This window comes from Salmo trutta, chromosome 15 (assembly GCF_901001165.1).
Source record: "Salmo trutta chromosome 15, fSalTru1.1, whole genome shotgun sequence".
NCBI classification, from domain to species: Eukaryota; Metazoa; Chordata; class Actinopteri; order Salmoniformes; family Salmonidae; genus Salmo; species Salmo trutta.
Window position 1 is genome coordinate 59,081,165 of NC_042971.1, and position 72,089 is coordinate 59,153,253.

A 72,089-nucleotide genomic window follows, 5' to 3' on the forward strand; every position below is an offset into this window, starting at 1 on the left:
TTAAACTTCTTTGGTTACTACATGATTCCATGTGTTATTTCATAGTTTTGATGTCTTCACTATTATTCTACAATGTAGAAAATAGTAAAATCAAGAAAAACCCTTGAATGAAATAGGTGTGTTCAAACTTTTAACTGGTACTGTAGGTGTTTCAAAGAGCTGCCAGTCAAGGCGAGCTCATGAATATAAGCTCCCCACCCACTCAGCCTGTCTTTTCAAACTTCCTGGTAGTTAAAACAATATATATGTTTTTCTCAATTTTGAGCATTTCTACCCCCCCCCCCAAAAAAAAAAATTATTAATATTGATATTTAGTTTTTTTTGCATCTATTTGTTAAAACAATCTTAATTTTGATGCCTCTTGGACATTTACATTTTAGTCATTTAGCAGACGCTCTTATCCAGAGCTACTTACAGTACTGAATGCATACATTTCATACATTTTTTTCCCTGTGCTGGCCCCCCATGTGAATCAAACCCACAACCCTGGCGTTGCAACACCATGCTCTACCAACTGAGCTACAGGGAAGGCTGGACCATTCAAGAAACCTGATTGAGGACCTTATTACTGATGAATGTGTTCGTTTATTGACTTTTCTTTCTGCTTGCATTTTGTATTTATATTTTGATGTGTGTATTTTCTGTAATTTCTGTAATTCAGGGGTCATCTGTGAAAGACGTCTCAGTATGACTCCCTGATAAAATAAGGTTCAATAAAATACTCCTGACAACCCTACTCTACTCTACTCTACTCTACTCTAACTCTACTCTACTCGACTCTACTCTACTCTACTCTACTCTACTCTCCCTCCATGTTGTCCTCTACTCTACTCTACTCTCCTCTACTCTACTACCTACTACTACTTCTACTCTACCTACTCTACTCTACTCTACCTACTCTACTCTACTACTCTACTCAACTCTACTCTACTCTACTACTCTACTCCTCTACTCTACTCTACTCTACTCTACTCTACTCTACTCTACCTCTACTCTACCTACTCTACTCTACTCTACCTACTCCTCTCTCTACTCCGCCTCCTCTCCTCTCCTCTAATCTACTCTACTCTACTCTACTCTACCTACTACTCTACTCTACTCTACTCTACTCTACTCTACTCAACTCTACTCAACTCTACTCTACTCTACTCTACTCTCCTCTCCTCTCCTCTACCTACTCTACTCAACTCTACCCTACCTACTCTACTCTACTCCTACTCTACTCTACTCTACTCCACTCCACTCAACTCTACCTACTCATACTCTAACTCTACTCTACTCTACTCTACTCTACTCCACTCCCTCAACTCTACCTACTCTACCTACTCTACTCTACTCTACTCTACTCAACTCCCTACTCTACTCTACTCTACTCTACTCTACTCTACTCTACTCTACTCTAATCTACCAACTCTACCTACTCTACTCTACTCTACTCTACTCTACTCTACTCTACTCTACTCTACTCTACTCTACTCACCCTACTCTACTCTACTCTACTCTACTCTACTCACTCTACCTACTCTACTCTACTCTACTCTACTCTACTCTACTCTACTCAACTCTACCTACTCTACTCTCCTCTACCTACTCTACTCAACTCTACTCTACCTATCTACTCTACTCTACTCTACTCTACTCTACTCAACTCTACCTACTCTAGCCTGAGCACTACTCTACTCTACTCTACTCTACCCTACTCTACTCTACTCAACTCTACCTACTCTACTCTACTCTACTCTACTCTACTCTACCCTTCTACTACTCTACTCTACGGCTACTCTACTCTATACCCTACTCTACTCTACCCTACTCTACTCTACTCAACTCTACCTACTCAACTCTACCTACTCTACTCTACTCTACTCTAATCTACTCTACTCTAATCTACTCTACTCTACTCTACTCTACTCAACTCTACCTACTCTACTCTACTCTACTCTACTCTACTCTACTCTACTCTACCCTACTCTACTCTACTCAACTCTACCTACTCTACTCTACTCTACTCTACTCTACTCTACTCTACCCTACTCTACTCTACTCTACTCAACTCTACCTACTCTACTCTACTCTACTCAACTCTACCTACTCTACTCTACTCTACTCTACTCTACTCTACTCTACTCTACTCTACTCTACTCAACTCTACCTACTCTACTCTACTCTACTCCACTCCACTCTACTCTCCTCTACCTACTCTACTCAACTCTACCTACTCTACTCTACTCTACTCTACTCTACTCTACTCTACTCTACTCTACTCTACTCTACTCTACCCTACTCTACTCTACTCAACTCTACCTACTCTACTCTACTCTACTCTACTCTACTCTACCTACTCTACTCTACTCTACTCTACTCTACTCTACTCTCTACTCTACTCTACCCTACTCTACTCTACCCTACTCTACTCTACTCAACTCTACCTACTCAACTCTACCTACTCTACTCTACTCTACTCTACTCTACTCTACTCTACTCTAATCTACTCTACTCTACTCTACTCTACTCTACTCTACTCTACTCTACTCTACTCTACTCTACTCTACTCTACCCTACTCTACTCTACCCTACTCTACTCTACTCTACTCTACTCTACTCTACTCTACTCTACTCTACTCTACCCTCTACTACTACTCTACTCTACTTTCACTCTACCTACTCTACTCTACTCTACTCAACTCTACTCAACTCTACCTACTCTACTCTACTCTACTCTACTACTCTACTCTACTCTACTACAACTCATTCTACTCTACTCTACTCAACTCTACCTACTCTACTCCACTCCACTCTACTCATCCTCTACCTACTCTACTCAACCTACTCTCTCAACTCTACCTACTCTACTCTACTCTACTCTACCTACTCTACCTACTCTACTCTACTCAACGCTAACCCTACTCTACTCTACTCTACTCCTCTACCTTACTCTACTCTACTCTACTCTACTCCTACCTACCTATCTAACTCTACTCTACTTCTAACTCTCTACTCTACTCTACTCTACTCTAATCTACTCTACTCTATCTACTCTACTCTACTCTACTCTACTCAACTCTACCTACTCTACTCTACTCTACTCTACTCTACTCTACTCTACCCTACTCTACTCTACTCTACTCTACTCAACTCTACCTACTCTACTCTACTCTACTCTACTCTACTTACTCTACTCTACTCTACTCTACTCTACTCTACTCAACTCTACCTACTCTACTCTACTCTACTCTACTCTACTCTACTCTACTCTACTCTACTCTACTCTACCCTACTCTACCTACATACCAATTACCTAGACTACTACTACTACTACTCTACTCAACTCTACCTACTCTACTCTCCTCTACCTACATACCAATTACCTAGACTAACCGTTACCCCCTGTATATAGCCTCGCTATTGTTATTTTACTGCTGCTCTTTAATGATTTGTTACTTTTATTTCTTATTTTTCTTTAGGTATTTTATTAAAACTGCATTTTGGTTAAGGGCTTCACTGTAAGGTCTACACCTGGTGTATCGGCACATGTGACAAATACAATTTGATTTGATTTGATAACATGACACCTACATCTTAACATAGTCAGACAGCCTGACACCACTTTAATTCACATAAATCTGGTTAATAATTACAGTGAGACTAGGTAAGAATTTAGGAATTAAAGTGGTGGCAGGCTGTCTGACTAGATAAGAATGTAGGAATTAAAGTGGTGGCAGGCTGTCTGACTAGATAAGAATGTAGGAATTAAAGTGGTGGCAGGCTGTCTGACTAGATAAGAATGTAGGAATTTAAAGTGGTGGCAGGCTGTCTGACTAGATAAGAATGTAGGAATTAAAGTGGTGGCAGGCTGTCTGACTAGATAAGAATGTAGGAATTAAAGTGGTGGCAGGCTGTCTGACTAGATAGAATGTAGGAATTAAAGTGTGGTGGCAGGCTGTCTGACTAGATAAGAATGTAGGAATTAAAGTGGTGGCAGGCTGTCTGACTAGATAAGAATGTAGGCACAGCGCTCACAGGTAATGCCATCCCAAAGGGCAGGTTGTCTGAATACAACCTGCAGTCAATATCAGGTAAGGCTAGGTGAGGCCAGGGGCAAGGTGGGGCAATCTACAGTCAGTCTCAGGTGAGGCCAGATGAGGCCAGGCGAAGGCAGGACAATCTGCAGAAGCTCAGGTGAGGCCAGGGGAAGGTGGGACAGGACAGCTGGCAGGTACAGTATGGGAATGAGGAAGGCACAGAGCAGGATGTTTGCCTTGGGTGTGTCTGTCAGCTCGACAACCTCCTGAGGCTCAAGGGGCCTAACCTCACCCACCCTTAACATGTACCCTACAATGACCTACCCCTACGCTCTCCTTACCTTATACCAGGGGTGTTCAAACGTCCGGCCCGCGGGCCGGATCAGGCCCGCAAAGGGGTTTAATCCGGCCCGCGAGATGATTTTGTAAAGTATAAAAATGAGCTGCAATTTCTCAAAATAAACTGCTGTTCCAATTGCATCCACTGGATGGCGCAATAGCAATTGTGTTAAGCAAGCAAACTGTTTATACCGGAGCAGAGCAAGTAGGGTCAAGCAAGTGCAGCCAGTCCGGATGAGCTACTTTGTTTTGCCCGCGATATTGATTACGACTTCTACTTTTAACATTATTTGCTTTGGCACCCTCATTGCCCCAATATGTCTCTGTCAAAAAAGAGAAAAGTGGACGCGGGTCTGGCGGGTCTGAAGAAACAGCAGTCTGTGTTTACTCACAGCCGAGACATCAGTGACGCTGCAGTGAAAGCTAGCTATCTCATTGCTAATGAAATCGCAGTGGCTTCAAAAACCATTTAGTGAGGGTGAATTTGTAAAAACATGCATGATGAAGGCAGCGGAGATTGTGTGCCCTGAAAAGCGCCAGGCTTTTGCAAATATCAGCCTGACAAGAAACACAGTTGCAGACAGGATTTCCGATCTTTCAGTGGATTTGGACAGCCAGTTGAAGCAAAAAGTAAAGTCATTTATTGGGTTTTCAGTTGCAATTGATGAAAGCACGGACATTACAGATGTTGCACAACTGGCCATTTTCATCCGCGGAGTTGATGACACATTGACCGTCACCGAGGAGTTCATGGAGTTGGTGCCGATGACAGATACAACGACAGCAGCTGATATTTTCACCGCACTCGTCGGCGCGCTGGACAGGGTCGGAGTGGACTGGTCCCGCGCTGTCAGCCTGGCTACAGATGGTGCGCCCGCAATGATCGGGAAAAAAGCAGGCGTTGTGACAAAGTTCAGAGAGAAAGTGCAATCTGCAAATGGAGGACGTGATTTTTGGACTTTTCACTGTATTTTGCACCAGGAGGCTTTGTGTTGCAAGTCATTAAAGATGGATAACGTCATGAAGGTGGTCATCCAAACTGTTAATTTCATCCGATCCAGAAGCCTGAATCACCGTCAGTTTGACAGCCTTCTCAGAGAGAAAGACCACATCTATGGCCTGCCATAACACACTGAGGTAAGATGGTTAAGCCAAGGTGCTGTGCTTAGGCGTTCTTTGATTTACGAGAAGAAATTGAACAGTTCATGGAAGAAAAGGGCAAACCAGTGTTAGAATTTAATTCCGCAGAATGGATGCAGGACCTTGCATTTATGGTGGATGTTACAGAGCACCTGAATAACTTGAATAAACAGCTGCAAGGGCGCAACAAAGTCGTCACGCAGTATTATGACAGCATACGTTCTTTCAAGTTGAAGCTGTCATTGTGGGAGACGCAACTCGCCGGTGGTGATGCAGCTCACTTCTCCTGTCTGAAAAATGTGTGCGCGACCCAACATGTGGCAGACATGAAGCGGTTCAAAAGATAAAATAACGGGACTGTTACGGGAGTTTGAGCAACGCTTTCAGATTTTTGGTGAACTGGAGAAAGACTTCACATTTTTTTGCTCGCCATTCACCGTGAATCCCTCTGATCTGCCCGTCAGCTTGAAATAATAGACTTGCAGTGTGACTCGGATATGAAGGGCAAATTTGCCGCAGCTGGCTTGGACACATTTTATCAGAATCTCTTGCCAGGTTACCCCAACTTGACAGACCCTCGCTGCAAAACTGTTGTGCATGTTTGGAACCACATATCTTTGTGAGCAAGTTTTTCTCTGTAATGAGCATAAATAAACAAAGCTGTGCTCAAGGCTCAAGCACAAGCACTTGAATCACATCCTGAAGTTGGCCTGCCACTCAGGATGTGACGCCCTGATATTGATGCGCTGTTGAAAGCTAAAAGATGCCAGGTATCAGGAGTCAACTAAACTATGCAACCCCACTTAAAGTGCTGCATGAGACACCCTGATATAGTTCTGTGATCTGTGTATACTTCTGTGAATCACTGAGGCATTGTGTGTTTGTGTGTTCTTTTTCTTTAGAATTTTCAAATAAACTTGAGGTGTTTTATGATTAATAGTGATGTTGTGCTTTGTACTATTGTGGACACACTGTCCCTCAGGCTCCAGCTTATGTGATCGTATTAAAACAAAGAAACAATCTGAAGTTGTTGTTTTTAAGTTATATATACCATGATTTTACTGGTCCGGCCCACTTGGGAATAGATTTTCCTCATGTGGCCCTGAGCTAAAATGAGTTTGACACCCCTGCCTTATACCCTAACCTCACCCACCCTGAACATGGTACCCGACAATGACCTACCCCTACACTCTCCGGTTACCTGATTATACACCGAACCTCACACACCACTTAATACATGTCACCCTACAATGACCGACCCCTACACTCTCCGTACCTTATACCCGAAACCTCACCCACCCTTAACATGTACCTTCACTACATGACCTACCCCCTACCACTCTCCTTACCTTATACCTACCGCACCCACCCTTAACATGTACCCTACAAATGACCTACCCCTACACTCTACCTCCCTTACCTTATACCCTAACCTCACCCACCCTTTAAACTGTACCCTACAATGACCTACCCTACACTCTCCTTACCTTATACCCTAACCTCACCCACCCTTAACATGTACCCTACAATGACCTACCCCTACACTCTCCTTACCTTATACCCTAACCTCACCCACCCTTAACATGTACCCTACAATGACCTACCCCTACACTCTCCTTACCTTATACCCTAACCTCACCCACCCTTAACATGTACCCTACAATGACCTACCCCCTACACTCTCCTTACCTTATACCCTACCCTCACCCGACCCTTACGCTCTCCCTACCCCTTATCCACCCTTACCTTATAACCTACCCTCACCCTACCCCTACACTACCACTCAACCAGTCTTACCTTATACCCTACCCTCACACTACTACCCCTACGCTCCTCCTACCCCTCACCCACCCGTACCATATACCCTACCCTACCCACCCTCACCCTACCCCTACACTACCACTCAACCAGTCTTACCTTATACCCTACCCTCACACTACCCCTACGCTCTCCCTACCCCTTAACCACCCTTACCTTATACCACCTCTTTAAGGAATACCTGGGATAGGATAAAGTAATCCTTCTAACCCCCCCCCTTAAAAGATTTAGATGCACTATTGTAAAGTGGTTGTTCCACTGGATATCATAAGGTGAATGCACCATTTGTAAGTCGCTCTGGATAAGAGCGTCTGCTAAATGACTTAAATGTAAATGTAAATGTTAAATGTTATACCCTCACCCTAGCGGGGTGGCACCGTGGCAACAATTCACAAGCATGTGCAGACAATTAAAGTATTTTATTTTCTCGTCTATAGGTTACACTCATTGGTAGGGTGAGGGTAGGGTATAAGGTAAGAGTGGTTGAGTGGTAGGTTACACTCATTGGTAGGGTGAGGGTAGGGTATATGGTAAGAGTGGTTGAGTGGTAGGTTATACTCATTGGTAGGGTGAGGGTAGGGTAAAACGTAAGAGTGGTTGAGTGGTAGGTTATACTCATTGGTAGGGTGAGGGTAGGGTATAAGGTAAGAGTGGTTGAGTGGTAGGTTATACTCATTGTAGGGTGAGGGTAGGGTTAAGGGTAAGAGTGGGTGGAGGGGTAGGTTACACTCATTGCACTATAGCTTCAAGACAAAGCACAGAGTTAATAATAGCATGTCTTCACCAAGTAACATTAGCCTCTCAAAATAACGATTACCCCTCTGAAACTAAATCAATGTTCAGTACTTACCTTACACATAACAAAAAACAGGCTTCATTTTTATCAATAGCAATGCATAATCATTACATGTGGGTAAAGCTAATTGCTACTTAAAATAGGGTCTAGTGAATTCAAATCAAATCAAATGTTATTTGCACGGAATCCACAAGGTGTAAACCTTACTGTGAATGCTTACTTACAAGCGCTTATACAACAATGCTGGTTCAAAGAAACAGAATTAAAAAATATTTTTAAATAAACTAAGGTTTTGTTGTGCCACTCTTCACGACTGTCTTGGTGTGTTTGGACCATGATAGTTGTTGGTGATGTGGACACCAAGGAACGTGAAACTCTCGACCCGCTCCACTACAGCCCCCTTCGATGTATATGGGGGCTTGTTCGGCTCTCCTTTTCCTGTAGTCTGCGATCAGCTTCTTTGTCTGCTCACATTGAGGGAGAGGTTTGTTGTCCTGGCAACCACACTGGCCATGTCTCTGACCGCCTCCCTATAGGCTGTCTCTCGTTGTCTGTGATTAGGCCTACCACTGATGGTTTGGAGCTGTGGGCACACAGTCATGAGTGAACAGGATGTACAGGAGGGGATAAGTACGCACCCCTGCAGGGCCCCGGTGTTGAGCATCAGCGTGGCAGATGTGTTGTTGCCTACCCTTACCACCTGGGGTGGCACGTCAGGAAGTCCAGATCCAGTTGCAGAGGAGGTGTTAAGTCCAAGGGTCCTTAGCTTAGTGATGAGCTTTGATGTCACTATGGTGTTGAATGCTGAGCTGTAGTCAATTAACAGCATTTCTCACATAGGTGTTCCTTTTTTCCAGGTGGGAAAGGGCAGTGTGGAGTGTGATTGAGATTGCGTCATCTGTGGATCTGTTGGGACAGTATGCAAATTGGAGTGGGTCTAGGGTTTCCGGGATGATGGTTTTGATGTGAGCCATGACCAGCCTTTCAAAGCACTTCATGGATACCGACGTGAGTGCTACAGGGCGGTAGTCATTTAGGAAGGTTACCTTTGCATTCTCGGGCACAGGGACTATGGTGGTCTGCTTGAAACATGTAGGTATTTGTCACGCCCTGACCTGAGAGAGCCGTTTTTCTCTGTTTGGTTAGGTCAGGGTGTGATATGGGGTGGGCATTCTATGTCATATATTTCTTTGTGTTTGGCCAAGTATGGTTCCTAATTAGAGGCAGCTGTCTATCGTTGTCTCTGATTGGGAATCATACTTAGGCAGCCCTTTTTCCCACCTTCTGTTGTGGGATCTTGTTTTTGTACAGCTCAGTAAAGCCTGCAGAACGTGACGTTCGTTTTCCTTTGTTTGTTGTTTTGATTTAGTGTTCTGAGTTATAATAAATATTAATCATGAGCACGTACTGTCACTGTGAGGACGACGTCGTCGATGCACATATTGATGAAGTCAGTGACTGAGGTGGTTTACTCCTCAATGCCTTTGGATGAATCCCGGAACATATTCCAGTCTGTGCAAGTAAAACAGTCCTGTAGCGTATCATCGGCATCATCTGACCACTTCCGTATTGAACGAGTCACTGGTACTTCCTGCTTTAGTTTTTGCTTGTAAGCAGGAATCAGGAAGATAGAATTAAGGTCAAATTTGCCAAATGGATGGCAGGGGAGAGCTTTGTATGCGTCTCTGTGTGTGGAGTGAAGGTGGTCTAGAGGTTTTTTTCATGGTTGCACATATGACATGCTGGTAGACATTAGGTCAAATGGATTTAAAACTTCTTAGGGCTAGGCCCCTTTTTGTCTCAATTTCCGCCTGAATGATGTGCCCAAAGTGAACCGCCTGTTTCTCAGGCCCTGAAGCCAGGATATGCATATAATTGGTATCATTGGAAAGAAAACACTTAAAGTTCGTAGAAATGGAAAATAATGTAGGATAATATAACACAATATTGATGTGGTGCGCCATCCTCAAACAATCGCATGAGATTTTATCGTTGTAATAGCTACTGTAAATCGGACAGTGCAGTTACATTAACAAGAATTTAAGCTTTCAACCGATATAAGACACTTATATGTACCTAAATGTTTAATATCCATCATTTTTACCACTATTTATTGAATTGCGCACCCTCCAGTTTCATTGGAAGTTGTCCCGCTAGCTACCCGTTAATTGAAATGCATTCCAGGTGACTCCCTCATGAGAGGGTTGAAAGAATGCCAAGAGTGTGCAAAGCTGTGGCAAAGAATATATATTTTTTTAATCCTGTTTTAGGTCAGTTAGGATCACCACTTTATTTTAAGAATGTGAAATGTCAGGATAATAGTAGAGAGAATGATTTATTTCAGCTTTTATTTCTTTCATCACGTTTGATTAAGTGGATTTGATTGCGTCGTCACCATGAGGATCCAGTGACCGGGATGCCCTGTTATCTGATATATTACAACATTAACAGTACTTTTCCTCAAACCATTTTCAATGGACATGGCATACAATGTATCTTAAATAATAAATATAAATATATAAAAAATAAGTCGTGTCAGGGTGTACGCATACCCCTGGTTTAACGCTAAAAAAGCATATTGTCTCCAACTGGCAGCTGTAGTGTAGCGGGAAGAAGGGCGGTGCCGCTTGACCATTGGCATATTCTCCGGCGCCGGTGAAAGTGAGGCGATGGGCAAAAAAACCTGTCGCCGGCGATCGACCACTTTGTAGGGATGCCGTCGTCCCGAGTGCTCATTGCAAACTGGGTCTTTGTCTGTGTAAAGGGTTTTATGTTTTCATCCTCCATGGGCCAGGATATTTCCAGGAGTTTTTTTTTAAACCGTGACCTGATTAAAAAAATATGATCTGGTCCCAGCATCATAGCCTATATAAAACCTTGTGTTTTTTTTTCCCAGCTGATTTATTACTATGTCATAAGCTACTACTAGGTTCCCGGAGTTGGTTAGGTTACCCTACTACCAGATCAGGAAAAAACTCTGGGCACCAGAAAAATAATTCCCCCCCACCACTCTGGGACCTGTGTGCCACCTCTGAAATCACAACACAATGTTTCAAATGAAAAAACATATCCTATTTGTGATCTACAATCAACAACAACAAAACAATCGGTGGTGGGGATGGGCTTCCATTGTTTTACATGGCTCAATGCAGTCAGCAGCTGCTGCGACAATTTCAAAATGTAACAGGCTGTTACTGCAATTTCAGGTAAAAACTCAATAAAACAAGTCTCAAATATCAGGAACATGTCTTTACATTCAGCTGTTTAAACAACATGGCTCTAATATTTACCATTTACCAGTGCTTTACTTGGACTATATAGGTGCCCGGTAGCCTATTCAGTTTAGGTGCCGGTAGGCTACTGTTTATATGTACAGGAGCTCCACAATACTTTGAGGCTACAGTAATAGTCTATGAGGAAACAGGAGTTCAGTAGATAATTGCCTACTCAGCTCTGGTAAACTCCGGCCAAATCAAGCACTACCATTTACGTATAGTCTACTGTAGAAATGAGTGTTGGCTCAACGAGACAAAACTGTCGGGGCGAGTGTCGCGCGCTACCGCGGGGTAGCGGTTGAGGCGTAGCAAGTCCGCAAGTTTACATTTGAGTAATATGTGTAGCCGACGATAGGCTATTTTTACGAAAAGTGTAGCAAGTGTGAAACGGCTCTATGTCTTTCTGCCTCTCATCGCTGCCTATTTCAGCCAACCAGACCGAACATTTATGATGTAGGTTAAATCAAGTGTTAATCGAACGTTATGCTGATGTGGCAGTACCCTTGATATTTAAACTAGGTTGCTTCCTAGCTAAAACACACTCGACCGGTGACCGCATGTCTCAAGCAATGCATGTTTGGATACCGGGCGCGCGCAATCTCCATACAAAGCAGACTGGGAAAAAGGCGCAACCGTCTCCCTACCGGGTAGATCAACGGACGGGTGACATTTATCACAAAACTATTATTTTGGGAAAAATTATACCACCAACCAAAAGGGCACTTTGGAGACTGAAATGGCAATGGGCATGTGCTCTGTACAGGTAAAGTCCTATCTGTGCACGTGCCTGCCCTCCACCTACACTCTCCCTACCCCTCTCCCCACCCACCAGTCCCTACCCTACCCTGACCCTACCCTGTACCTACCCTACCATATATTCTTCCCTAACCCTATGCCTACCCTCTCTCTGCACCTCTCCCACCCACCCTTACATTATCCCTATCATAATCTCCCTACCCCTATGCTCTCCATACCCCTCACCCACCTTACCACTACCCTCACCCACCTTTTTTATTTAAACGTTTTTCTTAAACCTTATTTAACACCTTCACCCCACCCTGAGATGTTCTTATGAATTAATATTCTGTATTATGTCATGTTTTATGTTCTGTGTGGACCCCAGGATGAGTAGCTGCTTTATGTTCTGTGTGGACCCCAGGAAGAGTAGCTGCTTTATGTTCTGTGTGGACCCCAGGAAGAGTAGCTGCTTTATGTTCTGTGTGGACCCCAGGAAGAGTAGCTGCTTTATGTTCTGTGTGGACCCCAGGAAGAGTAGCTGCTTTATGTTCTGTGTGGACCCCAGGAAGAGTAGCTGCTTTATGTTCTGTGTGGACCCCAGGAAGAGTAGCTGCTTTATGGTCTGTGTGGGCCCCAGGAAGAGTAGCTGCTTTATGTTCTGTGTGGACCCCAGGAAGAGTAGCTGCTTTATGTTCTGTGTGGACCCCAGGAAGAGTAGCTGCTTTATGTTCTGTGTGGACCCCAGGAATAGTAGCTGCTTTATGTTCTGTGTGGACCCCAGGAAGAGTAGGTGCTTTAGCAACAGTTAGCGGGGCTCCTAATAAAACACAGAAAAGAGTGAATGTCTTCCATTTTAATTGTCTATTCTCTGTCCAGTCATTGTCCTTGGTTTGTGATCAGAATGAAAAGCCAACAGCAATTAGCCAGGCGTTTGAGACCTTGCTGAGGGGTTTTATGGTAATCAGTGTAGTAGTAGTGGCCACTGCTATTGCATTGTTTTAAATCACTGTGTGTGAGAGTGACTCATTACGCTTTCAATGATATTTCACATTAAAATGACTCAATGTATGAATGTGTTTGTAGAAGTTAAAACAAGCAACAATTGTATAACAGCATATTTAATTTGAAGCAGATATTCTTGTTTGTGTGCTATTGTATTACTGTAAGTATTTTTATAGTGCACAGCACACCTGTTTTCTAAGACTGGTTCTTCACAAGCAATGAAAACCAAAACATCCGTTTTTGGGGCCATTTAATTGCAGGGCCCAACCTGATACTTGGGCCCCTCCCTTCTACGCCTCTGTGCTTTGAGAGGATAATACTGGGAGACATAGATGTTGACAAATTTTCAAAAATAGTGGACACATTTACAAATTTGAGACAAAAATAAACAAGCAAGGAACAAGAAAGATTTGTAGCTACTCTTTTAATACTGTACAGCAACAACAACAAAAAATCAGCAGGTCATATAAGGTCTGAGGCCCCGACCTTGATTGACCCAAAGAATATAGGTATACAGTAGGTCTATACATGGTAAGCATTGACATCACTGATTACACCTTTTCATTATGTTCTCAATACGTGTCTAAAGAGCCTTCACAATGATGTGTGTTTTTACCTGCCACCAGGCACCAACCGACACACACCAGCACACAACCCAACGCGATCACACAATCAGATAGCCCACCACACCACAGCACACACCCTGACCCAACATAAAAAGAAAGATAGCCCACTTATGTGATTGCCTTTCTTCCCTGTTATTTGCTTTTGTAATATTATATTGCTTAATTCCTGGCAGCAAGGGCTTTGTATTGAGCCCCTACCACAATCCTGGACAACCCCAGTCCTAGCCCCAGTTCTTAGCGCCAATCCCAACCCCAGTCCCAGTTCTAGAGACCCAGTCCCAGTTCTAGAGACCCAGTCCCCAGTTCTAGAGACCCAGTCCCAGTTCTAGAGATCCAGTCCCAGTTCTATAGACCCAGTCCCAGTTCTATAGACCCAGTCCCAGTTCTAGAGACCCAGTCCCAGTTCTAGAGATCCAGTCCCAGTTCTATAGACCCAGTCCCAGTTCTATAGACCCAGTCCCAGTTCTAGAGACCCAGTCCCAGTTCTATAGACCCAGTCCCAGCTACTATTTCAGTTCCAGCCCCAGTCCAAACATACCCCCAGTTCTATTCTCAGCCAAAGTCCCAGACCAGACCCACCTGGGTTTCAGAACCAGCCTTAGCCCCAGCTATTGTTTCAAACCCACGCCCCAGACCTGGCCATAGCACCAAGCCTTATCATCCAGTTCTAGTCCAAGGCCCAGCCCCAATGCCATTACTGTGTGAGCAGGTTGATTTGTAGGCTTGGCCTGTGTGTGCGTCACTTCCCCTACCCACCACACAGCACAGGTGGACGTGTGGGGAACACTGCCAAATTGTTGGGCCTGGAGAGAGGGAGGGGTTTTGGTAGGTAGGTGGGTGGGTGTTCACATTTTAACTGTTGGTAATGTTCACTTTCCCCACACTTCCTAAATCAGTGACACACCTTCAGAGCAAAGTCGAGCTCTTCTGTCTCTGTCTATCTCTCTTTCTTTCTCTCTCACTTTCGCATGCCTGCCACAGAGGCTAGGACTCTGCTTCCTGACAGACAGGGACTGAGAGTAGTGTGAGAAGAAGAAACTGAAATCCAAAACGCCTGTCTGCTGAAAGGTCAGTAACATCTTTCGTTCACACAAACTCATTAGTAAAGATGTCTGTTGAAGTGAGTAGAGTTCAGTGTTCACACTATGATACATCCTCAGGGGTTGTTTACATTATAGGGTCTGCATGTACCCCACACTTACTGCCTAAACTGTGGCTGGTCTCATTTCAGCAAGTCTCTCCTTTACTAGAAAGTCAAACTGTAACTGAGGAAGCAGTACAATTGATGATGACTTGTTTGCTAGATTGCAAATGCAGTCACTCTGTTGTGTGTTGGTTATTGTCAGAGAAGCATGTAATGTCTTAGTAATTACAATCAGTCTAACATCATGCACATGAAATGCACTTGTGGTAAATAATGCCTTGGCATGACAGTGACACTGTCCTTGTTGTCTTGAGACTTCCTCAAGAGCATCTTCAATGGAATACTGGAATGGGTTCGAAAAAGGGTAAACGTAATAAGAAATTGACTGAATACCACTTTCAAAACGGTTATATGAGAAACAACATTTTAGTAAAACATTATAGATTTACTAGACAGATATTTTCATGTTTTAATTAACCACCTGCAACAATATTAACGCCCTCATAATCGTGTATAAATGCATTATGCCCAGAAATAGAGAGGAGTCCAGCAGGCGACCTGCTCTCTCAGGCTATATCAATGCTATATCAGGTTTTATCAGGTTATATCAGGTTAATTCAGGCTATATCAGGTTATATCAGGCTATATCAGGCTATATCAGGCTATATCAGGTTATATCAGGCTAGATCAGGCTATATCAGGTTATATCAGGTTAATTCAGGCTATATCAGGTTATATCAGGTTAATTCAGGCTATATTAGGCTATATCAGGCTATATCAGGCTATATTAGGCTATATTAGGTGTGTAGGTTGGGAGATGAATGACAGATTCAATTATTCATCTAGCATTATTGTGCCCCCGTCACATGGCATAGACATCTGTTGTAGATGCATGCTAATCTGAGATTTCCTTCAAACCATAAGTGAGAATGGGTTTGGATCAGGGCTCAGTACCTTAATTCTCTCTACATGTCCAGTCATTATTCAATGATTGATATCTGATGATGATTACATCAGCAGACCCACCCTGCAGAGAAAGGTGGTGTGTGTGTGCCAACACTCGAAAGGGTTACTTATGCAATAAGGCCCGAGGGGGTGTGGTATATGGTCAATATACCACGGCTAAGGGCTGTTCTTATGAATGACACAACGCGGAGTGCCTGGACACAGCCCTTAGCCGTGGTATATTGGCCATATACCACAAACCCCAGAGGTTCCTTATTGTTATTATAAACTGGTTACCAACGTAATTAGCGCAGTAAAAATACACGTTTTGTCATACCAATGGTATACGGTCTGATATACCACAAGCTTTTACCCAATCAGCATTCAGGGCTGCGAACCACCCAGTTTATAATTGTGGATAGCCAACATGTGCCACCGTAGCGCACCACACCTCTGTCTAACTACCAGGGCTCTTTCATTTGTCACTCACTGGGGACAACAAGGTTGAACCTGATCCCAGAGGTTGTTTTGTTACAACATACCGGGTACTTTTACATCGGTGTGTTAACAATACAACCCAGGAGCAGCCAGCCTCTCTCGTGTGTGTGCGCAGCTCTAGTGTGGTGTGGGAATGTAACAGGCAGTACAATGCTCAGACAGGCGTGTTTACAGTGGAGTACCAACATCCCACATGGCAACAACCCTGCCATGTCTTTTTCTACCCTCCCCCTGCCTTTGACTCAAAACCACAATCTAGACCAAGGGGGGCAAAGTATGGCCCGCCGGGCACTTCAATCATACATACAGTTTTATTTTTTAAATACTTTTATTTTACACCTTTTTTCTCTCCCCAATTTCATGGTATCCAATTGGTAGTTAGTCTTGTCCCATCACTGCAACTCCCGTACGGACTCGGGAGAGGCGAAGGTCCGAGAGCCGTGTGTCCTCTGAAACACGACCCAGCCAAGCCACAACTGCTTCTTGACACGCTGCTTCGCTTAACACGGAAGCCAGCCGCACCAATGTGTCGGAGGAAACACCGTACAACTGGCGACCACTCAGCGTGCAGGCGCCCGGCCCACCACAGGAGTAGCTAGAGCGCGATGGGACAAGGAAATCTCAGCATGCCAAACCCTCTCCTAACCCGGACGACGCTGGGCCAATTGTGCCCTGCCTCATGGGACTCCCCGGTCACAGTCAGCTGTGACACAGCCTGGGATCGAACCCGAGTCTGTAGTGACGCCTCTAGCACTGCGATGCAGTGCCTTAGACCGCTGCGCTACTCGGGAGACCCCCGCAAATTGATTTTAACGAACAATTGGTCCCCCCAAAAAATGCGTCACTCCGTTGGATTTCAGAATCCCAAAGTGGCCCTCGAGCCAAAATGTTTGCCCTGATCTAGACGGTCATTTAACAATAACAGTACAAGCTACACGATAATCCATTCATACAATACTGAGGTGTAATAATGCCAGATTCAGCTAAATTATCATCCATAGTCCCGTAGTGGACAGCTAAATTATCATCCATAGTCCCATAGTGGACAGCTAAATTATCATCCATAGTCCCGTAGTGGACAGCTAAATTATCATCCATAGTCCCGTAGTGGACAGCTAAATTATCATCCATAGTCCCCATAGTGGACAGCTAAATTATCATCCATAGTCCCATAGTGGACAGCTAAATTATCATCCATAGTCCCATAGTGGACAGCTAATTATCATCCATAGTAGACAGCTAATTATCAACCATAGTGTTATAATGCCTGCTGAGGCCCTGTACCTATAGTGTTTATAATGCCTGCTGAGGCCCTGTCCTATAGTGTTATAATGCCTGCTGAGGCCCTGTCCTATAGTGTTATAATGCCTGCTGAGGCCCTGTCCTATAGTGTTATAATGCCTGCTGAGGCCATGTCCTATAGTGTTATAATGTCTGCTGAGGCCCTGTCCTATAGTGTTATAATGCCCTGCTGAGGCCCTGTTCTATAGTGTTATAATGCCTGCTGAGGCCCTGTCCTATAGTGTTATAAATGCCTGCTGAGGGCCCTGTCCCATAGTGTTATAATGCCCGCTGAGGCCCCTGTCCTATAGTGTTATAATGCCTGCTGAGGTCCTGTCCTATAGTGTTATAATGCCCGCTGAGGCCCTGTCCTATAGTGTTATAATGCCTGCTGAGGTCCTGGTCCTATAGTGTTATAATGCCTGCTGAGGCCCTGTCCCTATAGTGTTATAATGCCTGCCTGAGGCCCTGTCCTATAGTGTTATAATGCCTGCTGGAGGCCCTGTCCTATAGTGTTATAATGCCTGCTGAGGCCCTGTCCTAATAAGTGTTATAATGCCTGCTGAGGCCCTGTCCCTATAGTGTTATAATGTCTGCTGAGGCCCTGTCCTATAGTGTTATAATGCCTGCTGAGGCCATGTCCTATAGTGTTATAATGCCTGCTGAGGCCCTGTCCTATAGTGTTATAATGCCTGCTGAGGCCATGTCCTATAGTGTTATAATGTCGGCTGAGGCCCTGTCCTATAGTGTTATAATGCCTGCTGAAGGCCCTGTTCTATAGTGTTATAATGCCTGCTGAGGCCCTGTCCCTATAGTGTTATAATGCCTGCTGAGGCCCCGTCCCATAGTGTTATAATGCCCGCTGAGGCCCTGTCCTATAGTGTTATAATGCCTGCTGAGGTCCTGTCCTATAGTGTTATAATGCCAGCTGAGGCCCTGTCCTATAGGTGTTATAATGCCGGCGGAGGCCCTGTCCTATAGTGTTATAATGCCTGCTGAGGCCCTGTCCTATAGTGTTATAATGCCTGCTGAGGCCTGTCCTATAGTGTTATAATGCCTGCTGAGGCCCTGTCCTATAGTGTTATAATGTCTGCTGAGGCCCTGTCCTATAGTGTTATAATGCCTGCTGAGGCATGTCCTATAGTGTTATAATGCCTGCTGAGGCCCTGTCCCATAGTGTTATAATGCCTGCTGAGGTCCTGTCCTATAGTGTTATAATGCCTGCTGAGGCCCTGTCCTATAGGTGTTATAATGCCTGCTGAGCCCTGTTCTATAGTGTTATAATGCCAGCTGAGGCCCTGTCCTATAGTGTTATAATGCCTGCTGAGGCCCTGTCCATAGTGTTATAATGCCCCGCTGAGGCCCTGTCCTATAGTGTTATAATGCCTGCTGAGGCCCTGTCCTATAGTGTTATAATGCCTGCTGAGGCCCTGTCCCATAGTGTTATAATGCCCGCTGAGGCCCTGTCCTATAGTGTTATAATGCCTGCTGAGGCCCTGTCCTATAGTGTTATAATGCCTGCTGAGGCCCTGTCCTATAGTGTTTATAATGCCTGCTGAGGCCCTGTGGCCCTGTCACAGTAACATGAAGAGAAACTAGCTTAAGGTTTGGGGGCTATAAGGGGCTGTCTCTGCAGTGTGTGAGTGTGTGATCGTGGTCACGTGTGAGTACCATCCTCCCCACCTCCTCATCAGGTTGTGTTGTGTGTGATAAGCAGCCATCACAGAGCAAAGCAGCTGAATAGAGGAAGTGGGAGGATACTTGAAAAGGGTGGGAGGAGACTTGAAGAGGGTGGGAGGAGGCTTGAAGAGGGTGTCGTGGGTGGGAGGTCTGATCACTGCCAAAAAAAGTAAGTTTGGGGGATTTGTGTACTCTGTGTTACTCACGAACAAACGCCGTTTCAAATCGTCAGGCATACACTCACACACCCAGAGGTCTCACACTCCCTCTCTTTCTATCCCTCTATCTATTTCTGTTCCACACAACTATAAAAAAATTAACAGTAAACATTACACTCACAAGTTTCAAAAGAATAGACACATTTCAAATGTCATCTCTCTCTCTCTCTCTCTCTCTCTCTCTCTCTCTCTCCATCTCTCTCTCTCTCTCTATCTCACACACTCTCTCTCTCTCTCCTCTCTCCCTCTCACTCTCTCTCTCCTCTCTCTCTCTCCTCTCTCTCTCTCCACTCTCTCTCCTCTCCTCTCTCTCTTCTCTCCTCACTCTCTCTCTCCATCTCACTCTCCTCTCTCTTCTCCCTCTCCCTCTCTCTCCTCTTCCTCTCCCTCTCTCTCCTCTCCACTCTCTCTCTCTCCCTCTCTCCCTCCCGCTCCTCTCACTTCTCCTCTCCCGCTCCCTCTCTCTCCCTCTCCCTCTCTCCCTTCATCTCTCACTCTCTCTCCTCTCCCTCCTCTCTCTCTTCTCTATATCTCCCTCTCTCACTCTCCTCTCTCCATCTCCTTCTCTCTCTCTCCTTCTCTCTCTCTCTCTATCTCTCCCTCTCCTCTCTCGTCTCGTCTCCTCACTCTCCCTCCTCTCTCCTCTCTCTCTTCTCTACTTTTTCTCTGAGTTTGAGTAGACTGACATGCAATAGTGTATGGCTTAGTCAATCACTTGAGACGGTTTCCCTCCCACACCTTGTCCTCGACTCACACCGTCTTTCCCCCAACGCTAAAGGAATCTAAAATGACATACTGGTAATAGGCTAGTGTGAACCAAGTCTTCATACGGCCAAAAAACAACAACAAAAACATAATGGCTTTGGATCAGTATTGGGATTTACAGTAAACAACTCATGATATATTTATCTGAACTAGAATATCAAACCTCAAATATAAATGTTGTACAGTAATTGTCTTGAACACAAAGCATACTGTATGTGACATGATGATAATAAAGTCCTTGAGAAGAGAATCTATCTACTGTTAGTTATGTAGGAGTTTCCTGTGTGGACAAGCGAGCTCATCATAAATAGTCCTGGTAACCACTGGCAACCCCCTGAGCAGAGCTCACTTTCCACCTAGCCTCTCCTAGCCTTCACAGTCACGACTCTCAGACGATCAAGTGAAATGAACTCAAAGTAAATCAACAAGACAACAACAGACGGAGCACTGGAAGACCAGAAAATTAGAGCACATTATTTCGTACGTCTTTGGAAGATCTGTGTTGAAGAAGTGGGTCTACCGACCTGTGTGATGCCGGACATGGGGAGGGAAGAGATGTCAGTTTAAAGAAGACATGAGAGTGTGTGGGCTAACGTATCTAGCGCTGTAGCGTGTGTGCTGTACTTCGGAAGGCTGTATTGATCTACCCACCCACCCCAGACACACAGCAGCTTGTGTGGGTCTGGTTCATGAAAGCAGATTACTATACAGTACATTCCCATGCTCAGAGAGACATGCTGACAATACATTCCCATGCTCAGAGAGACACAGTGACTGTACATTCCCATGATCAGAGAGACACGTGACAGTCTGAAGGTAGACACAGAACAAGGCTAGCCACTAGACTAGGATGGCCCAACCTGTACAGTATCTGATAGACACAGAGCACCTGCTACGGGCCAGACTGTGTGAGTGCATGTTTTCGAGTGTGGGTGGGGGCGCTATGTGCATACTTGTATACACGGATGTCTGTGTGTAATCATGTGCGTGCCTGTACTGTATGTGCATACTTGTGTCTATCTCTGTCTGTGTGCATGTGTGTCTCTCGCTGTCTGTTGTGTACCGGTCTCTGTGTGCCTGCACTGTAAGTGTGTGTGTGCCTTGGCGTGACAAGCATCTGTCTGCCCTGCCCTACAGCCTAGCTGCTTTTAATTAGGAGGTGCCAGAGCGCCCCAGGGCAGACAGAGGCTCTCCGCCTCTCCCTCCTCTACTCTCGTCTCTCCTCCCTCCTCTCCTCTCCTCCCTCCTCTTCTCCTCTCTCCTCTACTCTCCTCCCTCCTCTCCTCCCTCCTCCCTTTTCCCCCCTCCTCCCTCCTCTCTCCTCTCTTCTCTCTCCTCCTCCCTCTCTTCTCTCCTCTCCTCCTCTCCTCTCTCCTCTCCTCTCATCTCCCACCTTTCCTCTCTTCTTTCCTCTCCCCTCCACCCCTCATCTCTCCTCTTCCTCCTCTCACTCCCTCCTCTCCCTCTTCTCTCCTCTCCCTCCTCTCCTCTCTCCTCCTCTATCCTCCTCTCATCCCTCCCCTCCCTCTACTTCTCTCTTTTCTCCTCTCCCTGCTACTCTCCTCTCTTCTCCTCTCTCCTCCTGCCCCTCCCTCCTCTATTCCTCTCCCTCTTCTCCTCCCCCTCCTCCTTCTCCTCCCCCTCTCCCTCATCCCCCCCCTCTCTCTTCTCCTACCCTCCCCCCCCCCTCTCTCCTCCCTCCATTCCTCAGCCTGGCCTCCCCCTCGTTATCAGAGCCAGGAGATGTCCTCACTCACCCCACAGACCCACACACTGGAAGCACACACACACACACACACACACAAACACACACACGCACACGCACACATACAACTGCGACCACCTGTGAAATAAGCCAGCCAAAGTATAGCTATCTCTCTGTCTGGCTGGTTATACTCATATAAGGTTGTGAATAGATTGTGTATTACAGTACATCTCTCCAGAACATGTATATTTCTGGTAATAATAAAAAAACACCCAACCAGATTAGGATGTTTAGAAACAGACAAAACAAGTGGAATAGTTTCAGTATGTCAGCAGAAAAAACAGCTCTGAACCTGAACTCACCCTGAATAATGGGCTACTTAGAGGTGAGCTGGTCTAATGACCTTGCTGTGTGTGTGTCTACTGTACTGTACTGCCTGTAAGCTGTCCTTGGAGATGGTTTTTAAGGAGGTCTGTCTGGCTGGTCTGGCAGGTGGGAGATGCGGGGTCTATCTACAGTGGGCATAATAGCTGGCAGAGCTGAACTGTGGGGGGGGCTCCCCTGCCTCGGCCCACGTCTGCTTGCTGCTTTTTTCCCACAGCAACCTTGTCCTCCAGACAACAAGAGCCACATGGTGTGGAGTGGGTTGGGGGGTTGTGGCAGGTGGGTTGGTTGGTGGGGGGGGGGGGGGGGCAAGATGGCTGGCCTCTGGGTTGGCCTAGTCTTACCCATAAAACTGCACTAGCAGCAGAACAGCCCAAACCCACAAGCCTCATTGGTTTACTTTAAGTGGCTGTAGAACAGATTTCTTTCCCCCTTGACCCCTACAGTACAAACAGTAACAACGCAAACAGAAACACACATTTAGGCCTAAAGGCCTTGTCTCCCTTCAAATCAGTTCAGCTGTTGATGATCAAGAGAGCCCTGTTTGCCTAACTCATTTTATGTAAGATCTATGCCAGTCTCTGTGCCAGTCTGCCCCTCCTCATGGGTAAGAGATTGAGAGCCGATCTGCTGCTGAGGGCTGAGTATGCCATGCTGGGAACACAGCGGGTGGAAGCAAACAGGTACTGCAGTGCCCAACACTTACTCAGACCCAGCCTCCTGTGCAGTGCGAACAGACTGCACGAACCCTTAAAGACAAGTCCAACTGAGATGGACCAGCATTTAACCCCTTGTTAGGGAATTCTCTTCAGAGATGGACCAGTATTTAACCCCTTGTTAGGGAAGCTCTTCAGAGATGGACCCGTATTTAACCCCTTGTTAGGGAAGCTCTTCAGAGATGGACCAGCATTTAACCCCTTGTTAGGGAAGCTCTTCAGAGATGGACCCGTATTTAACCCCTTGTTAGGGAAGCTCTTCAGAGATGGACCAGTATTTAACCCCTTGTTAGGGAAGCTCTTCAGAGATGGACCAGTATTTAACCCCTTGTTAGGGAAGCTCTTCAGAGATGGACCCGTATTTAACCCCTTGTTAGGGAAGCTCTTCAGAGATGGACCCGTATTTAACCCCTTGTTAGAGAAGCTCTTCAGAGATGGACCAGTATTTAACCCCTTGTTAGGGAAGCTCTTCAGAGATGGACCAGTATTTAACCCCTTGTTAGGGGAGCTCTTCAGAGATGGACCCGTATTTAACCCCTTGTTAGGGAAGCTCTTCAGAGATGGACCCATATTTAACCCCTTGTTAGGGAAGCTCTTCAGAGCTGGACCAGTATTTAACCCCTTGTTAGGGAAGCTCTTCAGAGATGGACCCGTATTTAACCCCTTGTTAGGGAAGCTCTTCAGAGATGGACCAGTATTTAACCCCTTGTTAGGGAAGCTCTTCAGAGCTGGACCAGTATTTAACCTCTTGTTAGGGGAGCTCTTCAGAGACGTGCGGAAAACTAACATTAGGAGATTATAGGAAATATTTGTTTTGTTTTTTAAGCATTAAAACAAACCTCAGATATGTGTCGCTAGTAACTAATTTGACTAATTTTAGTTATTTGTTTTAAAAATCTATATACAGTACCTTCAGAAAGTGTTCACACCCCTAGACATATTCCACATTTTGTTGTGTTACAGCCTGAATTCCAAATGGATTAAATATACTTTTTATACTTTTATTCTCACCCATCTACACACAATACCACATAATGATAAAGTGAAAACATGTTTTTCGATTTTTGGGCAAATTTATTGAAAATGAAATATAGAAATATCTAATTTACGTAAGTATTCACACCCTTGATTAATGTTAGCATCACTTTGGCAGCAATTACAACTGTGAGTCTTTCTGGGTAAGTCTCTAAGAGCTTTGTACACCTGGATTTTACAATATTTGCACATTATTATTTTTTAATTCTTCAACCTATGTCAAGTTGATTGTTGATCATTGCTCGACAGCTATTTTCAAGTCTTGCCATAGATTTTCAAGCCGATTTAAGTCAAAACCGTAACTAGGCAACTCAGGAACATTCAATGTCATGTTGGTAAGCAACTCCAGTGTATATTTGTGTTTTAGGTAATTATCCTGCTGAAAGGTGAATTTGTCTCCCAGTGTCTGTTGGAAAGCAGACTGAACCAGGTTTTCCTCTAGTATTTTGCTTGTGCTTAGCTTTATTCTGTTTCATTTTATTTAAAAAAAACTCCAGAGTCCTTGCCAATGACAAGCATGCCCACAACATGATGCAGCCACCACCATACTTGAAAATATTAAGAGTGGTACTCAGTGATGTGTTGTGTTGGATTTGCCCCAACATAACGTTTTGTATTCAGGACATAAAGTTAATTTATTTGCCACATTTTTTGCAGTATTTCTTTAGTGCCTTATTGCAAACAGGATGTATGTTTTCGAGTATTTGTATTCTGTACAGGCTTCCTTCTTTTCACTCTATCATTTACAGTAGGTTGGTATGGTGGAGTAACTACAATGTTGTTGATCCATCCTCAATTTTCTCCTCTACTCTGTAGCTGTTTTAAAGTCACCATTGGTCTCATGGTGAAATCTCTGAGCGGTTTCCTTCCTCTCCGGCAACTGAGTTAGGAAGGACGCCTGTATCTTTGTAGTGACTGGGTGTATTGATACACAATCCAAAGTGTAAATACTAACTTCACCATGCTCAAAGGGATATTCAATGTCTGCTTTTTAACAATGTTTTGTATCTACCAATAGTTGCCCTTCTTTTCGAGGCATTGGAAAACTTCCCTGGTCTTTGTGGTTGAATCTGTATTTGAAATCCACTGCTCAACCTAGGGATCTTCCAGATAATTGTATGTGTGGGGTACAGAGATGAGGTAGTCATTCATTATTGCACAGAGAGAGTTCATGGAACTTATTATTAAGTGACACATTTTTACTGCTGAACTTATTTAGGCTTGCCATAACAAAGGGCTTGAATACTTATTGATTTCAAACATTTCAGCTTTTCATTTTTAATTAAAAAAATAATAATTCTAAAAACATAATTCCACTTTGACATTATGGGGTATTGTGTGTAGGCCAGTGACACAAGATCTCAATGTAATCCATTTTACATTCAGGCTGTAACAACAAAATGTGGAAAAAGTCAAGGGGTGTGAATACTTTCTGAAGGCACCGTATGGGCATGATTATTCTACGTATATATTGTACAGTATATAACAGAGAAATCTGCAGAGAGTTTATATGACAACAGCAGACAGAGAATTTGGATAAGCAGTCCTCCTGTACAGGTTGTGATTGTTGCTTGACTGGCTGGCTGGTTGGTCTGCTAACATTTAGTGGCTTCCCTGTTTATATATACCAAGACTCCCTCTCAGTGAACTTATACTCTCACAATGTAGGCTACAACACATTGCAACCACCAGGAATAAGGCTGTGGTCACACTACATACTCCTAAGGGGACGTTGGCCTACGGTATGCATGAGGACAAGTCTATCTTGCTACAGAATGTGAGGAAGCATGTGAGCATTCAAGTACTAACATAACACATGTTCCTATAACAACACAATAATTCACTATAAACAGACCCATCTAGGTTTTGGCAAGAACATTTTTGGGATGTTGATTTGATTTCACCAATATAGGGTTGTTTAACAAGCTTTATTCTGCTATGCCAAATGCCAACTTGTACCATTTTAGTAGTAAACTTAACATGAGTAGAAGTCTATCATAGAGAATGGGGAAAAGTGAGTTAAACATCCTTATGTAACTAACTCATATTACTTGTTGTTATTGTCAGAGAGGTTTGGAACTCTCTTTCTTATTGGTCTACTAACTAATTTACCTCTTGGTGATGTCACCATGGAAGGCCACAACTCCATCCCACCAAAACAGGCTGAAATGTCAGGCAGTCTTTTCAAACAGCTCTTACATTAAAAGGGCATTATCATCATTTTCACAATTTCACAGTATTATTCCAACCTCATAGTGTACATAAATCACAGGAAAATACATATTTATTGACTGCACTCGGTCTTTAATAACATAATATCAATGGAATTTAAACATGTTTGTTTAACAAGATTCATTTGACTCAACCAAACTCTGGTACCACATAAAAACCACAACATTCAGAACCTGTTTAGATTCTAATTTTGATGAGTGAAATTGCAAGAATTGACCTAAATCCTATAATACTGGTCATTACATATTAAGCAGTAGGGTTGATCAAGGAAATGATGTCCTAACGGGCCAGTCTGTCAGTAACAGAAGCTATCCCGTGAAAGTGTCCTGTCATGGTAAAACAAAGGGGTTGTGAAATGCAGGAAACACTGGGAGAGAATGAGATCTACAGTGGGGGGGAAAAAAGTATTTGATCCCCTGCCGATTTTGTACGTTTGCCCACTGACAAAGAAATGATCAGTCTATAATTTTAATGGTAGGTTTATTTGAACAGTGAGAGACAGAATAACAACAAAAAAATCCAGAAAAACGCATGTTAAAAATGTTATAAATTGATTTGCATTTTAATGAGGGAAATAAGTATTTGACCCCCACTCAATCAGAAAGATTTCTGGCTCCCAGGTGTCTTTTATACAGGTAACGAGCTGAGATTAGGAGCACACTCTTAAAGGGAGTGCTCCTAATCTCAGTTTGTTAGCTGTATAAAAGACACCTATCCACAGAAGCAATCAATCAATCAGATTCCAAACTCTCCACCATGGCCAAGACCAAAGAGCTCTGCAAGTATGTCAGGGACAAGATTGTAGACCTACACAAGGCTGGAATGGGCTACAAGACCATCGCCAAGCAGCTTGGTGAGAAGGTGACAACAGTTGGTGCGATTATTCGCAAATGGAAGAAACACAAAATAACTGTCGATCTCCCTCGGCCTGGGGCTCCATGCAAGATCTCACCTCGTGGAGTTGCAATGATCATGAGAACGGTGAGGAATCAGCCCAGAACTACACGGGAGGATCTTGTCAATGATCTCAAGGCAGCTGGGACCATAGTCACCAAGAAAACAATTGGTAACACATTACGCCGTGAAGGACTGAAACTGAAACAACTGGGTGAAAGTGTTGTGGTCAGATGAGACCAAAATGGAGCTCTTTGGCATCAACTCAACTTGCCGTGTTTGGAGGAGGAGGAATGCTGCCTATGACCCCAAGAACACCATCCCCACCATCAAACATGGAGGTGGAAACATTATGCTTTGGGGGTGTTCAGGGGTCAGGACAACTTCACCGCATCAAAGGGACGATGGACGGGGCCATATACCGTCAAATCTTGGGTGAGAACCTCCTTCCCTCAGCCAGGGCATTGAAAATGGGTCGTGGATGGGTATTCCAGCATGACAATGACCCAAAACACACGGCCAAGGCAACAAAGGAGTGGCTCAAGAAGAAGCACATTAAGGTCCTGGAGTGGCCTAGCCAGTCTCCAGACCTTAATCCCATAGAAATCTGTGGAGGGAGCTGAAGGTTCGAGTTGCCAAACGTCAGCCTCGAAACCTTAATGACTTGGAGAAGATCTGCAAAGAGGAGTGGGACAAAATCCCTCCTGAGATGTGTGCAAACCTGGTGGCCAACTACAAGAAACGTCTGACCTCTGTGATTGCCAACAAGGGTTTTGCCACTAAGTACTAAGTCATGTTTTGCAGAGGGGTCAAATACTTATTTCCCTCATTAAAATGCAAATCAATTTATAACATTTTTGACATGCTCTTCTCTGGATTTTTTTGTTGTTATTCTGTCTCTCACTGTTCAAATAAACCTACCATTACAATTATAGACTGATCATTTCTTTGTCAATGGGCAAACGTACAAAATCAGCAGGGGATCAAATACTTTTTTCCCTCACTGTACATTGTTATGTTTGTCCTGGCTGTGATGCCATAGACACTGAGCAGTGAATTCATTGTTATGTTTGTCCTGGCTGTGATGCCATAGACACTGAGCAGTGAATTCATTGTTATGAGAGAAGAAAAAACGACTTCCTTTGCCATCTCACTTTTTCATTGCCTTAAAGTTCAGTGAAGCCCACCCCTCTGAGAGTGTGTGAGGTTTCTCAGTCTCTCTCGCCCGCCTATCAAAGTGCACATGCCAGACCGATACTTTCCCTTTCTAAATTGAAGAAGCGGGCGGTGGCCAGATCTTTTCTCTTTTTTTCTGTTCTATATCAACACCCTGGTCTTAGGAGTCTGTCCTCCACCTCTACAGAGCAGTATAATATGGCTGAGCAGTATAATATGGCTGAGCAGTGTAATATGGCTGAGCAGTATAATATGGCTGAGCAGTATAATATGGCTGAACAGTATAATATGGCAGAGCAGTATAATATGGCAGAGCAGTGTAATATGGCTGAACAGTATAATATGGCAGAGCAGTATAATATGGCAGAGCAGTGTAATATGGCTGAGCAGTATAATATGGCAGAACAGTGTAATATGGCTGAGCAGTATAATATGGCTGAACAGTATAATATGGCTGAGCAGTATAATATGGCTGAGCAGTATAATATGGCAGAGCAGTGTAATATGGCTGAGCAGTATAGTATGGCTGAGCAGTATAATATGGCTGAGCAGTATAATATGGCTGGTAAGTATAGTATGGCTGAGCAGTGTAATATGGCTGAGCAGTATAATATGGCTGAGCAGTATAATATGGCTGAGCAGTATAATATGGCAGAGCAGTGTAATATGGCAGATCAGTATAATATGGCTGAGCAGTATAATATGGCAGAGCAGTGTAACATGGCAGATCAGTATAATATGGCTGAGCAGTATAATATGGCTGAACAGTATAATATGGCAGAGCAGTGTAATATGGCTGAGCAGTATAATATGGCTGAGCAGTATAATATGGCAGAGCAGTATAATATGGCAGAGCAGTGTAATATGGCAGATCAGTATAATATGGCAGAGCAGTATAATATGGCTGAGCAGTGTAATATGGCTGAGCAGTATAATATGGCAGATCAGTATAATATGTCTGAACAGTATAATATGGCTGAACAGTATAATATGGCTGAGCAGTATAATATTATCTCACTGCTGTGATCTCTGACTCAAACTGAAGAACCTGTCACCTCTCTGATCGTCCTAAGTAGACTTTGAATCACTTGCAGGAAGTCAAACAAGGGATCATATCATTCAATGTCATTGAATTAAATACATATGCGGTTCAACTCTTTAGTTTCTGTTTTGGATTTAGTCTTGTACAAAATGTATTTATATTTTTATATACAAAATATCCATTAAAATATGTATTCGTACAAACATCTTCTACAAATGATCCAATAAATACAAGTGAGTGACGTAGCGGAGTTTGACTAGACATTAATCAACAGGAAACAGACAGGTTGTTAAAGAACAGAGTGGAGAGCTGCTCCAGATAATAAAGTCAGATTAGCATAGCGTGTCTCCCAGCCCATAGTGAGCGTTACGAACGGACTGAGTTTGTGGTGTGATGGAGCTACAAATAGAATATCCTTTAAGGGTGTGAAAAGGTTGAATGACAGAAAATTGTTGGAATTGAGACCGTAGTTTTAATCTTAAATTTGTTGCTTCATCTCTGATCTCTACTCTGTTGCTTCATCTCTGATCTCTACTCTGTTGCTTCATCTCTGATCTCTACACTGTTGCTTCATCTCTGATCTCTACACTGTTGCTGTAACGAGTGTCGTTCGGAGTAGACCAAGGCGCAGCGGGTTGAGTGCTCATCTTAACTTTTATTGAACACTTAACAAAACAAAACAAGAAAACGAACGAACGCACAGTATTGCAGGCTACACACAGCTATGCAAAACAACTTCCCACAAACGACAGGTGAAAAAGGGCTACCTAAGTATGACTCCTAATCAGCAACAACGATGTACAGCTGTTCCTGATCGAGAGCCATACCAGGCCAACACAAAGAAATATACAACATAGAAAAACCATAGAAATACAAAACATAGAACAAAACCCCAAAACCCCGACAACACAAAACAAACACACCCCTGCCACGTCCTGACCAAACTACAATGACAAATAACCCCTTATACTGGTCAGGACGTGACTGTTGCTTCATCTCTGATCTCTACTCTGTTGCTTCATCTCTGATCTCTGTTGTAGTGACCAGTGGAGGTTCACAAATAGTAATTTTTTAAATTTGATTTCTTTCCTTAATTTTTTTTTGTTATACCCCAAACAGCCCCTTACTGCTTCACCCCTCTCCTTCCATAATGCAATTCACTCTAACAAAACAACAAATTCATTTTGTCTGACCTAAATCAGAGGGTGTCTGAGCCATGAGTTTATAACACACTGTGCTTAACTTGTGTTGTGGAGGAGGGCTGGGGTATTATTATCTTTCAGCTACCCACCCTGCTATAAAAACTAGTGGTGCAACGTCTCCACATAGCAGTAATGCTGCTCTGCTCTCCCTCCCTACTGTGAATCTGACAAGCCTGCCTTCCCTGCCTGCCGTCTCTCAACTCCACTGTTGCTCTGCTCACCAGCCTGTTTAAGTCTGCCAGGGACACACACACCTCTCTCCGCTCCGGCGGTCCACTGTTAACCTGCTTTAGCTGCTACTTGTCTTTGTATTGGTTTTGGAAGTGTTGGATATTTCCTGGTTTTTGTGAATGGGCGACCGATGCAAGGTGACTGTGAATGGACTGACTGACTGTCAGCTCTGGGTACACTATTCTGAAGAGGCAATGTGACAGGTCTCTGGACACCACTGGTAGACTCTGAATTATAAACAAACGGAAAGAAAGGAATTAAGAAGGTAGGTAATGAGGATTCCGTTTAGAATTCTATGGATTCTTGTTTTTCAATTCTGCTGACTTGTGGCATGCTGAAAATTCTGTATCTAGTTTGTGTACGTTTGTGTTTGAGTGAGTGTGCCTGCTTATTGCTGCAGTGAATGAGTCTTTCTTTTCTACAGTACATGTGTACAGTGCACCTGTTCAGTGTGTGTATGTGTTTGTGTGTGTGTAGTTAGGTATGTTTTAGGTCTTTAGAGCGTTGTCTGTTATGTTGTATTCCTCCCAGGTGCGACACTCTGAAACGGCCTCAGCTCCAGGTGTGGATACAGTCATTTATGACTGGCGTAATTGTTTTGGATAGCACTATGAGACACCATCTTGAGAAAATGAGGTTGCCAAGACCTCTTTCGCAATAAAAATGTGGAGACAACATGAACAGGAATTTATTTTACTGGGTAGAAGAAATGTTAAATACAGTATTTTGGCTTTAACTTTTTTTAATCTTATTGTATTCTCCTGATGGGGTTTCATTTAATTCATTATTTAGTCAAAACAGACACTTGCGCTGGTGGATTTGTGGCAAAAAATCAGAATAAAATGTGTAAGAGAATTGAACTGGGGCTATGATATAACTCCTAAAACAAAAGTTAAAGTTTGTTTAAGTTGAAGTAGGAGAGTGTTGAGAGAATAAGAACTGAGGGGTACAGAAGATGCCTGTTTGTGACACTCTTATCCCCTCAAAAAAATAGGAATTAGGCTAGCTTGTTTTACAACAACTGTTTTTTGTCTACTTTTAAAAAATGGATTGGGGTACTGTATATATATATAAATATATATATATATTAAAAAAAAGATGTTGAAACATTCAAGTAAAATTAGCTACAAGGATTTGTTCTACAGAGCAGTAAATATGAAAATATATTTTGTAAAGCCATTATCTGTTGACAGAAGCCTCATCTGCGATCTGGTTGACTCTTAATGAGACAGTCTGAATTATAATTAATTTGTCATAAATCACTTAAACTCACAACAGGAGGACAGGTTGTTAGATTGATAAAAGTGGTTGTCAAGGAGACACCAACGATTCTTTAAAAACGACCACCTCTGCCATGGATCATCAATAATTTAATTAAAAGCATCAGTGGTCAAAATTGAACTCATTAATTCAAACCGAAAAAATGCATTATCATAAGAAATATCAGTAAATAAATATCTATTAATGATTTATAATGGTTCTATAAATGAATAATAGCATCCAACGAACTAATTATACACCTTTATTAAGATAAACTTATTGTTAAGTATGATATCTTGCTAATCATATTTAATAAACAGTTACCAGAATGGATTTAATGAAACCAAAGGTTGTCCTCTGAGACCTAATAAACTACCAAAACAATGCATTGACTGTCTGATGCAGATAATGGTGTGAACCTCGAGGCTCTCCTGGAGGCTCAGTGGATGTCTCGATAATAAACTCCTATAGGATTGGTCTTTATTTAAACAAACAAACTGTACGATTGTCTTATAGGTTTAATGAGCTTTCAATTCTCTAGTGAAAACATTGACTATTTCTAGTACACATTCCATAAACAAAAATAAACTGTTGGATTTAACATAAATATTCAGATTTATCAATATTTTTTCTGTAGCTCACCAGCTGATAATATGTATGCTACACTGTAGGTAAAAGTATGCATCAGAGATGTCTCAATATACAGTATACAGTATCAACTATTTATATATTTAAATTAATTTGTCCTCCCCAATAATTCACTATTTCTATATGAACATTTTGTCTATAGAAAAAGCCACTTCATCTACTGTATGTCACAGGTGTCGTCAAACCAGACAAGTAGTTTCATATCAATATCCTTTATATTCTGTGACTATAGTAGTTTCATATCAATATCCTTTATATTCTGTGACTATAGTAGTTTCATATCAATATCCTTTATATTCTGTGACTATAGTACTTTCATATCAATATCCTTTATATTCTGTGACTATAGTACTTTCATATCAATATCCTTTATATTCTGTGACTATAGTAGTTTCATATCAATATCCTTATATTCTGTGACTATAGTAGTTTCATATCAATATACTTTATATTCTGTGACTATAGTAGTTTCATATCAATATCCTTTATATTCTGTGACTATAGTAGTTTCATATCAATATCCTTTATATTCTGTGACTATAGTAGTTTCATATCAATATCCTTTATATTCTGTGACTATAGTAGTTTCATATCAATATCCGTTATATTCTGTGACTATAGTAGTTTCATATCAATATCCGTTATATTCTGTGACTATAGTACTTTCATATCAATATCCTTTATATTCTGTGACTATAGTAGTTTCATATCAATATCCTTTATATTCTGTGACTATAGTACTTTCATATCAATATCCTTTATATTCTGTGACTATAGTACTTTCATATCAATATCCGTTATATTCTGTGACTATACAGTTAAGAATACATTTGATTTAAAACAATCAACAAAAAACACAATTTGGGAGTAAATCATAAATGAAACGTATATAAGTTATAAACTTTGGTCGAGTGTATCTGTGGAAGGGTCTGTGTTCACCTGTAGTAATTCACCTGTAGTAATTCACCTGTAGTAATTCACCTGTAGTAATTCACCTGTAGTAATTCACCTGTAGTAATTCACCTGTAGTAATTCACCTGTAGTAATTCACCTGTAGTAATTCACCTGTAGTAATTCACCTGTAGTAATTCACCTGTAGTAATTCAGTTATTGGGAGTCTGATAGTGTACGACCATATATATATATTTTTTTTTTAAAAGTTCTGTGGTGGAAAAAGTACTCAATTGTCATACTTGAGTAAAAGTAAAGATACCTTAATAGAAAAATGGCTCAAGTAAAAGTGAGTCACCATTAAAATACTACTTGAGTTAGTTTAAAAGTATCTGGTTTGAAATGTACTTAAGGACATTGGTGGAAAAAGTACTAAATTGTCATACTTGAGTAAAAGTAAAGATACCTTAATAGAAAAATGGCTCAAGTAAAAGTGAGTCACCATTAAAATACTACTTGAGTTAGTTTAAAAGTATCTGGTTTGAAATGTACTTAAGGACATTGGTGGAAAAGTACTAAATTGTCATACTGGAGTAAACATTACAAGTTAAAGTAAATGCTATACATCAAATTCCTTTTATTAAGCAAACCGGACGGCACAATGTATGTTTTTTGTTTATTTTACGGACAGACAGGGGCACACCAACACTCAGACTTCATTTACACACACAGTATTTGTGTTTAGTGAGGCCGCCAGATTGGGATGACAATGCACTTTATTGATATGTGTGTGAATTGGACCATATTGCTGTCATGCCTGAGCATTCGAAATGTAACAAGTACTTTTGGGAGTCATATTTTCTTTAGGAATAAGTTAGGAATAAGTTGTCAAAAATCGAAATATTAAAGTAAAGTCCAGACACTCCCCCAAAAATATGTTTTACTTAAGTACTTTATACCACTGAAACAATTCATAACCAACTCATTCTAAACAAAGGCTGTAAGTAACTTTGGCTCTAAATACCATTGTACAGTGTTCTGAGTTACCTAAGTCTCCCAGCTAACACATTTCATTTGCTACATACGGCATAGCTCAGTCCAGACAAGTGTTTCCCCCAGACAGTGGAGCTTGGTGGCCCTTGGTAGCCTTTGGTGGAGCTTGGTGGCCTTTGGGGGAGCTTGGTGGCCTTTGGGGGAGCTTGGTGGCCCTTGGTAGCCTTTGGTGGAGCTTGGTGGCCTTTGGGGGAGCTTGGTGGCCTTTGGGGGAGCTTGGGGGGAGCTTGGTGGCCTTTGGGGGAGCTTGGTGGCCTTTGGGGGAGCTTGGTAGCCTTTGGGGGAGCTTGGTGGCCTTTGGGGGAGCTTGGTGGCCTTTGGGGGAGCTTGGTAGCCTTTGGGGGAGCTTGGTGGCCTTTGGGGGAGCTTGGTGGCCTTTGGGGGAGCTTGGTGGCCTTTGGGGGAGTTTGGTGGCCTTTGGGGGAGTTTGGTGGCCTTTGGGGGAGTTTGGTGGCCTTTGGGGGGAGCTTGGTAGCCTTTGGGGGAGCTTGGTAGCCCTGGGTCACTAATCAGAGGTGGTGATGGGGAGTTTGGAACACAGAAAGAGAATATGTTACTGTTAGCCCCTGTCTGTCTGGCCCCTGGCAGCCTCTGATGATGACACTGCCTGCCACAGCACTAGAGGTGAGCGAGGACACAGTGTCAGTGGTGATATGGGATGGTGGGTAGATAGTGACTGAGGGGTCGGAGGGAAGCAGAGGAGCTGTGGATCCTGGATAGAACAACCTGCTCTCACATTGTGACATCCTCTTGTATTGCTTTTCAAAACCTCATGTTCTTCCTGCTCACTAGCAATGATATACAGTACTATTAGGATTATTAGAATTCGAATCAGGTTAAAAAAAAATACATGTTTTAATCCAAAACGATGTGTGATAGTCTTTTTTTACATATTTGATTCTAATAGTTGCCTTGTAAGCATTATCTGGGACTATTTGACAAAGCAGAGTGGAAAGGCTACTCTATGGGCTCTATTGAGAACAAACACTGGATCGACGCTGTCTTTCCATGGGCTGGCAGACAGGACAGGGAGAGACTGCCAGAGCAAATCACACAAACATAAGGGGTTATCAGGCCCTTTGACAAAGGTTTACAAATGCCCCCACCCTGAGAGAGGGAGGGAAGGAGGGAAGGAAGGAAGGAAAGGGTTAAATTAAGGAAGGCGTTGTGTGATGAAACAGTGATCTATGCAGGACCGTGAGGTGGGAAAGCAATCCTCTCCTCTCCTCTCCTCTCCTCTCCTGTCCTCTCCTCTCCTGTCCTCCTCCTCTCCTCTCCTCTCCTCTCCTCTCCTCTCCTCTCCTCTCCTCTCGTGTCCTCTCCTCTCGTGTCCTCTCCTCTCGTCTCCTCTCCTCTCCTCTCCTCTCCTCTCCTCTCCTCTCCTCTCCTGTCCATGTGGCACATCCTCCTCAGATCCTCTCCAGGACATAGTAATTAGCCCGGGTGTGTTAGCGTTAGCTAGCATTAGTGCTGGAGCAGAGAGAGAGAAAGAGGGGAGTGGAGCGTTGGCTACTGCCTGGCTAGCAGCCCATGTTCCCAGGGTGGGGGAGACAGGCTAAGTCCTAAACGGCACCCAATTCCATATAAAGGGCACAACTTTTGAGCAGGGCCCATTGGGCTCTGGTCTAAAGTAGTGCACTATAAAGGGAATAGGGTGCCATTTGAAAACAGATAGAGCCCAACAGCGGCCTCCCTCCCAGGTCCTCTCAGGCCCCTCTCTTATCCACTCTGTTGTTCTAAGCGCCACAACCAATTGTTTGACTTGGCTGGGTATTCCAGGAGAGGCTCCTGGTTCGACACAGCGCTGGTTTTATGCAGCCTGTTAGGGAGGGGCTCCTGGTTCGACACAGCGCTGGTTTTATGCAGCCTGTTAGGGAGGGGCTCCTGGTTCGACACAGCGCTGGTTTTTATGCAGCCTGTTAGGGAGGGGCTCCTGGTTCGACACAGCGCTGGTTTTTATGCAGCCTGTTAGGGAGGGGCTCCTGGTTCGAAACAGCGCTGGTTTTTATGCAGCCTGTTAGGGAGGGGCTCCTGGTTCGAAACAGCGCTGGTTTTTATGCAGCCTGTTAGGGAGGGGCTCCTGGTTCGACACAGCGCTGGTTTTTATGCAGCCTGTTAGGGAGGGGCTCCTGGTTCGACACAGCGCTGGTTTTTATGCAGCCTGTTAGGGAGGGGCTCCTGGTTCGACACACAGCGCTGGTTTTAATGCAGCCTGTTAGGGAGGGGCTCCTGGTTCGAAACAGCGCTGGTTTTATGCAGCCTGTTAGGGAGGGGCTCCTGGTTCGACACAGCGCTGGTTTTATGCAGCCTGTTAGGGAGGGGCTCCTGGTTGACACAGCGCTGGTTTTTATGCAGCCTGTTAGAGAGGGTCCTGGTTCGACACAGCGCTGGTTTGTATGCAGCCTGTTAGGGAACTTGGGTGGGACATCTGATGCCTTTTCGCTCACTTGCGCTCTCTCTCTCACACACCACACACTCTCTCTTCTCTCTCTCTCTCTGCACCCCCCTTCTCTCGCTCTCTCTCTCTCTCCTCCACACACACACACCACACACACACACCACAACACACCACTCTCTCTCTCTTTCCTATCCCTCCCCTCTCTCTCTCTCCTCCCTCTCCTCTCCCCCCCCCCGCCCCCCCTCTCTCTCTTCCCTCTCTCTTCTCTCCCTCCTCTCGTCCCCCCCTCCTCTCCCCCTCTCCCTCTCTCTCTCTCTCCACCTCCTCTTCTTCTCTCACACACACCACTCTCTCTCATCTCTCATCCTCATCTCACATGCTATCTCTCCTCAACACACACAACACCGCATTCGTCTCTCTCTCTCCGATCTTTCTCTCCTCTCTTTCTCTCTCCGCTCTCTAATGGGAATGATGGCCCCCCCTTCTCTCTCTCTCTCGCAGATCCTCCTCTCTTCCCTCTGTCTGTCCTCTGTGTTGAACGAATGCTGAGTGTTACTTACGGAAATCTGGTCAAGTCAGACCCTAAGCCCACGATCCGATCCCTCTTGTCTCCTTTTCCTTGTATTGTTCCAGAGCTGACCTTTGACCTTTGACATGCCATCTATGCCTTACCAAGACCTAGAAGATGATTAGGTCCCTTGTGTCAACATCAGCTGCTTCCAAGAATAATGTTAATATGGTAAAGCAGATGAAAGATATGCTAGACCTTATTGATCTTATGTCCATGAAGGTTATAGTACTCAGTACTGTATGGATACATATTTTATAATGAAGCAACTTGCTCTTCTATGAACTGGCAGAACAGAAACAATAATCTCACTGAATTCCACTTTGTCTTTTGTTTCAAGTTGCTCATCAAAGATACTTCATCCTCCACTGTATATCTGTGACTTCTATATTGGCCTATAGGTCTTCCACTGTCTACATCTGTACCATAATCATAGCAACTGTTCCTTAGCAACAAGATCGAGAACACATTTGATTGGTAACTGAGCACAATGCCACCTGGATATGAATTAAGGAGATGTTTTAAATATTTATCCCTGTGTGACGTATAGAGAGAGTGTTAATATGAGGTCAGAAACTCATAGCGTACATACACGGATTGTTCTGTAACGTTAACTATGGACCATTGAGATCCAATCACACAATGCAGCTGTGGCAAGAAGCCATCTGAAAGCAACTATCCACATACCCTTTCTAACCGCTGAGGACGCGGACAGCTAAGTTTAACCTCTATTCATAGACAAGACATGAATGGGCGAGAAACTGTCCCAAACCATTTTTTCACTCACTGTAAACATTACCTAGAATGGACAAGACCATTTAGGATAGCATTCAACACCACTTTTGACTATAATCAAAAGACAATGAATGGATCGTCAGCCGTGGTCCATGCAGCTCTGTTGTATCTCTACGTGCAGCTCTGTTGTATCTCTACGTGCAGCTCTGTTGTATCTCTACGTGTTGTTTCTCTACGTGCAGCTCTGTTGTATCTCTACGTGCAGCTCTGTTGTATCTCTACGTGCAGCTCTGTTGTATCTCTATGTGCAGCTCTGTTGTATCTCTACGTGCAGCTCTGTTGTATCTCTATGTGTTGTATCTCTACGTGCAGCTCTGTTGTATCTCTACGTGCAGCTCTGTTGTATCTCTACGTGCAGCTCTGTTGTATTTCTACGTGCAGCTCTGTTGTATCTCTACGTGCAGCTCTGTTGTATTTCTATGTGCAGCTCTGTTGTATCTGTACGTGCAGCTCTGTTGTATTTCTACGTGCAGCTCTGTTGTATCTCTACGTGCAGCTCTGTTGTATATCTACGTGCAGCTCTGTTGTATCTCTACGTGCAGCTCTGTTGTATTTCTACGTGCAGCTCTGTTGTATCTCTACCTGCAGCTCTGTTGTATCTCTACGTGCAGCTCTGTTGTATCTCTACGTCCAGCTCTGTTGTATTTCTACGTGCAGCTCTGTTGTATTTCTACGTGCAGCTCTGTTGTATCTCTATGTGCTCTGAATGAACTTGCCTGGTGAAAGAATGTTTTATACATTTTATAAATTAAATTAAATGTTTACCTCCATAGTAATAACGCTTCTTTGCCACTGGGGTTCTGCTCCCTCTTTGGGATCTAGGCAGGGTTACTGTAAAGCTCTCTGGGATCTAGGCAGGGTTACTGTAAAGCTCTCTGGGATCTAGGCAGGGTTACTGTAAAGCTCTCTGGGATCTAGGCAGGGTTACTGTAAAACTCTCTGGGATCTAGGCAGGGTTACTGTAAAGCTCTCTGGGATCTAGGCAGGGTTACTGTAAAGCTCTCTGGGATCTAGGCAGGGTTACTGTAAAGCTCTCTGGGATCTAGGCAGGGTTACTGTAAAGCTCTTTGGGATCTAGGCAGGGTTACTGTAAAGCTCTCTTGGATCTAGGCAGGGTTACTGTAAAGCTCTTTGGATCTAGGCAGGGTTACTGTAAAGCTCTCTGGGATCTAGGCAGGGTTACTGTAAAGCTCTTTGGGATCTAGGCAGGGTTACTGTAAAGCTCTTTGGGATCTAGGCAGGGTTACTGTAAAGCTCTTTGGGATTTAGGCATGGTTACTGTAAAGCTCTTTGGGATCTAGGCAGGGTTACTGTAAAGCTCTTTGGGATTTAGGCAGGGTTACTGTAAAGCTCTTTGGGATTTAGGCAGGGTTACTGTAAAGCTCTTTGGGATTTAGGCATGGTTACTGTAAAGCTCTCTGGGATCTAGGCAGGGTTACTGTAAAGCTCTTTGGGATCTAGGCAGGGTTACTGTAAAGCTCTTTGGGATCTAGGCAGGGTTACTGTAAAGCTCTTTGGGATCTAGGCAGGGATACTGTAAAGCTCTGTTATCTAGGCATGGTACTACACTTGTTACTGTAAAACACTTTTATCTAGGCATGGTTACTGTAAACACTTTGTTATCTAGGTATGGTTATTGTAAAACACTGTTATCTAGGCAGGGTTACTGTAAAGCACTTTGGGACAACTGTTGGTGTAAAGAGGACTATAAACGTGTAATAAATGTGATGTTTTGTCCCTGTCTATAAATCAGGATCTTGCCTGATTAAACAGAACTTGTCTACCTACATAGAACTAATAGTTAATGTCTGTCTCTCTGTTCTGTAGATCAGAGAGAGGAGAAGGAGAGTCGAGGATGGGCCACAGTGAAGATGACCTGATCGGGATTCCGTTCCCCAACCACAGCAGTGATGTCCTGTGCTGCCTTAACGAACAGCGCCGCGCCGGGTTGCTCTGTGACGTGGTGCTCATCGTACGTGATCAGGAGTATCAGACCCCACCGATCTGTCCTCGCCGCCTGCAGCCAGTATTTCAAGAAGCTCTTCACCGTGTCCTCGGACGGAAGGGACCAGCACGGGGTGTATGAGATAGACTTCGTGGCCCCTGAGTCACTGACGGCCATCTTGGAGTTTGCCTACACATCTACGCTAACGGTGACGGCGTCCAACGTGAAAGAAATTCTCGGAGCGGCTCAGATGCTGGAGATCCCCTGCATCGTCACCGTCTGTCTGGAGATTATGGACTCTGGCAAGGGAGGAGGAGAGGGAGATGAGGAGGAAGACGAAGAGGAGGAGGTAGAGGAACAGGAGGAGGAGGAGGAAGAAGAGTCGAGGAAGGACGAGCAGGAGGTTCATGAGGAGGACAACGCCAGTGAGTGGTCTTCGAGGTCGTCAGAGAGTCAGGACCAGGCTGAGTCGGAGAGAGGAGCACCACCCAGTCCACCCAGTACCTCTCAGTACCAGCACCGGTACGAGCTGCAGAGGAACAGGAAGTGCACAGACAAAGACTCTCAGTGTGAGAAACCCAGCCCGGAGCATGAGCGCATGGAGAGCCGAGCCCTCAAGGACTTTTCCATTGAGTCTCTGCTACAGGAAGGGCTGTACCCTAAACTGCCATCAGTCCTGGACAGGAGGGACAACTTTTCCCCTCTGCTCCCTGGCTTCTACCCTCCCATGTGGGCTGCAGAGTTCCCAGGATTCCCCCCGCAGGTCCTAGACCCCAACCTCAACCCCAGCCACCACACCCAGACCCCGACCCTCCACCGTTCCTCCCACCCTTCTCAACTGGACAACCGACCCTTAGACCTGGCCGTGAAGAGAGAGGTTGTCAAGGAGGAAGTCCCTCCCAGCATGCTCCACAGTGACTTCCTGAAAGACTTAATGACCTCCGGCCTGGGGGTGGGGGTGGTACAGTCCGAGGGGCCTCACCTCCACCCGAGTCAGATAAAGCAGGAGGAAGACTTCCGCTCATACCTGAGCTTCCTGAGTGCATCAAGCCACCTGGGGGTGCTGTTCCCTCCCTGGCAGATGGAGGAGGAGAGGAAGATGAAGCCCAAAGCTTCCCAGCAGTGTCCCATCTGTAACAAGGTGATCCAGGGGGCAGGGAAATTACCCAGACACATGAGGACCCACACAGGAGAGAAACCATACATGTGCACCATCTGTGAGGTGCGCTTCACCAGGTATGACAAACACTCTTGATACTGTAGGTCTTTGCCATCTTCTGCAAGGAGATTATAAAACCAATAAACACAGTACAGACACATACAGTATCCATTAGTGATGCCACGTTTGTGGATAAGTGGCTAAGTGATTAGGTAAAAGTGTTGCCTGATCATATTCTAAGATAATAATCAAAATGCTACATGTAAAAAAAAGATAGCAATTATTAACATGTGAAATTGAGAGGGTTTTTTTGGACAAAAGATTATGGTATTACGGTAAGGGAGTGTTTTTGTGGTTAAGGCGTTTGATTTCTATCCTCTCATCTGATTATCATCAGAGACCTAAAAAGTGGAAACCCCCTGTCTTTCTTTCTAGTCACTTCCTGCCTCTGCTCTGGCATGATTGTATCACCTGGCCCATTTAATACGTACCCCAGAGTATAACCACCAACAATGCTTTCATCTCTGATACATCTTTCAGAACACATACAGTTGAAAGGACAACACATTGAAAAATATGTTATTTGACCTCAATGGGACAACCTGGTAACATAAAAGTGAACTAAAATAAATAATATAAGCTTCTATTTTTTTTATTTTCAGGCAAGACAAGCTGAAGATCCACATGCGGAAGCACACAGGAGAGCGGCCCTACGTCTGCCTCCACTGCAACTCCAAGTTTGTCCACAACTACGACCTGAAGAACCACCTGCGAATCCACACAGGAGTGCGGCCCTACCAGTGTGAGCACTGCTACAAGAGCTTCACACGCTCAGACCACCTGCACCGACACATCAAGAGGCAGAGCTGCCGCGTCTCACGCCCTCGACGAGGCCGCAAGCCCGCCGCCTGGCGCTCAGCCAACAACTTCCTGCAGGGCCCTCCTAGCTCGGCCAATCACCACGAGGATGGCAAGGGCGGCTGCCGGCTCCTGCCCTCTTCCCACAGAGGCGTTAGAGGTCACGGTCTGGGCCTAGGGGAGAGAGAGAGACAGGCCCTGGGTGCTAAGGGCCTGGGCTATGAGGACTTGGACAGTGACAGCAGAGAGAGCCGGGAGAGCAGGAAGGCCAGAGAAGGCCGTGAGGCCAGGGAGGGCCGTGAGGCCAGGGAGGGCCGTGAGGCCAGGGAGGGCCGTGAGGCCAGGGAGGGCCGTGAGGCCAGGGAGGCTCGGCATCACCAGTCAGACAGGAAGCATGTGGTTGACAAAGTGGAGCTGGAGAGACAGAGGGGCATGTTCACCTTTGCCCTGGCGGGGCCTGGGGGGGAAGTCCTTACCCACCCTCCATTTTACACCCCAACCCCTGACCCCTGGACCATTAGACTAGAGAACCACGTCTCTCCCATCCCTGAGCCGACCAACTGACACAGATTAAAGATGATAGAACAGAGAGAGTGCCGGCCAACTGACACCTGAACAGAGAGAGAGCCGGCCAACTGACACCTGAACAGAGAGAGAGCCGGCCAACTGACACCTGAACAGAGAGAGAGCCGGCCAACTGACACCTGAACAGAGGGAGAGCCTGGCCAACTGACACCTGAACAGAGAGTGCCGGCCAACTGACACCTGAACAGAGAGAGAGCTGGCCAACTGACACCTAAACAGAGAGAGAGCCGGCCAACTGACACCTGAACAGAGAGAGAGCCGGCCAACTGACACCTGAACAGAGAGAGAGCCGGCCAACTGACACAGATTAAAGATGATAGAACAGAGAGAGAGCCGGGCAACTGACACCTGAACAGAGAGAGAGCCGGGCCAACTGACACCTGAACAGAGAGAGTGCTGGCCAACTGACACCTGAACAGAGAGAGAGCCGGCCAACTGACACCTGAACAGAGAGAGAGCCGGCCAACTGACACCTGAACAGAGAGAGAGCCGGCCAACTGACACCTGAACAGAGAGAGACCTGGCCAACTGACACCTAACAGAGAGAGGAGCCGGGCCAACTGACACCTGAACAGAGAGAGAGCTGGCCAACTGACACCTGAACAGAGAGAGAGCCGCCAACTGACACCTGAACAGAGAGAGAGCTGGCCAACTGACACCTGAACAGAGAGAGAGCCGGCCAACTGACACCTGAACAGAGAGAGAGCCGGGCCAACTGACACCCTGAACAGAGAGAGAGCCGGCCAACTGACACCTGAACAGAGAGAGAGCCGGCCAACTGACACCTGAACAGAGAGAGAGCCGGGCCAACTGACACCTGAACAGAGAGAGAGACGGCCAACTGACACCTGACAGAGAGAGAGCCGGGCCAACCTGACACCTGAACAGAGAGAGAGCCGGCCAACTGACACCTGAACAGAGAGAGAGCCGGGCCAACTGACACCTGAACAGAGAGAGAGCCGGCCAACTGACACTTCCAACAGATAACTGATGCTTCATCTCAGACTAACTGATGCTTCATCTCAGACTTCTAAGACCATACAGAACAGAAAGTTCTCTGCCTGATAGATGTTCTACCTGCTGTTTAGAGATACAAGGATATTAGGCTGAGGAGATGAGAGTTTGAGGGAGTGATGTCTGGGAATATAAATGTATAGAAATAGGGGAATTACTGGAAAACAGTTGATTTTAGACATCTCAAATCAAAATCACAAGGATTTTGTATGTTGCAAAAGTACACACACACAAAAGAATACTCTCAGGACATAATTGTTTATCTTTGGATTGTAATTGTTTATCTTTGATTCACTAGAATCAATGTAAATGTCTAATTCACAGCATCATTCATAGTATACTTAATATTATAGCAATAGGTTGTCTCCCAAATTCACAGTCTACAAAGAAATACACCGATATCAGCCATCAAAGCTATTTATAAACTACAAATCGATTCCAAATCCATCCAACGTTGGAGACCAATATCAGTTCTAATGGGCAGGGTAGTGTAAGCCACCGAAGAACATTCAAAACCAGGACAAAATGATTCACTTGACTTAAAAAATAAATACAAATCTCGATCCAAAACTTGTTTTCACCCTTGTATTGCTTTGTTCTCAGGTTTTGTAAATATATACAAAATGTTTTAAAGATTTTGACCATACTAATATTGATTATTGTTGTATTATTACTTGTTGTTTTTATCATCGATAACCCATCCAAAGATGTGCCATTTGATATTTCACAAATGTTTCATAAGCCTTGTGTTACATATGGTATCTGTGTTTCTTCTAAAGACCAAGACGTGTACAATTTGTTAGACTGATATACACTGAATTATTGCTTTAGCTACGCCCTGCTCCTGATTGGAGCATTAAGACCTTTAAAGAGGTTTCTAATCTATGTTCATACAGTGCTCTTAACTGATTTATGTATAAATACTGCTATTCAGAATTGTTTGAATTGAAATGAAATGGGAAACTATTTTCTTGCTATTTATGCATATTTAAATGAGCCTTGGCTATATTTGTTTTATAAAGACACTAAATGTTGGACTCCTGTGGGTCTAGGAGTCTCATTATCTAACTCCTCTGTGTGTGTGTGTGTGGTGGTGTGTGTGTGTGGTGTGTGTGTGTGTGTTTCATAAAAAAAATTCCGTGCTGATCCCCCATGGGAATTGAACCCACAACCGTGGCCGTTGCAAACACCATGCTCTACCAACTGAGCCACACAATATCTACTCCTCATTAGGATGATAGATGTAATCTACACCTCCATTAGGAAGATAGATGTAATCTACAGGATGATGGATGTAATCTACTCCTCCATTAGGAAGATAGATGTAATCTACAGGATGATGGATGTAATCTACTCCTCCATTAGGATGATAGATGTAATCTACTCCTCCATTAGGATGATAGATGTAATCTACAGGATGATGGATGTATCTACTCCTCCATTAGGATGATAGATGTAATCTACTCCTCCATTAGGATGATAGATGTAATCTACAGGATGATAGATGTAAAATCTACTCCTCCAGTAGGATGATAGATTAATCTACTCCTCCATTAGGATGATAGATGTAATCTACAGGATGATAGATGTAATCTACTCCTCCATTAGGATGATAGATGTAATCTACAGGATGATGGATGTAATCTACTCCTCCATTAGGATGATAGATGTAATCTACTCCTCCATTAGGATGATAGATGTAATCTACAGGATGATAGATGTAATCTACTCCTCCATTAGGATGATAGATGTAATCTACAGGATGATAGATGTAATCTACTCCTCCATTAGGATGATAGATGTAATCTACTCCTCCATTAGGATGATAGATGTAATCTACAGGATGATAGATGTAATCTACTCCTCCATTAGGATGATAGATGTAATCTACTCCTCCATTAGGATGATAGATGTAATCTACAGGATGGTAGATGTAATCTACTCCTCCATTAGGATGATAGATGTAATCTACAGGATGATAGATGTAATCTACTCCTCCATTAGGATGATAGATGTAATCTACAGGATGATAGATGTATCTACAGGATGATAATGTAATCTACAGATGATAGATGTACTCTACTCCTCCATTAGGAGATAGTGTAATCTACAGGATGATAGATTAATCTACACCTCCATTAGGATGATAGATGTAATCTACAGATGATAGATGTAATCTACACCTCCATTAGGATGATAGATGTAAATCTACTCCTCCATTAGGTATGATAGATGTATCTACAGGATGATAGATGTAATCTACTCCTCCATTAGGATGATAGATGTAATCTACAGGATGATAGATGTAATCTACTCCTCCATTAGGATGATAGATGTAATCTACACCTCCATTAGGATGATAGATGTAATCTACAGGATGATAGATGTAATCTACAGGATGATAGATGTAATCTACTCCTCCATTAGGATGATAGATGTATCTACAGGATGATAGATGTAATCTACACCTCCATTAGGATGATAGATGTAATCTACAGGATGATAGATGTAATCTACACCTCCATTAGGATGATAGATGTAATCTACTCCTCCATTAGGATGTATAGATGTAATCTACACCTCCCTTAGGATGATAGATTGTAATCTACAGGATGATAGATGTAATCTACTCCTCCATTAGGATGATAGATGTAATCTACTCCTCCAGTAGGATCATAGATGTAATCTACTCCTCCATTAGGATGATAGATGTAATCTACACCTCCATTAGGATGATAGATGTAACTACACCTCCATTAGGATGATAGATGTAATCTACTCCTCCATTAGGATGATAGATGTAATCTACAGGATGATAGATGTAATCTACTCCTCCATTAGGATGATAGATGTAATCTACTCCTCCGTTAGGATGATAGATGTAATCTACAGGATGATGGATGTAATCTACAGGATGATAGATGTAATCTACTCCTCCGTTAGGATGATAGATGTAATCTACAGGATGATGGATGTAATCTACAGGAGATATAGATGTAATCTACAGGATGATAGATGTAATCTACTCCTCCGTTAGGATGATAGATGTAATCTACAGGATATGGATGTAATCTACAGGATGATGGATGTAATCTACACCTCCGTTAGGATGATAGATGTAATCTACAGGATGATAGATGTAATCTACTCCTCCATTAGGATGATAGATGTAATCTACTCCTCCATTAGGATGATAGAAACCCTCATTATTTTGTTTAATGATTTTAAATTATTTAGCCTTCACTTTCCTCATTCTGACCTTTGAACAGGAGTGGCTGCTCATTTTACAGCTCCAATGCAGTTACTGTTTGACACCTCCAAATCATCAGCTATGGCGGATGCAAAACATCAGCTATGCGGGTGCAAAATTTCAGCTATGCAGGTTTAAAACAACAGCAATGTGAATGCAAAATATTAGCTATGTGGATGACAAACATCAGCTATGCTGGTGCTAAACTCCGCTATGCGGGGTGCAAAAAAACAGCAATGTGAGTGCAAACATTAGCTTTGGTGGGTGTAGAACATCACTCTGCGGGTTTGCCAACATCACTATGCGGGTGCCACAACAACATCAGCTATGCGGTGGTGTAGAACATCAGCTATGCGGGTGCCAAAATCAGCCATGCGGGTGCCAACATCAGCTATGCGGGTGTAGAACATCAGATATGCGGGTGCCCAAACATCAGCTATGCGGGTGTAGAACATCAGCTATGCGGGTTGTTAGAACATCAGCTATGCGGGTGTAGAACATCCGCTATGCGGGTGTGTAGAAATCAGCTATGCGGGTGCTCGGCTCTCGCTGATTAACGGTTGATTTGATTGAATCTAGACCTAGGTAAGGCCCTATGAGATTTTGCCAGTAAATAACGGATTGCTCTAATCGTTATAATACTGCAAACTGTTTCTTAAATCACCACATTTCATGTAAACACTTTAGTTAACGTTCGTACATCAGATCTTCATCTGAATTAGATTTATCTTGATATCTTTCTAACTTTCCTCCATTCCTCCCATTTCTCTCCTCACCCCATTTTTCTCAAAACTCATTGGAGAAGGTCAGAGGGGAGAGATCTTGGACTTCTATGAGGAATCACAAAAATACAAATTGAGAAAGTTCCAGTGAAGTGTTTTCATTGCTTTTTAACTAGGCAAGTCAGTCAAGAACGAATTCTTAATTACAATGACGGCCTACACCGGCCAAACCCGGATGACACTGGGCCAATTGTGCCCTATGGGACTGTTAATCATAGTTGGTTGTGATATAGTTTGGAATCAAATCAGGGTGTCTGTAGTGACACCTCTATCACTGAGATGCAGTGCCTTAGACCTCTGCACCAGTCGGGAGCCCACAACAAGTGACCAACAAATTTGGTTAATTAAATCATCTGCTTTTGGCAATCAGTTACAGTACACGCTCTGGTCTTGTCTTCCTAATGGACAAGCAAGTAGTGTTTTTACAGACACAGACGTAATTTCCTCTCCCCAATTTCTAGACTTCATCAATCTGTAGCTCTCCACTGCTCTCTACCTGCGTGATTGACTATACTAAAGTTTTAAAACCCATTTATAAACCAGACTCACCCTGTGGTGCAGCTGTGCCCCATCAGAGTGAGATACTGTATCACTTCTAATTTTACCTTTATTTAAACTAGGCAAGTCAGTTAAGAACAAATTCTTATTTTCAATGACAGCCTAGAACAGTGGGTTAACTGCCTTGTTCAGAACAACAGATTTGTACTTTGTCAGCTCAGGGATTCAATCTTAGCAACCTTTCGGTTACTAGGGCCAACTCTCAAACCACTAGGCTACGCTGCCGCCCCGTTGAGAATACAAAGCACAGCAAGCACTGCTACGTCATAGCTCCACTCTGCTAAACCCCAAATAAGTTTTGCAAAGAAAAATGGTATTGATTGAATAACAATCATTTCATGAATAAAACTGTTTAGAACTTAAATTATTTCTGTTTCTCAATTTGGTAGACATTGATGTTTACTTTACTCTGGCTGCAAAAATATTACCACCGGCATTCATTTTCCCAAGAAATATGACGGGCGACCCCATCTTTACAGAAACAAAATGTTGGAACCAAATGTACGTAATTATGTTATATCTTATCATGTGGTACCTGAGAAGACGTTTGTGTGTGATAAACTGAACAGATACTATAGGAATAGCAGTGGTACATGTTGCTGTGAGGCTGACCCTATGGGAACAGAAACCACATCATACTTGTTGCTGCAGTTGATGTTGTTTTTTGAGCAAACGAGGGTCTGCATTGGGGCTTGTCTAAGATATTTATCCTTGGTATTACTATTTTCAGTGAGAAAATTAGTCTTGAAGCTATATGTCACGTCCTGGGCCAGTATAAGGTTAATTGTTTTGTAGTTTGGTCAGGGCGTGGCAGAGGGTATTTTGTTTTATGTGGTTCAGGTGGTGTGTTTTGTTAAAGGGTGGTTGATTTAGAAATTCCGGGTGTGTTGGTTTATGTTTAGGTATTTCTATGTAGAGTCTAGTGAGTGTATGTCTATGTTTGGGTTAATTGGGGTTTGGGACTCTCAGTTGAGAGCAGGTGTTTGTCTATCTGCCTTGATTGAGAGCCCCAAGTCTTCCCTCTAAAAGGAGGAAAAGACGTAACTTCCACATTACACAGCTTTCCCAAAATTCCCCAACCTACTACACATGATACGATAATCCCGTTCACATTCACAACGTTCATAACTAATCTTTATTGTCCAGGGGTAACCAGCCCAGACACTTAGCCTTAGGCAAGTATGCAACTACCAAGCTTCTCCTTTCATGAAGCGTGTGTTCCAAATGGAACCCTATTCCCTATATAGTGCACGTACTTTGAGACCAGAGCCCTATGCACATACTGCAATGTAGTGCACTAGGTAGAATAGGGTGCCATTTGGAGCATACAAAGTCATAACAACACCATAGCCTGACGGGGAAGACAGACGTCATTGAAATAGAAACAAATTCTGAAAATGTTCAAATAACTTGTCTGTTGTTTTTGAGGATACAGTGCATTCAGAAAGTATTCAGACCCCTGAATTTTTCCACATTTTGGTTACGTTACAGCCTTATTCTAAAATTGATGAAATAGTTATTTTTCTTTCATCAGTCTACACAGGTTTTAAAAACAGGCTTTTAGAATTTTTTCATTGTATTAAAGATAAGAAACTGAAATATCACATTTACATAAGTATTTAAGACCCTTTACCCAGTACTTTGTTGAAGCACATTTGGCAGCGATTACAGCCTTGATTCTTCTTGGGTATGACGCTACAAGCTTGGCACATCTGTATTTGGGGAGTTTCTCCCATTCTTCTCTACAGATCCTCTCAAGTTCTGTCAGGTTGGATGGGGAGCGTCGCTTGACAGCTATTTTCAGGTCTCTCCAGGGGATGTTTGATCTGGTTCAAGTCCTGGCTCTGGCTGGGCCGCTCAAGGACATTCAGAGGACTTGTCCTGAAGCCACTCCTGCGTTGGCTTGGCTGTGTGCTTTGGGTCATTGTCCTGTTGGATGGTGAACCTTAACCCAGTCTGAGGTCCTGAGCACTCTAGAGCAGGATTTCATCAAGGGTCTCTTTCTACTTTGCTCGCTTCACTCTTTCCCTCGATCCGACTAGTCTCCCAGGCCTGCCGCTGAAAAACCTCCCCACAGCATGATGCTGTCACACACATGCTTCACCGTAGGGATGGTGCCAGGTTCCTCCAGAACGTGGCGCTTGGCATTCAGCCCAAAGAGTTCAATCTTGGCTTCATCAGACCAGAGAATCTTATTTCTCATGGTCTGAGAGTCCTTTAGGTGCCTTTTGACAAACTTCTAGTGGGCTGTCATGCGCCTTTTACTGAGGAGTAGCTTCTGTCTGGCCACTCTACATAAAGGCCTGATTGGTGGAGTGCTGCAGAGATAGTTGTCCTTCTGGAAGGTTCTCCCATCTCCACAGGGGAACTCTGGAGCTCTGTCAGAGTGACCATCGGGTTCTTGGTCACCTCCCTGACCAAGGCCTTCTCCCACAGTTGCTCTGTTTGGCTGGGCAGCAAGCTCTAGGAAGAGTCTTAGTGGTTACAAACTTCTTCCATTTAAGAATGATGGAGGCCACTGTGTTCTTGGGGACCTTCAATGCTGCAGAAATGTTTTGGTACCCTACCAACAATTCCATAGCTTTTGTTCTGACATGCACTGTCAACTGTGGGACCTTATATAGACAGGTGTGTGCCTTTCCAAATGAAGTCCAATCAATTGAATCAATCAATCCACCACAGGTGGACTCCAATCAAGTTGTAGAAACATCTCAAGGATGATCAATGGAAACAGGAAGCACCTGAGCTCAATTTCGAGTCTCATAGCAAAGGGTTTGAATGTAAATAAGGTATTTCTGTTTTAAATGTTATATAAATTATCAAAAACCTTCTAAAAACCTGTTTTTGCTTGGTCATTATGGAGTATTGTGTGTAGATTAATGAAAAATAAAATTTTTCATTTAATCAATTTTAGAACAAGGCTGTAACATAACAAGATGTGGAAAAAGGGAAGGGGGTCTGACTACTTCCAAAGGCACTGTAGATAACATTAATGATACTACATGTTACTAGTGCAGTTCCAAAAAAGACCACAACTCATGGTGCTGTATATAATCCAATAATAACATAGGTATACGTTTCAAGGTTTATTTGTTACAATGCCGGGTACAGTGAAATGCTTAACTTGCAAGCCCTACCCAACATTGTAGTATTCAATATCAAAAATAGTGTAACTAATACAAAACAAATTAAATAAAAAGAGAATAGCAGAGGTAGCTTTATTCAGGTTTGAAGTTTACAATGTGCAGGGATTCTGGCATTTTTGAGGTAGATATGTACAGGCGGGGTTTAGGATAAATAATAATAGTAAACAGTATGGCAGCAGCATAAGAGGTGGGTGGTGATGAGTGTGTGTGTGCGTGGTGATGAGTGTGTGTGTGTGTGTGTGTGCGTGGTGGTGAGTGTGTGTGGTTGTGGTGAGTGTGTGTGTGTGTGCGTGGTGGTGAGTGTGTGTGGTGAGTGTGTGTGTGCGTGGTGGTGTGTGTGTGGTGAGTGTGTGTGTGTGTGTGTGTGGTGATGAGTGTGTGTGTGGTGGTGTGTGTGGTGGTAAGTGTGTGTGTGTGTGTGTGTGTGTGTGTGTGTGTGGGTGTTGATGAGTGTGTGTGGTGGTGATGAGTGTGTGTGTGTGTGTGTGTGTGTTGGTGTGTGTGTGTGTGGTGTGGTGGTGAGTGTGTGTGTGTGGTGGTGATGAGTGTGTGTGTGTGGTGATGAGTGTGTGTGTGTGTGTGTGTGGTGATGAGTGTGTGTGTGTGTGTGTGTGTGTGTGTGGTGGTGATGAGCGTGTGTGTGTGTGTGTGTGTGTGTGTGTGTGTGTGTGTGTGTGTGTGTGGTGTGTGTGTGTGTGTGTGTGTGTGTGTGTGTGTGTGTGTGTGTGGTGAGTGTGTGTGTGTGTGTGTGGTGAGTGTGTGTGTGTGTGTGTGTGGTGGTGAGTGTGTGTGTGTGTGTGTGTGGTGATGAGTGTGTGTGTGTGTGTGGTGGTGCGTGTGTGTGTGTGTGTGGTGGTGAGTGTGTGTGTGTGTGTGTGTGTGTGGTGAGTGTGTGTGTGTGTGGTGGTGAGTGTGTGTGTGTGTGCGTGGTGGTGATGAGTGTGTGTGTGGTGATGAGTGTGTGTGTGTGTGTGCGTGGTGATGAGTGTGTGTGTGTGTGTGGGGGGGGGGGTGGTGAGTGTGTGCGTGGTGGTGAGTGTGTGTGTGCGTGGTGATGAGTGTGTGTGTGTGTGTGGTGGTGATGAGTGTGTGTGTGTGTGGTGGTGAGTGTGTGTGTGTGTGTGTGGTGATGAGTGTGTGTGTGTGCGTGGTGGTGAGTGTGTGTGCGTGGTGGTGAGTGTGTGCGTGGTGATGAGTGTGTGTGTGTGTGTGTGTGTGTGCCACCAGAAAGTATTCACCCCTTGACTTTATATTGTTGTATTATTCAACCCCCCTGAGTCAATACATGTTAGAATCACCTTTGGCAACAACTACAGCTATGAGTCTTTCTGGGTAAGTCTCTAAGAACTTTGAACACCTGGATTGTACACTATTTCCAAGCTCTGTCAAGTTGGTTGACATTACATTTGAGTCTTTTAGCAGATGCTCTTATCCAAAGTGATTTACAGTATTAAGTGCATACATTTTCAGAGTTTTTCATACTGGTTTGTTGATCATTGCTAAACAGCCATTTTCAATTCTTGCCATAGATTTTCAAGCTGATTTAAACCGATTCAATGTGGTCTTGGTAAGTAACTCCAGTGTATATTTGGCCTGGAGTTGTGCTTTAGGTCATTGTCATGCTGACAGGTGAATTCATCTCCCAGTGGAAAGCAGACTGAACTAGGTTTTCCTCTAGGATTTTAGCTCTCTTCCGTTTATTTTTATTTTTATCCTAAAAATAACAACATTGTCCTTGCCGATGACAAGCATACCCATAACATGATGCAGCCATCCACCATGCTTGAACATCATTTATGAAGCGTGGTAGTACTCAGTGATGTGTTGTGTTGGATTTGCCTCAAACAGAACACCTTTGTATTCAGGACAAAAGGTCATTTATTTGCCAGAGTTTTTCAGTATACTTTAGTGCCTTATTGCAACAGGATGTGTGTTTTGGAAAAAGTTTATTCTATACAGACTTCCTTGTTTCATTGTCATTAGGTTAGTAGTGTGGAGTAACTACAACGATCCATCCTCAGTTTTCCTCCAATCACAGCCATTAAACTCTGTATGTCACGTGTGATCCCTCTCCGGCTCTAGGTGACCAGGTTGCTCGTTATGGTGCACACCTGTCACCATAGTTACGCGCACCTGCACATCTTCAGACTCACCTGGACTCCATCACTTCCCTGATAACCTTCCCCATATACAGTTGAAGTCGGAAGTTTACATACACCTTAGCCAAACACATTTAAACTCACAATTCCTGACATTTAATCCTAGTAAAAATTCCCTGTCTTAGGTCGGTTAGGATCACCACTTTATTTTAAGAATGTGAAATGTCAGAATAATAGTAGAGAGAATGATTTATTCAGCTTTAATTTCTTTCATCACATTCCCAGTGGGTCAGAAGTTTACATACACTCAATTAGATTTGGTAGCATTGCCTTTAAATTGATTAACTTGGGTCTAACTTTTGGGTAGCCTTCCACAAGCTTCCAACAATAAGTTGGGTGAATTTTGGCCCATTCCTCCTGACAGAGCTGGTGTAATTGAGTCAGGTTTGTAGGCCTCCTTGCTCACACACGCTTTATCAGTTCTGCCCACACATTTCTATAGGATTGAAGTCAGGGCTTTGTGATGGCCACTCCAATACCTTGACTTTGTTGTCCTTAAGGCATTTTGCCACAACTTTGGAAGTATGCTTGGGGTCATTGTCCATTTGCGACCAAACTTTAACTTCCTGACTGATGTCTTGAGATGTTGCTTCAAAATATTCACATAATTTTCCTACCTCATGATACCTCATGATACTATCTATTTTGTAAAGTGCACCAGTCCCACCTGCAGCAAAGCACCCCCACAACATGATGCTGCCACCCCCGTGCTTCACGGTTGGGATGGTGTTCTTCGGCTTGCAAGCCTCCCCTTTTTCCTCCAAACATAACGATGGTCATTATGGCCAAAGAGTTCTATTTTTGTTTCATCAGGCCAGAGGACATTTCTCCAAAAAGTACAATATTTTTCCTCATGTGCAGTTGCAAATCGTAGTCTGGCTTTTTATGGCGGTTTTGGAGCAGTGGCTTCTTCCTTGCTGAGCGGCCTTTCAGGTGATGTCAATATAGGACTCGTTTTGCTGTGGATATAGATACTTTTGTACCTGTTTCCTCCAGCATCTTCACAAGGTCCTTTGCTGTTGTTCTGGGATTGATTTTCACGTTTCGCACCAAAGTACGTTCATCTCTAAGAGACAGAATACGTCTCCTTCCTGAGCGATATGACAGCTGCGTGGTCCCATGGTGTTTATACTTGCGTACTATTGTTTGTACAGATGAACGTGGTACCTTCAGGCGTTTAGAAATTGCTCCCAAGAATGAACCAGACTGATGGAGGTCCACAATTTTTTTTCTGAGGTCTTGGCTGATTTCTTTTGATTTTCCCATGATGTCAAGCAAAGAGGTACTGAGTTTGAAGGTAGGCCTTGAAATACATCACAGGTACACCTACAATTGACTCAAATTATGTCAATTAGCCTATCAGAAGCTTCTAAAGCCATGACGCCATTTTGTGGAATTTTCCAAGCTGTTAAAGGCACAGTCAACTTACTGTATGTAAACTTCTGACCACTGGAATTGTGATACAGTGAATTATAAGTGAAATAATCTGTCTGTAAACAATTGTTGGAAAAATTACTTGTGTCATGCACGAAGTAGATGTCCTAACCAACTTCCCAAAACTATAGTTTGTTAACAAGAAATTTGTGGGGTGGTTGAAAAACGAGTTTTTATGACTCCAACCTAAGTGTATGTATTCTTTCGACTTCTACTGTATAGAGTACTGCATACACTGCCATTTCTTAGGTAAACTGGACACCTAAATGAGGCAGTGAATGAACTGAGACAGAAGGCACTGAGAGCATTCTACGCCATAAAAACCACTCCATTTGGTTCCTTTCCCAGGCGTTATTGTTTCTGTTCCGGTGTCATGTCTGTGCGTTTGTTTGTTGTTCTTCTTTTGTGTTTAGTTGCGTTTATTCATTAAAACACTGACTCCCTGAACTTGCTTCCTGACGTTCAGCACACATCGTTACAGAATGACGCCTCACCTAAGGGAAGCATCAGGAAGTGTTTTTTTTGTTTTTTTGTCAGTGGGAAGGACGTCGGGTCTGGGAGCCGCTACAGGCTCTCATGCCTCAGCCAGATCGCCAGGCTCCCCTGCCTCAGCCGGTCTGTCAGGTTCCCGCACCTCAGCAGAGGTGACCGGTCGGCTCCTGAACCCCGTCATTTTGGTCTGCGTCCAGCGGCTGGAGCCGCGCGTCGGGGAGGGGGTACTGTCACGTGTGCTCCCTCTCCGGTCTCTAGGTCACGTTATTGCACACACCTGTCACCATCGTTACGCACATCTGCGCATCTTCAGACTCACCTGGACTCCATGGACTCCCTGATTACCTTCCCTATATATGTTCCTTCCTCAGGCGTTATTGTTTCTGTTCCGGTGTCTTTGTGCGTTCTTGTTTTGTATTAACTTGAGTTTATTTATTAACACTCACACCCTGCACTTGCTTCCTGACTCTCAGCGCATATCGTTTCACTGTAACTGTTTTAAAGTCCCCATTGGCCTCATGGTGAAATAATCAAATCAAATCAAATGTATTTATTTCGCCCTTCTTACATCAGCTGATATCTCAAAGTGCTGTACAGAAACTCAGCCTAAAACCACAAACAGCAAGCAATGCAGGTGTAGAAGCACGGTGGCTAGGAAAAACTCCCTAGAAAGGCCAAAACCTAGGAAGAACCTAGAGAGGAACCAGGCTATGAGGGGTGGCCAGTCCTCTTCTGGCTGTGCCGGGTGGAGATTATAACAGAACATGGCCAATATGTTCAAATGTTCATAAATGACCAGCATGGTCAAATAATAATAATCACAGTAGTTGTCGAGGGTGCAACCGGTCAGCACCTCAGGAGTAAATGTCAGTTGGCTTGTCATAGCCGATCATTGAGAGTATCTCTACCGCTCCTGCTGTCTCTAGAGAGTTGAAAACAGCAGGTCTGGGACAGGTAGCACGTCCGGTGAACAGGTCAGGGTTCCATAGCCGCAGGCAGAACAGTTGAAACTGGAGCAGCAAGCACGGCCAGGTGGACTGGGGACAGCAAGGAGTGATCATGCCAGGTAGTTCTGAGGCATGGTCCTAGGGCTCAGGTCCCCCCGAGAGAGAGAAAGAAAGAGAGAAAGCGAGAATATACATTTTACATTTTAGTCATTTAGCAGACACTCTTATCCAGAGCGACTTACAGTAGTGAATGCATACATTTCATTTCATGCATTTAAAAAAACAAAAAAGTGTACTGGCCCCCCCGTGGGAATCAAACCCACGACCCTGGCATTGCACACACCATGCTGGCATTGCAAACACCATGCTCTACCAACTGAGCCACAGGGAACTACTTAAATTCACACAGGACACTGGAGAAATACTCCAGACATAACATGACTGACCCTAGCCCTCCGACACATAAACTACTGCAAGCATAAATACTGGAGGCTGAGACAGGAAAGGTCAGGAGACACTGTGGCCCCATCCGATAATACCCCCGGACAGGGCCAAACAGGCAGGATATAACCCCACCCACTTTGCCAAAGCACAGCCCCCACACCACTAGAGGGATAACTTCAACCACTAACTTACCATCCTGAGACAAGGCCGAGTATAGCCCACAAAGATCTCCGCCACGGCACAACCCAAGGGGGGGCGCCAACCCAGACAGGAAGACCACGTCAGTGACTCAACCCATTCAAGTGACGCACCCCTCCTAGGGACGGCATGGAAGAGCACCAGTAAGCCAGTGACTCAGCCCCTGTAATAGGGTTAGAGGCAGAGAATCCCAGTGAAATCCCAGAGCGGTTTCCTTCCTCTCCAGGAACTGAGTTATTTTATTTAACTAGGTAAGTCAGTTAAGAACAAATTCTTATTTACAATGACAGCCTACCAAAGGCCTCCTGCGGGGATGGAGGCTGAGATTAAAAATAAATAAATAAAATGTAAATATATCACAAAACACACATCACGACAAGAGAGACAACACTAGATAAAGAGAGACCTAAGACAACATAGCAAGGCAGCAACACATGAGAACATAGCATGGTAGCAACACAACATTACAACAACATGGTAGCAACACAACATGGCAGCAGCACAAACATGGTACAAACATTATTGGGTACAGGCAACAGCACAAAGTGCAAGAAGGTAGTGTCGTGTCTTTGGGCACCATTAACTTGAAGACATGTTTATCAATTAACTCCCTGTAATTATTATTACGCGATTAAATTGATTAATCGTTTAACTGTAATTAACTAGGAGATCGGGGCACCAAGGAAAATATTCAGATTACAAAGTTATAATTTTCCTAATATAACTTTCCTATATTATAACATTATATATTATATTATATTGTAGTATAGGCCGATTATCTTCTGGTTTAAATGGTGTATTTTACCTCGCGTCCGTCTCATTCCAAACGTCGTAAATTGTTGTATCTGCACGAACCCAGTCTTTACTAAATCATCCATACATCAACTGTCTTAAAATCATTTATTTACTAAACAAAGTAATTCACATAAAGCATACAAACAGTAGTTATCGTCACAAAGAATTGGTAGAGTAATGTGCCCTAGTGGGCTAAACCGGCATGGCGGCTTGTTAAACAAACAAGGGGGTTGGGGCAGCTGAGAAGGCACAACAGAGTTGATAAATATTAACAACTCATATGCTAATCCTTTGCACATGAACGCTCACTCATTCGGAAACGATTGCAATCAATATATATGTTTACGCTCAGTGTGTCGTTGCGATCTTTGTTGGAAGGGTCGTTCTGTTTCTCTCTCTCTGTCTTTCTCTCTCTCTCTCTTTTCTCTCTCTCTCACTTTCTCTCTCTCTCTCTTTCTTTCTTTCCCTCTCTCTCTCTCTCTCTCTCTCTCTCTCTCTCCTCTCTCTCTCTCTCTCTCTCTCTCTCTCTCTCTCTCTCCTCTCTCTCTTGGTTAGAATGGATCTTTCAAAGCGACATTCATTAATGTCTTTATAGAATGGATGTTTCGTCAGTCTTCGCATTCAATGATACCGAATTCTAGATGCAGACTAGTACTTAATATCAAAGACTTGTTCTTATTCTGTATCGATAGTTTAACCACGTGGTAGGGTTAAAGTTCAGTAGAGGAATGTATGGTCAAACCTATTGGCCAACTCGTAATGGAGTGGAGGCCTGGTCTGATGAAAGTAAACCTGGCTGGGGGTTTTATTCGGAATGACAGAAAAAGGCTGTCTCATGATGCCAGGTCTTGTCTGTGGGGGGGGGGGGGGGGGGGAGGGGGGTGCCGATGACTGAGTTATTAAGCTTTGAACAGAAATACAATTCTATCACAGTAACATCAGTACATAGCCTCTCAACATATTCCAAATAGCTTTAATCTTATTAAATCATTGTATACAACCATTTGAGGCTATTATATAACTGAGGCTATTATATAAACCTTAGTATGGTAATATGGTACTATTGTCTCCAATGAGTATCACAAAATTGTACCAAGCGGACCAGTTCCATGCTGGATTCTTCACCGATCTTTTATACATTCTCCAGAACATAAATGTCGTTCGGTTCCCCAATTCTGTGAGTTGGAAGAATTTCCTTTGTCTTTCTATGAAACCCCTCTCTGTCTCAACTGGGCCATGCGGCAGGACATTCTCCTTTAGAATTTTACGACTGCCTTCACAGGGCCTGGGTAGGGAGAGGTAGGTAGGGGGATGGTGCAAGGGGGAGGGGGTCAACTGTGCTCCCTGTACTCAAAGAGGGCAACGTCATGACAGTAGAGACAACAATACATCACACAAAGCAGCCACAACTGTCAGTAAGAGTGTCCACGATTAAGTCTTTGAGTGAAGAGATTGAGATAAAACTGTCCAGTTTGAGTGTTTGTTGCAGCTCGTTCCAGTCTTTACCTGCAGCGAACTGAAAAGACGAGTGACCCAGGGATGTGTGTGCTTTGGGGACCTTTAACAGAATGTGACTGGCAGAACATGTGTGTTGTATGTGGAGGATGAGGGCTGCGGTAGATATCTCAGATAGGGGCGAGTGAGGCCTAAGAGGGGGTGAGTTATGAAGGATACCTGTACCTTTGTTGTGTCTTGGTGTATTGATACACCATCCAAAGTGTAATTAGTAACTTTCCACATGCTCGAAGGGATATTCAATGTCTGCATTTTTTTTACCCATCTACCAATAGGTGCCCTTCTTTGTGAATCATTGGAAACCTCCCTGGTCTTTGTAGTTGAATCTGTGATTGAAATTCACTGCTCGACTGAGGGACCTTGTAATGAACAGATGGGAGACAGAGAGCTGGTTTCAAGCGCAGGGCGCAGCAGGTGTTTATTGTAAAGGACCACAGGAGGAGGCAGGTAGCTGGGTCCAGGGGCAGGCAGAAGGTCATACACAGGAGGAGGCAGGTAGCTGGGTCCAGGGGCAGGCAGAAGGTCATACACAGGAGGAGGCAGGTAGCTGGGTCCAGGGGCAGGCAGAAGGTCATACACAGGGGGTCCAAAAGGGCAACAGTACAGGCAGGGAAAAGGCTAGTAACGTCTTCCGGGAGATCAGGCAATAGGGTGATCAGGAAAGCCGATAGGCTAAAGTACAGGCAGGGAATAGGCAAAAGGCGTCATTAGTGAGGCAGGCCAAAACGATCATACACGGGAGGAGTAAATTACAGGCAACCCAGCACTCCGAATAGAAGTGTGTCACAAAACAAGCAATACCTCACAATGATGGGGTGCAAAGAACTGAACTAAATAGTGTGTGATAATGACATACAGGTGATCAGAATTCAGGTGATTGGGATCTGGAGAGTGAGCTGCGTTCAGGGGATCTAAGTGTTTGAGAGTGTGAGCTGGAAGCAGACGTTACAGACCTTACATATAGTTGTACGTGTGAGTTACAGAGACGAGGTAGTCATTTAAAAATCATGTTAAAAACTCAGTAGAGGGGCATAGGTAAAATCACAGGGGAAGTCAATCTAATCTTAAACCTGTTACTTCATATGCCTTGACACCGTGATGTATACGGTGAGAGTTCAGTGTGTCAAATCGGAGGGCCTACTGTCTGGACCTCTGGCAGTCTCTATGGGGGTACCACAGGGTTCAATTCTTGGGCCAACTCTTTTCTCTGTATACATAAATGATGTCGCTCTTGCTGCTGGTGAATCTCTGATCCACCTCTACGCAGACGACACCATTCTGTATACTTCTGGCCCTTCTTTGGACACTGTGTTAACAACCCTCCAGACGAGCTTCAATGCCATTCAACTCTCCTTCCGTGGTCTCCAACTGCTCCTAAACACAAGTAAAACTAAATGCATGCTCTTCAACCGATCGCTGCCTGCACCTGCCCGCCCATCCAGCATAACTTCTCTGGACGGTTCAAACTTAGAATTTGTGGACAACTACAAATACCTAGGTGTCTGGTTAGACTGTAAACTCTCCTTCCAGACTCACATCAATCATCTACAATCCAAAGTGAAATCTAGAATTGGCTTCCTATTTCGCAACAAAGCATCCTTCACTCATGCTGCCAAACATACCCTCTTAAAACTGACCATCCTACCAATCCTCGACTTCGGCGATGTCATTTACAAAATAGCCTCCAATACCCTACTCAACAAGCTAGATGCAGTCTATCACAGTGCCATCCGTTTTGTCACCAAAGCCCCATATACAACCCACCACTGCGACCTGTATGCTCTCGTTGGCTGGCCTTCACTTCATAATCGTTGCCAAACACATTGGCTCCAGGTCATCTACAAGACCCTGCTAGGTAAAGTCCCCCCTTATCTCCGCTCACTGGTCACCATAGCAGCACCCACCTGTAGCACGCGCTCCAGCAGGTATATCTCTCTGGTCACCCCTAAAGCCAACTCCTCCTTTGGTCGTCTCTCCTTCCAGTTCTCTGCTGCCAATGACTGGAACGAACTACAAAAATCTATGAAACTGGAAACACTTATCTCCCTCACTAGCTTTAAGCACCAGCTGTCAGAGCAGCTCACAGATCACTGCACCTGTACATAGCCCATCTATAATTTAGCCCAAACTACTACCTCTTCCCCTACTGTATTTATTTATTTATTTATTTTGCTCCTTTGCACCATATTATTTAGATTTGAACTTTGAACTTTCTTCAAACTACAAATCTACCATTCCAGTGTTTTTCTTGCTATACTTTATTTACTTTGCCACCATGGCATTTTTTGCCTTTACCTCCCTTATCTCACATCATTTGCTCACATTGTATATAGTCTTATTTTTTTCTACTGTATTATTGACTGTATGTTGTTTACTCCATGTGTAACTCTGTGTTGTTGTATGTTGTCGAACTGCTTTGCTTTATCTTGGCCAGGTCGCAATTGTAAATGAGAACTTGTTCTCAACTTGCCTACCTGGTTAAATAAAGGTGAAAAATAAATAAATAATACGTCTAAGGCCAAGACAATAAGAAGACACTGTGGCAGAATAAATACAACCACACCTTTGTTGCATCACAAAGCCGGAGAGCAACATCTGTCCGGTGAAGTCCACAAAACATATTGCATGTAACAAACAGCTACATAACCTACAGCATGGCCAAGCAAGTTCATGTTTCCCACATTTTCAGACTCCTGAACAACTGTTGATTTAGAACTACAGAGAGTTACCGCTAGAAGTAAATAAAACTAGAGCTGGGTCCACTATTCCAGAACCATTTCAACTTCAACATTTTAACATCATCTAATCACCTATGATTAGCTAACTCCATGTCAATAGACCCACTGTGACCTCCAATAACATGGCCTCTTGTTACTTAACCTCCTGCTCTCTGACCTCTCAACCTTTGGTTCTCTCTCACCACATACTGTATGTAAGTCTGTTAGTGTTGTTCCTTGTCGCGCCTCTTGCCTTGCGTGCCTCTTGCTCTGTTAACAGGTAAAGCAATACAATGTAGTCTATCGTCAGTCGGTGATTGTTTGAGACTATGGACGGGTACAAATAGTACTTGAAATATTTCAAACACTTTGAGAGTTTGCTTGAGCCTGCCTGAAGGGCCATATAGACAGGTTAGGAACATGTAGAGCTAATCCATCGGTTCCATTGTGACATGCATGCTCAATCAAACCCAGCTAAAGTATTGGAAAGATTTCAAATATTATGTGAACCCAGGTATTTCTAAGAGATGGGGGGGGGGGTCATTTGAAGGTTATAGCAGCGTTAACATGTCATTCATGAGAGACATCCTCTGAGGAAGCGATATCACAATGTCCCCGAGGGCTGCAGCTGAGGGGCACAGGCCATTTTTAGTATGACAAAGTGTAGGACATTTTCTTTGGTGGATATTCTAGAATGCCACAGAGGAAACACCTTTCACAATGGGCTCTCTGGTTCTCACTCAGTTTCTCTCTCTGTGTGGTTTCAGAGAGAGGAAAGCAGTTTCTGTATCATGCTCATCCATATGTGAAGTATGTACATCTTTCTACGGGGTAATGTAACTTCCTATTCTCTCTCTCTCTCTCTCTCTCTCTCTCTCTCTCTAACAAAATCATCCACGGATAGGTGCCAGTATTTTTCCACCATGCACTATTTTAAGGCATGAAAACAATTAAGCAAATACATAACTTCAAACCCTGTGAAATTCTGATGGAAATTAGAAAGGAGAATGGGCGGTTCTCTAGGGATTTAATCATTATTAATCTGGACCAATTGTAAGACTGACTGTCTACCATTTCCTGATCCAACTTAGAATAGGTATTACTCAACACTCTCTATTGTTTCAGACAATCATGAGAACAATTTAATAATAACACGTGAAGATTGGGTCCATTGTTATGCCTCTGGTGTGAGAACAGCTTGAACAAATTGCATTTATACACTGGCCTTTCATTAGTTCTGAATAGGGCAATGGAAGAAAAAAAAGTTCAAAGAATGTACAGTACCAGTCAAAAGTTTAGACACACCTACTCAAGCGTTTTTTCTTTATTTTTACTATTTTCTACATTGTAGAATAATAGTGAAGACATCAAAACTATGAAATAACACATATGGAATCACGTAGTAACCCCAAACAAAGTGTTAAACACATCAAAATATATTTTATATTTGAGATTCTTTAAAGTAGCCACCCTTTGCCTTGATGACAGCTTTGCACACTCTTGGCATTATCTCAACCAGCTTCATATGGAATACTTTTCCAATAGTCTGCACTTAAAGAGTTCCCACATATGCTGAGCACTTGTTTTTCCTTCACCCTGTGGTGCAACTCTTCCCAAACCATCTCAATTGGGTTGAGGTCGAGTGATTATGGAGGCCACGTCATCTGATGCAGCACCATCACTTTCATTGGTCAAACAGCTCTAACACAGCCTGGAAGTGTGTTTTGGGTCAATGTCCTGTTGAAAAACAAATGATAGTCCCACTGAGCGCAAACTAGATGGGATGGAGTATCGCTGCAGAATGCTGTGGTAGCCATGCTGGTTAAGTGTGCCTTGAATTCTAAATAAAACACAGACAGTGTCACCAGCAAAGCACCCCCAAACCATCACACCACCACCTCCATGCTTCACGGTGGGAACCACACAAGCGGAGATCATCCGTTCACCTACTGTGCGTCTCACAAAGACACAACGATTGGAAACAAAAATCTCAAATTTGGACTCATCAGACCAAAGGACAGATTTCCATTGGTCTAATGTCCATTACTCGTGTTTCTTGGCCCAAGCAAGTCTCTTCTTCTTATTGGTGTCCTTAAGTAGTGGTTTCTTTGCAGCAGTTTGACCATGAAGGACTGATTCACACAGACTCCTCTGAACATTGATGTTGAGATGTGTCTGTTACTTGAACTCCGTGGAGCATTTATTTGGGCTGCAATTTCTGAGGCTGGTAACTCTAATGAACGTATCCTCTGCAGCAGAGGTAACTCTGGGTCTCCCTTTCCTGTGGCGGTTCTCATGAGAGACAGTTTCATCATAGCGCTTGATGGTTTTTGTGACTGCACTTGAAGAAACTTTAAGTCTTAGCTCCAAATGGTACCCTATTCCCTTTATAATGCCTATAATGCCATGGAACACACTTTGGGACGCAGTTGTATTGATGCAGATGTTAGTCATGCAGCTCAGGGCATTCTCTGACTTCCTGACATTATGCTCCAAGTCGAGCCTCCTACCTCCTACATCCTAACTCCTACCTCCTACCCAGAAAACATTTGCTGACCCTGTGCATCCTATTCCCTTAGTGCACTACATTTGTGTTCCAAGTGTGTCCTATTGTGTGTTCCAAATGTGTCCCAAAGTTTGTTCTAAGTGCAGCTAATGTTTGTATTGAGGAACTTGGTATTCTGACTACACACTGGACACAATAGGTCTGACAAGAGTAGCTGTTGCATCATATTGTTTTTATAAACTGTTTCCTTATATGGCTAATATTTCATTGCTAACAGGAACATAAACACTCCCTGCAACTGAGCATGATGAAAAAAACACGCACGCACGCACGCACGCACACACACACACACACACACACACACACACACACACACACACACACACACACACTTAAATTTCCAGTATAAGCACAACCAATAAAAGGTTAGATGTACGTGTGTATTGCTGCAAGTATTTGTTCAGAGAATACCACAATATGAGTAATGTTAACACTAACTGTTACTAACCCTTCTGGGGCTGCTGAGCCTGAGGTAATTCAGTTTCTAATAACTTGTTATTACTGCACAATTTCCTTCTATTACACAACCTTCTGTTATATAAATACCAAATAAGTACCAATGGAAACCGTGTTGTTTATCCAACTATTGTGTGATCAGGAGGAGACAGTGAGGATGACATGTTTCTACCTAACATCTTGCAGTCTACGTGCTGAGATGTGACGTAGATTCTCAGTGGGTTTCCAGTATTCGTCTCGACTCGTCTCATAGATTTAGAAAACAGACACTTTGGGGTACTTAACTCAGAACTTTCTGTTTGAATTTCAACATGTAGCCCAAAGGGTCAGTTTACCGGAACCAGATTGGGTAAACAAAGTCCTCGATTAAAAAGTACGCTCTATGGAAAATCTCCAATGAAGGTGCATTTCAGTTCAGGACTATGCTTAATCTGGAAAACCAGCCCATATAACCTTAGTTTTACACCTTTCGTTTACCGGCCCAACGCTCTTAACCACAAGGCTACCTGCCGCCCTGTTTTAGGTCTACTGTATGTGTCACGTCCTGACCAGTATAAGGGGTTATTTGTTATTGCAGTTTGGTCAGGACGTGGCAGGGGGTGTTTGTTTTATGTGGTTCGGGGTTTGTTGGGATATGTACTTGTGTAAGAGGGGTGTTTGTTTTATGTGTTCCGGGTTTTTTTGGACTATGTTCTTGTTAGTTTATTTCTATGTTAGTTCTAGTCGTTCTATGTCTATGTTTAGTTAATGGGGTTGACCTTCAATTGGAAGCAGCTGCTCCTCGTTGCTTCTAATTGAAGGTCTTATTTAAGAGTGGTGTTTTTTCTATGGGATTTGTGGTTAGTTGTCTCCTGTTTAGTGTCTGAGCACCTGATAGGACTGTTAGTGTCGTTCGTTTGTTTTGTATACGTGATGTGTTTGTTTTTCCTTCTTCACATTAAAAAGAAGATGAGTATACACGTTCCCGCTGCGTTTTGGTCTGATCCTTACGACACCCGTTATAGTATGTGGTCATTGTTCTCTCCTGGAATTCAACCTCCCCAGCTAGCACACTTGGTTCTTTCGAAGTTGTGGGAACATACATTGTCAGTGTCCCATTGGTTCTGGGAACGAAGTCATAAGTTTCCTGACCGTTGAAACTAAAGTGAAGTGAACATTTAGCCTGTTCTGGGAATGTACATTTTTAGGTTGCAGGTTCTGAGAATTTTTTTCAGGGAGTCAGGAAGCAGGTGCTGTTCGTGAGTTTAATAGTAACGAACATGGAGCAATACAAAACAAGAGACGTGTCTGACATAGAAACATAAACAATACTACCTGATGAGTGATAACAAAAGAGTGCTATATAAAGGATACGTAATCAAGGAAGTAATGAAGTCCAGGTGTGAATGATGAAACATAGGTGAGCATAATGATAGTTGCCAGGTGTGTGTAAAGATGGGTTGCCAGGACCGGTGGTTAGTGGATCGGTGACGTCGAGCGCCGGAGCGGTGGAGCGGGAGTGGAGGTGACAGGCCCGGTTCCTGGTGGAAAGCCAGATGGGATCACCAAGATGACGATGGACGGCGCGCTGGAGTCTCACCTGAGCAACGTTCCATACCTCTTCTGCGCGCCTGAACCACTCGTCCACCGCATGAGCTTCAGTCTGGCTTGGAGTCCACAGAGCCAGGGCTGGCTGATAACCCAGAACACACTGGAAGGGAGTCAGCCCGATGGAGGAGTGTCGCAATGAATTATGGGCGTATTCAGCCCAAGGAATGAATCGGGCCCAATCCCCCTGCCGGTCCAGGCAGTGGCTCCTCGGGAACCTCCCCAGCTCCTGGTTCATCCTCTCCATCTGCCCGTTAGACTGAGGCTGACTGTGACCCTGAGCTTCTACTTGAAACCTTTCATACACGTGATGTGAATTGGGCCATGATCGGAAACGATATCCTCCGGAAGGACATAGTGCCGAAAGAACTGCTAGAAGAGAACAGTGTCTCAGCGACCTGGAGAGCGGTAGGGAGACCAGAGAGAGGGATGAAACAGCATGATTTAGAGAATCTGTCCACTATGACCAAAATGGTGGTAAAACCATCAGAAGAGGGGAGATCAGTGACAAAGTCAATGGACAGATGAGACCAGGGACGCTGACGCACAAGAAGGGAAAGGAGTTTCCCTGTTGAAGCGTTCCGGGGAGATTTGGATTGGGCACATACGGAACAGGAGTTAACATAAAGACTTTGTTGTCCTTAAGCCATTTTGCCACAACTTTGGAAGTATGCTTGGGGTCATTGTCCATTTGGAAGACCCATTTGCCACCAAGCTTTAACTTCCTGACTGATGGTCATTATGGCCAAACACTTCTATTTTTGTTTCATCGGACCAGATTACATTTTTCCAAAAAGTACGATCTTTGTCCCCATGTGCAGTTGCAAACCGTAGTCTGGCTTTTTTATGGCGATTTTGGAGCAGTGGCTTCTTCCTTGCTGAGTGGCCTTTCAGGTTATGTTGATATAGGACTCGTTTTACTGTGGATATAGATACTTTGTACCTGTTTCCTCCAGCATCTTCACAAGGTCCTTTGCTGTTGCTCTGGGATTGATTTTCACTTTTCGCACCAAAGTACGTTCATCTCTAAGAGACAGATCGCATCTCCTTCCTGAGCGGTATAACGGCTGCGTGGTCCCATGGTGTTTATACTTGCGTACTACTGTTTGTACAGATGAACGTGGTACCTTCAGGCATTTGGAAATTGCTCCCAAGGATGAACCAGACTTGTGGAGGTCCACAATTTTTTTTCTGAGATCTTGGCTGATATCTTTTGATTTTCCCATGATGTCAAGCAAAGAGGCACTGTGTTTGAAGGTAGGCCTTGAAATACATCCACAGGTACCCCTCCAATTGACTCCAATTATGTCAATTAGCCTATCAGAAGCTTCTAAAGCCATGACATCATTTTGTGGAATTTTCCAAGCTGTTTCAAGGCACAGTCAACTCAGTGTGTGTAAACTTCTGACCCACTGGAATTGTGATACAGTGAATTATAAGTGAAATAATCTGCCTGTAAACAATTGTTGGAAAAATTACTTGTGTCATGCACAAAGTAGACTTGCCAAAACTATAGTTTGTTAACAAGAAATGTGTGGAGTGGTTTAAAAACAAGTTTTAATGACTCCAACCTAAGTGTATGTGAACTTCCGACTTCAACTGTAGAGGACTGAGGGCTGTAGCCAACATAGATGTGCATGACGGATCGTTCGTACTCCAATCACTACACCACGGAAATGGTCTGAAGGGTTGTTGATTCATTTTCTGTCTGGGCACAGTAAGTATATTGATTTTCTTCTTTAATAAGTACCTTCAATCCGCATGGGGCATTTCTTCCCCTTCCTCCTCCTTCCTCAGATACAGCACCAGATCACTCTTCTCGTGGCTCTGGGGAGTATAGTAGCTTACCCTGGGGTTTGGCTTTTTCTTTATTGTAAAGTGAGTTTGTAGATGGCCTATATGCTCCCCCAAGGAGCAAGGGCTTTAGTAATGAAGTACTGTGAAACACAGAGGCAAATGTGCCTCCAGGGCTGCACGGAACTATGGCTACATGGGAACTATAGCTACCTGGGAACTATAGCTACCTGGCCAAGGAGCCCAGATACTGGGGGGACTCCAGTGGAAGCAATAGAGAAACCATTACGTCTTAAGGGAAGGACAGGTTTTGTTTTGAAAGTGGTCACTCACTTTCTCTCTCTCTCTTTCTCTCTCTCTGTCTTTCTCTCTCTCTCTCTTTCTCTCTCACTTTCTCTCTCTCTTTTTTTCTTTCCCTCTGTCTTTCTCTCTCTCTTTCTCTCTCTCTCTTTCTTTCTTTCTCTCTGTCTTTCTCTCTCTGTCACGTCCTGACCAGTAAAAGGGGTTATTTGTTATTGTAGTTTGGTCAGGGCGTGGCGGGGGTGTTTGTTTTGTGTGTTTCGGGGTTTTTGGTTTATGTTCTATGTTATCTATTTCTATGTGGGTTTTCTTGTTTTTCTATTTCTATGTTAGTTTTGGGAACGACCTACAATTAGAAGCAGCTGGTTGTTGTTGCTTCTAATTGGAGGCCATATTTAAGTGGGTTTATTTTCTCCTGTGTTTGTGGGTGGTTGTTCCATGTATAGTCATTGTACTGTACAGGACTGTTTTTCGTCGTTCTTTTGTTCAGTGTTCATTTCTTTAATAAATCAAGAAGATGATACACATCCCCGCTGCAGTTCGGTCCGATCATTACGACGCTTATGACACTCTCTCTCTCTCTTCATGTATTTATCTCTCTCTTTCTCTCTGTCTTTCTCTCTCTCTCACCTTCTCACTGGGATGAAAAAGCTCAAATTGCAATGCTCTGCATGTCTTTGTAGAGATATGCACCTCAGCAGATAAACATTTCCTTTTTTCAGTTTAAAAGAACCTCAAAAGATTGGTATCAATGGTACATAAACATTGTGGTAATGCCAAACACCTAAGGAAATACTTTTAAAGTGGAACTGACAGTATTGTAACATGACATTTATACAAATCTGTTCATATACACCCCCACTTAAAAAAATGTTTTTACATTTTCAGACAAGCCAGCACTTAGATATGGTCATTTTCACATTTTCATAAATTGATAGAATGTTTGGGAATGATGTATAGTAAGGCATTTGTGAAAATTATATAACAGTATAGAGTTGGAAAGCAGCCATGCGTTTGGACAATTAATAGACTCTGCAGAAAAAAACGTGTCTTCTCCAGGACTGGAGTCTACGCAGACCGGTGCACCGTAGCCAATCAGAGCTACAGTAGACCTATATACAAATAAGCCATTTGCCACATGGCCCTGTCATCATTCACTATGAACTGGACTGTGTGTTTCCAGGCAGTAGGACCTGTCATCATTCACTATGAACTGGACTGTGTGTTTACAGGCAGTAGGGCCTGTCATCATTCACTTTGAACTGGACTGTGTGTTTACAGGCAGTAGGGCCTGTCATCATTCACTTTGAACTGGACTGTGTGTTTACAGGCAGTAGGGCCTGTCATCATTCACTTTGAACTGGACTGTGTGTTTACAGGAAGTAGGACCTGCCATCATTCACTTTGAACTGGACTGTGTGTTTACAGGAAGTAGGGCCTGTCATCATTCACTATGAACTGGACTGTGTGTTTACAGGCAGTAGGGCCTGTCATCATTCACTATGAACTGGACTGTGTGTTTACAGGCAGTAGGACCTGTCATCATTCACTATGAACTGGACTGTGTGTTTACAGGCAGTAGGACCTGTCATCATTCACTTTGAACTGGACTGTGTGTTTACAGTAGGACCTGTCATCATTCACTATGAACTGGACTGTGTGTTTACAGTAGGGCCTGTCATCATTCACTATGAACTGGACTGTGTGTTTACAGGCAGTAGGGCCTGTCATCATTCACTTTGAACTGGACTGTGTGTTTACAGTAGGGCCTGTCATCATTCACTATGAACTGGACTGTGTGTTAACAGGCAGTAGGGCCTGTCATCATTCACTATGAACTGGACTGTGTGTTTACAGGCAGTAGGACCTGTCATCATTCACTATGAACTGGACTGTGTGTTTACAGGCAGTAGGACCTGCCATCATTCACTTTGAACTGGACTGTGTGTTTACAGGAAGTAGCAACAGCGTGAATTTAGGTCATTTGAATGCATTCACCAAAAGCCACAAAATATACCTGAATAGATTTCTGTAAATACCAGCGGAGTCCTCTGATATTTGGGAGCTTTACATTCTTATTGATCAAACAACCATGAAAAGGTAGGCTATCTCTCCCTCAGTTATGCACATCAACAAAAACAAGATCAACAACTAATGTGCTAGCCAGAGCCAGATGAGCTAAAAATCTAACGAGGGAACATAAAATAAACCCTCAAAGTTTTCAGCTAGTTGGCTGTCAAAATTGCACTGATAAACAATGGGGAACAGTAGCCTGCTCACTCTTCTGCAGCGTATGGCCTGCCAATGCATGCTTGTCCCAACACACGTTTTGACAACTGAATGGGAACTTCCCTGCCTGTCCTCCCATTTGATCGATGCTAAAATATATTTTATTGACAACTAATGGTGTGGTCATCATTTTTTATTTTTTTTTACAAATCTAAGTTTACTGACACGGTCATATTAAGCGGGTGTTCTGCGTTCTGGTACACTCAGACAAGTTTGCTCTGAAATCGGAGTAGATAGCCAGAGTGAATTTAAGAACTCAAGAGATAAGCTGACTGGATAACAGTGATTCAAGTTCAGCATAGCTATCTAGCTAGCAAAGCAATTCACATTTCTTGCTAGCTAACCAAATGACACCTGCATCTCTAGCTGTTACTACCAAAAAACGATATGAGGGGAAAAGTAGGTCACTCACCCACTCCTCCAATGACATGACATCCTACCAGCAGCTAGCTAGCTAACGTTAGCCTGCTAACGTGTGTTTTTAGCTTGCTAAATGAATAGGTAAATAAATAGATAAGTAGCCTGTTAGCCATGTTATGACTAACTTGTGATCATTGCCCTTGAACGTTTGATTGTATTGAC

General features: G+C 43.7%; 1 protein-coding gene across 1 annotated transcript; it reads left to right on the forward strand.

Annotated features, from left to right (window-relative positions):
- The first annotated feature begins 14,575 nt into the window (after positions 1-14,575).
- Positions 14,576-43,414, forward strand: zbtb7c (zinc finger and BTB domain containing 7C). The gene is given in 4 exon segments (XM_029692341.1): positions 14,576-14,824; positions 40,345-40,513; positions 40,515-41,698; positions 42,284-43,414. Coding segments are annotated over 3 exon segments (2,085 nt in total). The 5' UTR covers positions 14,576-14,824; positions 40,345-40,372; the 3' UTR covers positions 43,044-43,414.
- The last annotated feature ends 28,675 nt before the right edge of the window (positions 43,415-72,089 follow it).